At 41.8% G+C, this 72,089-nt stretch overlaps 1 protein-coding gene across 1 annotated transcript; it reads right to left on the bottom strand.

Annotated features, from left to right (window-relative positions):
- Positions 1–31,573: 31,573 nt before the first annotated feature.
- On the bottom strand, positions 31,574–31,957 carry LOC138871842 (uncharacterized). The gene has a single exon (XM_070149749.1). It carries the CDS (start codon positions 31,955–31,957, stop codon positions 31,574–31,576), a length of 384 nt encoding a protein of 127 aa, XP_070005850.1.
- Positions 31,958–72,089: the final 40,132 nt, after the last annotated feature.

Genomic DNA, 72,089 nt, shown 5'->3' on the forward strand with positions numbered 1-72,089 from the left:
TTGATGTAGTGCGGAAGGCACGACTCCTATAGCATGGATCCATGGTCGGCCCAACAGAAGATTATATGAGGCTGGTATGTCGAGCACCTGAAACTCGATGTTGAACAAAGTTGGTCCCATCTGCAAGCAAAGGTTGATCTCCTATGAGACCCATCAAAAGCCTTCACATTCATGCTTCCTACCCGTATCTCATGGAAACCTTTGTCCAACCTTTTCAGTGTGTCCAATGGACAAATATTCAGGCTCGAACCTCTATCAACCAGGACCCTGACAATGAACTTGTCTTCAAATTGCACTGTGATATGCAATGCTCGATTATGATTCAAACCCTCAGGTGGTAGCTCATCTTCGTGGAAGATAATCTTATGACTCTCCAACACTTGACCAACCATGTTGGCCATTTCTCCACCAGTGATGTTATTGGGTACATAAGCCTTGCTCAATACTTTCATCAAAACATTCTTGTGTGCCTCTGAATCTACAATAGTAATAGGATAGATATCTGAGCAGGGACTTTGTTCGGATGGTCAACAACAAAATACTCATTTGCTTGTACTTTCCTCCACATGTTATCTAGCCCGCTCTCAATGATAGGCTGCCTAGTAGTGGCCTCCTTACTTGAACCTCCCAGGTGTTCAGGTGTATAGACTCTTCCAGTTCTAGTTATTCCTTGTGCAGCGTCAGATTCCTCTACCTTGGCCTTCCCTTTCTGCCGAGCCTCGACAACATAATCCCAAGGTATTGCTTTTGAATTAAACGGAGGTATGGTTGATACTGTCATAGTGAAAGGTGTGACCACTTCTATCTCAAATGGAGCAGGGGTGGTTGCGGGCAGAGCCACTTCCACCTCGAATGGAATTGATGCAGTTACCTCAACCTCAATTGGTGCATGAGTCTGAACCACAATAGGAGTAAGTGTGACTGCAACCTTAAAGTCATCGCCTTCCCGAATAAGCCCGATCGACCCCTTAGGGTCCCATTCTTCATTTGTCTCTATCACATGTACACCATCACCTCTGTGATCAGGGAGGGGATTGTTGCGGACATTAGGTGCGACTTTCTTTGCTTGTATGACCTTGTTGTCAATTAACATCTGGATCTTATCCTTCAATGTTCGACACTCAACAGTGGTGTGCCCTTTCATACCGGAATGGTACGCACAAGTTTTGTTCGGATTGACCTATTGGGATGGATTTTTTTAATGCCTCAGCAGAAACATGAGTGACATAACCTATGGCTTTCAACCTTTCATACAGTTGGTTGATGGGCTCAACAATGGCGATGTACTGTCTGGTTAGCTTGCGATCGAAGTTGGGTCTTGGTCTTGGATAGTTTTGGCGAGCTGGTGGTGATTGGAAGTGGGATGGTTGGGAGTTATAGGTGTGATGGACAGTGGCTGGTTGGGAATATCTGGGAGATGAAGGGTAATATGTAGGCGGTGATGCTTGGTATGTGGGTGGAGGTGTTTGGTATGTGGGTGGAGGTGTTTTATATGTGGGTGGAGGGGTTTGATAGACAAGTGGAGATTTTGGACCCTGGGCTACCATTACTGCCTCAACATCTCTCTTCTTCGATATGCCACCTAATTGTAGTGCCTTGTTCCCGGCTTGCAAGGCCTCGAAGTTTGTCACCATCCCGATTTTGATTCCTTTTTCGATTCTTTCTCCAAGTTTGATGATGTCAGAGAACTTGTGATTTTTGATAACCATTAACCTCTCATAATATTGCGGATCCTGTGCCCTAACGAAGAATTTATTCATCTGTTCTTTGTCCAAAGAGGGCCTGACTTTGACCGCTTCCAACCTCTAATGAGTAGCGTATTCTCAAAAAGTCTCAGTAGGTTTCTTCTTAAGATTCTAAATATAGAAAACATCTGGTGCATTCTCTGTGTTGAACCTGAACCGGTCCATGAATTCTGATGCCATGCTTACCCAATTGGACCATTTCTTGGGATTTTGGCTGATATACCAAGACAAAGCATCCCCAGTAAGGCTCTTCATAAAGAGCTTCATCCGGATCTTTTTATCTTTTCTGACCCCGAAAAACTTGTCACAATAGGTCCTTAGATGAACCCCGGGATCACCTGTACCATCGAACATTTCGAACTTGGGAGGTTTGTACTCCTCTGGCAGTTTGACATCCGGATGTATGCACAGATCTTCATAGTTCAAACCTTCTATCCCTCTATCGCCTTCAATAGCTTAATCTCGGCTTGTTAACTTCTTGAGTTCTTCGTCCATGTTTTTAATGAGCAGGTCCTTCTCGGAGGATTTCAGTGTATAGGAGAGTGGTTTGGTAGAATGAGGTATAGTTTCCACATATATGGGGTTGCTTTGATGGGTGCCAGAAACATGGGTGTAGTGATGGCCATTGGTAGAGTTTTGTGGATCGGGAATGCGTTATGGTATGTTTTGGGGAGTGTGGTAAGTGGTGGTTGGTGGGTACTGAATTTGTTGATGATGATGTTGTGGTGGAGTTGGTATTGGCAGCGGATTGATATTTTGGGGTAGAGTTGCGTATTGATTTGGTGCAGTAGTATTTTGTGGCTATTGGTTTTGTGTGTTCTGAGGAGGTGTTGGGTTCTTTGTGTTTTGTTGGTGGATATTAGGGACATTGAGGGTGAGTGACAAATTTGCCAAATTGCGAACCTCCTCAAGTTCTACTTGCAGTTCCAGTATCTTTTGTTCCAGTCTCAAGACTAAATCATTTGGGGCCGGACTACTGCGGCCAGCTGAGGTTTCTACGTTCTTAATATTCTCCTTTCGGATACCACTTAAGTCGTCTATTTTTGTCTTTTCTTTACCTTTTGTGTTGCTTGGAGGAGGAGGAGGTGGAGGGCCTCTAGATCTGATATGATACGCTGACGAGGCCAGTATGAGTGAACCAACTTAAGGGGATGGGAATAACAATAAAAAATAAGCAAAAACAAAAAAGGTAACAAGTCAGTGAGGATCCTGAAACATTTGCAGTATTTAAACACATATTACGGAAATGTAAATTCATGTCCTACTTTGGGAACCTTGTTGTGCCCGAGGTGGGCCTAGCGACAAATAAACTTGGAGAACTTTTAATGCCAATAAATGCTTCATTTCATAATATAAAGATAGACGAATCCCAAAACGACACTTAGATAATAATAAACTAAGTCACTATTGACACTTGGCCTTATTACATTTTTAGGAAAAACAAGTAAATCTAGCCTATTTGGTCCCAGAAGGACCTTCCCCAGATTCGATCTTCTGGACTCCATCATATAGATCCCCCAGATCGCGCAACCCCAGTAGCAAGTAGGCTCTGGCCATATGTCTTGCTTCAACTCCTTCGGCGTTCTGGCAATTTTCAATCCTCTTTATGACTTTGCCTTCCGGCTCCACTATTTCTCGCTCTAGATACTCCAGTTTCCTATTTGAAGTGATTTCCATCTCTTTCCATTCCTCGATCAACCTCACATTCCTCTCATGTATTTCCCGGTGCTCATTCTCAGAGTTGTGGACCCTCTTGCACATCCTTTAATATTTGACTTGAGCTTCAGCTTCCTTATCTATGATTCTGTTCCTTCGACCGGCCCCTGGTGTCACCATTCCCTTCAGATTGTCCTCCAACCATGCTGGGTAGAGAGGCTAACACCCTACATGATACCTGTCTGGCTCAACAGTGTTTTTCTCCACAATGATTTTGGAGTGCCACATATGCTGAGCTTGACACTTGTAAGGGACATCGTCATCTTGGAAGTCTGCCCTGAAATGACTTATCTTGACAACCCTTGGTACAACCTGTTTTCTGCCTGCTTGACTCATAACTCGCATAGGGACATATGGGTATATCCCTCTCAACCCGATCAGTACCAACAGAGCATCCCTGGACCTGATAATAAACTCGTCTATTGGAACCATTCAAACATCCATTGTACCTGTTCCTCGGTCAGATTGTCGAAGAACTCTACCCATTCTTTGGTGCTTTCTAGATGAGCAAATCTGTCTGGAATGTAAGTCATCTGCTTAGGGTGATGAAAGGCAATATGATCGTTCCAAGCCCTTCGCGGAAATTCTTGGCGGTAGCGACCCTTTTGGAAATGCTCCAGCAACCATAACTGCAACAACAAATTACAACCCTCGAAATGCTTGACCCCTCTTTGACAGTGCTCCAGAGCCCTGTATATGTCGGCTATGATCATGGGGACTATGGTATATGTCTTTCCATTAATCCCTTCTATCAGAGTCTTGGCGACCATGGCCAACCTAGTATGGATTCTTCCCTTTTTTCATTAGGAACACTATCAGGCCTAAGAAGCACACAATGAATACAAACACTTTGCGGTGGATGTGACCCATTAAAGTAAGAGAGATCTCATCATGGTAAGTATGGAAAGACTTGCTATGGCCATACCTCTCTTACAGGTATTCGAAAGGTATGTAAGATTCTTTTAAGCATACTAGGTCGACATTCTTCTTCAGCCCCATCATCTTCAAAAATCCCCTGCCGTGCGATTTTCCGGTATCAATAGCCCGGGACTGTCCCAAGTCAATCCCGCAAGCCCTCTAATTTCCACTAGAAGCAGTGTCATTTCTATGTCACCGAAACAAAATACAACCCTCTCACTATCCCAGAATACAGTGGCACCTTCGATCAACTTGTTGTTTGGCTCAATATCTAGCAAGGAAGGCAGGTTACCCAGGTACTTTCTCACATGTTTCTTGTCACTTGAGGAAAGGTCCTCCCACCAATATAGCAATAATGGTGGGATGTTGCTAACCATACCGAATCTGGGGACCTCATGCCTCATTTTCTGCAAAACAAAAAGGGTTAGACCATACCCCCACCGGACTCGACTATTTATACATTTATGATCAACATATCAGCATTTAGTTCTCTAAATTAATGCACAAAACGTGGTTGTGTCCGTTGGGATTATGGAAAACCTGATGGACTTTGGATAAGGCTTATCTTAAAGGATAATTATGTGGACAACATAACTGATCCGACTAGGTTTGACCATGATGCATGCACAATGTTAACCAGAGTAAGGTATCTATGGGGTTTTGGACTGGTACCCTCAAGCAGACAACTCGAGGGGGAAGGCATGGAACCGTCGACTGCACCGCTGATCGACTGGTTTCACCCCAAATAAGCCTTTCCGAATTTAAGGGTAGTAAATGGGAAGAGCGCAACCACTCATTAAAGCGTTGCTATAGGATTTGATACGCACAAGTGGAATATGATGCAGAGCATGATTTATGCAGCAATTAATAACATGTAGTCAAGTATTTGCATACAGGAAGAAAAATAAATATAGTATTTAAATAATTGAGAGACAGTTACAGGAAAACAAAACAAAAAGACAAGTCAGTTTCAGGGATAAAGAACTATAAATGCTTAAAAATGGACAGTTCAATTCAAATAAGGGAGAAGGGTACAGGATAAAGCATGCTTAGACTAATTTGTAAAAAGATAAGTTCGTTATGCTAAGAGCCTAAAGATATCCCTAGCAGAGTCGCCATGCTGTCGCGCTCCCTTTTCCCTCCGCAGGAAGAAAAGTCCGGGTTTCGACATTTATGGAGGAAATAACTCGTTTCCTTTTGGGAATTGGGTATTTGAAGAGTCATCACCTAACGGGTTATGGTGCGTTAGGGCACCTAGAGTGATTAACTCTTGGATTGGTTTATATTACCAGAGATTAGGGTAAGAGCTCGAAATGACCTCGAGGGGAAGGTGTTAGGCACCCCTCTTGGTCCACAACTATGGGTCCCGACGAAACTTATACTTACGAATTAGTCCATGAACAGATAAATAGTTGAATCAAATAGGTTGCAAATAAATCACGTTGTATAATTCAAATAATAAGATAAAGATTTGAACAAGTTGTATAAAACAAAGTTTTAAACAAAAAGGAATTTTGGGAAAAGGAGGAGTCCTAGGTCAGTTAGCCTATAGGATCACCCCACACAATATTCGCTAAATACTCCTCAATGAGGGGCTACACGTGATATTAGTGCATAGTCATCATATCCCATATCTACCCTTCCCACCCCCTTAGTGGTCATTAAAGCGAGTGCTGGTCAGCGATCTATATTGCGTGCTATTACCCGTACCTTTTTAATGGTCCTAGAGGGATTAAGGACCTCTACCTATAGGTGGTTCTAGACAGACCCCTAAGGTTTAAAGGAGAAAATACTAAGGCGACAGGAAAGAACAATTATGACCTTAGCATATAAGGCAGGAAAGAATCAATTAAAGGCTCAAATTTACCTCCACAAACAATGCACATAATCAGCACGACTCAAATACAAATAAAGGCCTTTTGTTAAACAGTATCCTAAGACATGATGTCTAAGTGAGTATCAAGACACAGAAGATAGGTAGTTTATTTTCATAAACTTAGAAGTAATGGCCCTATCAGTTTGCCTACTGATTTATTAAGCCAATAAAGGGGGTAGTAAACATAAAGTGAAAGAGAACCCAATAGTCAGCCTTAGCTTGCAGCCGGCTGACTTTAGACAGTAGTAAGTGACACAAAAGAGAGCAGAAAGCATTTTAGTGTGAAAGAGAGTTTTTTGAACCAATGTTGTTCGTGTTTATGTTAATGAGAGAGTGTGTCTATATAGTAGTTCGAAATTAGATAAAAATAAGGCAAGAATCATAGTAGCATAGTAATTATCGAACCAAATACTAATCAAAAGCAAATCAATGCCAATACTCCTTTAATTAAGGGGTAATCGACCAACGGTAATATGCAGAAATGATTAAGGAAAAAAATCAAGTAGTGCATAAGGTACAAAATAGACAATTAAGGGTAAGTACATAGGGTTTTAATTAAGGAAATAACTAATGAAGAATCAGTAAAATACTCGGTTAAACAAATAAGGTAAGAAAACAAAATAAAGTTGCAGAATATGGAAATAATCGAAAATTAGCCTATAGTAAATCATGGAATCAAGGATTCGAAATTACTGATTTAAGGAGAGTAATATGGATTCCCATGAATAAGCAAATAAACAAGTTAAAACAGGAGGATCGATAGTCTAAAGGGGAGTTTTTCAAATCAAGCCAAGAAACAAGGAGCTCAGGGTCAATCAAAGAGAGAGTTTTATCCTATAAAAGAGTGAGATAAGAGTAACCAAATACAGCAAGCAAAGAGGCAAGTATTGACCAGTCAAGATGAACACAAACACATAAAGGTGATATAAGTTAGTCTAAAAACTCAGTAAGAACCTATTCGAGGCAAGATAGTCACATAAACTCAAACAAGAAACAAGCAGTCATGCTAATACACAGAACCAAACGAAGAAATCTAGAAAATTAGGGCTTTCAATATAGGCGAGTTGAAAAGGTAGTAAAATTATAGAATTTGTCGAAATATGCAAGAAATAGATGTTTAAACATAAAGAATCAGTTTAAACAAAGTTTTTAAAAGAAGTTCCGAAACCCTAATTTTAGAAGAAGGTGAAAACACTCTGAAATCAATGATTCTTGTAAAAGAGTTCCAAGAACAGTGTAAAATACTAAAGAAACCAACTCGAATCATCCTAGATCTATACAGATCTAAGAGATACAGGAAGAATTTAGGGTTTCAGAAGAAATCCATATAGAGACGAAAGAACCTGTCTAGAATCCCAAGGATCGTAACAAGTACAACATGATTTTGCTCGAAATCACACTGGAATAACTAAGAACAGACAAGTGACGAACCCTATGTGCAAGTCGGCGTGGCCCTGGGCCCTTGAAGACCTTAAAGAAGGCAAGCATGGTATTAGAGAAGCCATTGGAGGCTTAGGAGTTGATGGGAGATCACCAGAGAAGACCGGAGAGGAGAGGTCGGTGGTTTGAAGGGCTAGGGTTTGGCTGAGTTACTGAGAGAGGAGAGGAGATGAGAGAATACAGAGGCGGCGGATTTGGAAAATGAATTAGGGTTAGGGGTTGTTTAGAGTCAAAAAAGGTAAGAACAGAGAGGGCCGTTGATCTTTTAGATCAACGGCCAGGATTTAATAGGTTTTAGGTCAGGTAGGGGTAATTAGGGCCTGGGTCAGGTAATATGATTAGGAATTGGGCTGGGGTTGGGTTAAAATTGGGCTAAAATTGAAATGCAAATCTGGCTATGTTTTAAATAGCCAATTTATCCCTATATAATTTATAATAAATAATAGATAATTTCTGGAAAATAATTTTGTGTAGTAAAATGATTTAAAATAGATATTTAACATTTTAAAAATATATAAGTTCAATTTTATGCACATAAATGTAATTATACATTAACAGGGCTAATATTACAATTATATGCAATTTAGCTTTAAAAATATAAAATATAATTATAAAAATGCATAAAAAATATTTTAACCATATTTTTGCATAAATATAGAATTTAGATGATTAAATTATCACAACAACAATTTGAGAGATAATTATTGGGGATTTTATGAGTAAAAGGGAAGGAAATAAATCAATTTAAAATCTTTAAAATTATAGAAAAATTATAAAAGCCTTGTTCATGCTTATATATGCATATATATGCTATTTTGAAAGTATTTATGCATATTAAAAATATATAGAAAAAAATTGGGTATCAACACGTGTTTTACATGTTTTCTCACTGCTCAGCTGCCTTTACTTTTATTACATTGAGTTGGCGTACTCACATTACTTCTTGCACCTTGTGTGCAGATCTAGGAGTCTCAGGTCGTGATAGCGAGTGCTGATCAGCCTTCCAGCAGGTCTCCGAAGTTGACTTGGTAGCTGTTTGGTGTTCACAGCCCCGTGTTTTTTCCTTCGTATCTTATTTAGCTTTGTTTTAGCATTTTGGTTTCAGACTATGTTGTCCTTCTTATTCCTAGACGAGTTGTAGTTGTTCATGACTGGTATCACCCCGATGTCGGGCTGTGTTATGTTTTCGCACTATCTATTTTCACTTATATTATGGGATTTTAGCTAATTAATGGCTTTAAATGACTCATTATAAATTTCTGGTTGGTTGTGGGGTTTGTGTCGGCTGACCTAGTTTCACGATAGGCGCCATCACGATCGGGTCCATCTTTGGGTCGTGACAAGTTGCTATTAGAGCCTAGGTTACATAGGTCTTACGAGTCATAAGCAAGTTTAGTGGAGTCTCGCAGATCGGTACGGAGATATCTGTACTTATCCTCAGGAGGCTACAAAACCTTTAGGAAAAACTTCATATTCTTGAATTCTTGTCGTGCGAATCTGTTGATTCCAGTACTAAACTTCTATTGTTCTATTCTCTCACAGATTGTGAGGGCACGTTCTACCGATCAGGATGGACGACCACCAGTACCACCAGCTGGGACCACTAGAAGCCGAGGACGCGGTCGAGGCCGTGGTAGGGGCAGGGGTATAGCCCGCACAACAGCTAGGGCAGCACCTGCAGATCCACCAGCCGCCCTAATTCATGATCAAGTCCCAATTATGGATACTCCAGCAGCACCAGCTCAGGCACCGGCTGTGCCTATTGTGATTCTTGGCCTTTAGGAGGCCCTGACCCAGATTCTTTCAGTATGCACTGGCCTAGCTAAGGCAGTCTCAGGTACTACAGTCGCAGCTACTTCTCAGGCAGGGGGAGGCACTCAGACTCCCACCGCTCGCACACTTGAGCAGGTCGTGTAGGGACTTTAGACACCGAAGATACCTCCAGCCCAGTCGATTACAACTGCTCAGGGCTATGTAGGTCCTGTTATGCCAGAGGACGAGTAGCACAGATTGGAGAGGTTTGGTAGACTTCAACCTCCGACTTTCAGTGGTGCAGAGGGAGAGGATTCCCAGGGTTCATTGGACAAGTGTTAGAGGATGCTTCGGACCGCAGGTATTTTGGAGACCAGTGGGTTCTCATTCGCTACTTTCCAGTTCTCACTGGATGCACTTAGATGGTGGGAGGATTACAAGAGGCGTAGGCCGGTTGACACAGCGCCCCTTTCTTGGAAACAGTTCTCCATTCTCTTCCTAGAGAAGTTTGTACTTGAGTCTCACCGAGAGGAGCTGCACAGGCAGTTCGAGCAGCTTTATCAGGGTGACAGATCTGTTACACAGTATGAGATGTGGTTCTTTGAGTTGACTCGTCATGCGGTCTGGTTGGTTCCCATAGATCGAGAGAGGATCAGGAGGTTTATAGATGGCCTCGATTTTCAGCTTCGGTTGCTTATGGCCAGAGAGAGAGAGAGAGAGAGAGAGAGTATCTGGTGCTACCTTTGATGAGTTTGTTGACATAACTCGACAGATTGAGATGGTTCGTGGTCAGGAGAGGTTTAAGCGGGAAGCTAAGAAGCCTCATGGTCAGGGTGGATTCAGTGGTACTCCTTATGAGGGTCAGTTTCAGCACGGTAGAAGCCGTCCATTCAGGCATGCTCAGTCAACTCGCCTGGGTTATCATGGGGCATCATCGGGCCATGGTTCTTACAGTTCTCCTTAGTGCCATTCATCACTCAGTGCCCTTCCAGCCCAAAGTTCATCCGAGGCCTTGAAAACCTTATTTACAGTCGCCTCGATTTGCGTGCATAGTCCGGGCGCGAAGCCAGAAGCTCAAATATGAAATTCTGTGAAAATTTGCTAAGTTTTGATATTAAAATAAATAAATTTGACTTCGGTCAACATTTTGGGTAAACGTACCCAGACCCATGATTTGACGGTCCCGGGATTTCCGTAGGAAAATATGGGACTTGGGTGTATGCCCGGAATCGAATTCCGAGGTCCCAGGCCCGAGAAATGAATTTTTGAGTAAAATTATTTTCTGTAAATATTTAAGGAAAATGGAAATGAAATTTGAATAGAAAGTGATGGTATCGGGCCCGTATTTTGGTTCTGGCGCCCGGTACAGGTCTTATATACGGTTTAAGCACTTTCTGTAAATATTTAAGGAAAATGGAAATGAAATTTGAATAGAAAGTGATGGTATCGGGCCCGTATTTTGGTTCTGGCGCCTGGTACAAGTCTTATATATGGTTTAAGCACTTTCTGTAAAGTTTGGTTGAAAACAGACATCGTTTGACGTGTTTCGGACTCAAAATGGAAAATTTGATATTTTATGAAATTTGAAAGAATTCTTGGATTTTAAAGCTTAATTCGTGGTATATGACGCTATTTTGGCGATTTGATCGCACGATTTAGTTCGTAGGATGTTGTTGAGTTAGTGTATGTGTTTGGTTAGGAGCCCCGAGGGCTCGAGAGTGTTTCAGAGGTGTCTCGGAGTGATTTCGGACTTAGGAAAATTGCAAAAATAGTACCCGTGAACAGTACTCATGAATAGTACCTCGTGAACAGTACCCATGAATAGTCCCCCATGAACAGTACCTCCGTGAACAGTAGCCATGAATCGTACCCCGTGAACAGTACCCCAGAAAACATTCTGGAGTTTTCGGGGAGAGGCGATTTTCGGGATATTTTCAGAGAAAACAACGGGGTAAGTGTTCTTAACTTAATTTTGGTTAGATTACCTGAATCTATTACTAGTTTTGGCATTTAATTGGTGATTTTAATTGGGAAAATCTTGAAAACCCTCTTGGTTTAATTTGAAGATTTGAGGGTCGAGTTGATGTCGGATTTTGGTAAAATTGGTATGGTTGTACTCGTGGTTGGATGAGGTTTCATATTCCGTAATTTTTGTCGGGTTTCGAGACGTGGGCCCCACGGGCGAATTTTTAGTGCAATTTCGGATTTTAAATGGAAAATGTAGAATTTCATATGGAATTAATTCCTATAATTTTTATTGACTTAATCGAATTGTTTATGACTAGATTTGAGAATTTCGGGCACGAATTCACGAGGCAAAGGCTTGTTGGAATTTTGAATTGGTTGCAAAGCGAGGTAAGTGTTTGGTCTAGCCTTAGCTTGAGGGAATAAGAGCTGAGTCTTAATTGTTACTTGCTATTTGTTGAGTACGCCGTATAGGCATGGTGACGAGTATCTATACGTTGCTGTCTAGCATGACCGTAAGTCCTTATATCGCGAATGTTCGAATTTGGTTATATCTTCCATGATTAAATGATGACTTCTATATGTTGTGAAATGCGAATTTGGTTATATCTTCCATGATTAAATGATGACTTCTATATGTTGTGAAGTGCATGTGAAAGAAATGGTGATATTTAATATTTGAGGAGCGTTGGCTCAAGTTATAAAATGAATTACTAAGTAAGAAATGAAAGAAAGAGAAAGAATTATTGAATTATTCCCTTGCCGAGATAATTGTGGAATTGTTGATATATTCCTTGCATGGAATTTTATTGTTAATTGTTGTGCCCTTATTGGCATCCCGATTATTATCCAGTTTACTTCCTTGCCCCTTATCTGTGATTGTTGTTTGGGTAAGGAAGAGTGATAAAGCACGAAGGGTAATGTCGTGTATTGTTTGATATGGTGAGGAAAGAGTGTAAAGCACGAAGGGTGATGTCGTGCCGTACGATGTGCCATTCCGTACTGATATCTATTGATTATATTGTGAGGAAAGAGAGTAAAACCACGAAGGGTGATTCCATGTACAGTTTTATTTTATATATTGCTTGGGTGAGGAAGAGAGTAAAAGCACGAAGGGTGATGTCGTGCAAATTGTTGATTCCTTTTGATACTTGCTCATATTATGACTTTGTTGTCTCCTTCTTTTATTGAATATTTCTATTTGAAACTGTTACCTCCCCACAACATGTGTCCCCTCCCACATTGATTGGTTGCTTCCAGTACTTCCTTTGTTTTCTATATATATATATATACTTATATATATATATATATATATACACTTGAACTGCACAGGTTTATTTGATTGTCTAGTCCTAGCCTCGTCACTACTTCGTCGGGGTTAGGCTAGGCACTTACCAGCACATGGGGTCGGTTGTGCTGATACTACACTCTGTGCTCTTTTGCACAGATACAGGTTTCGGACAGCAGCAACATTAGCGCGAGTGTGAGCAGTCAGACTAGTGAGACACCGAGGTAGCCTTGCAGGCGTCCGCAGGCCCGGCGTCTCCTCTATCTATTATTTTAGTCTGTTATCTCATTGTATTCGAGACAAACAGTTTATTATTTTCTTTCAAACGATTGTATTCAGTATTCTTAGAAGTTCGTGAGTAATGTGACACCAGTTCTTGGGTAGAGATTTAAGTTGGATTCCGCATTTACATTCAGTCACTTTAAATTAAGTCTTCAGCATATTTATTTAATCAGTCATTTTTTATGCTATTACTAATATTTGATAAAAGAAATAAATTATAAAAGATAAAAGTAGTTAAGAGTTGGCTTGCCTAGCTCTCATTAGTAGGCGCCATCACGACTCCCGAGGGTGGGAAATTCGGGTCGTGACAAGTTGGTATCAGAGCTCTAGGTTACATAGGTCTCACAACTCACAGACAAGCTTAGTAGAGTCTGAGGGATTGGTACGGAGATGTCTGTATTTATCTCCCAGGGGATACAGAGTTAGGAAAAACTTCACATTGTTCTTTCTTGTCGTGCGATTTTATTTCTCAATGCTAATTGAATTTTTACTCTATTCTTTCGCAGATGGCGAGAACACGCGCTTCTTGATCTACCGCTCAACAGCCCGAGCCCCTAGCAGCAACTCCCACGAGGGGCAGAGGGCGAGGCTGAGGCCGTACTAGAGGCAGAGGTAGGGGTAGAGCTCAGCCCAGAGCAGCAGCACCAACGGTGGAGCCTCTGGTTGACTTTGATGATGAGGTTCCAGCCCAGGCAATTCCGGTGGGCCCAGCTCAGGTCCCAGAGGGGTTCATTGCCACCCCAGTTCTTCAGGATGCTCTGGTCCGATTGGTGGGCCTCATGGAGAGTGTCACCCGAGCGGGTTTGCTTCTAGTAGCACCAGCCACTTCTCAGGCTGGAAGAGGGGCCCAGACTCCTGCTACGCGCACTCTGGAGCCAGTAGCTCACCAGGTTTAGGTTCCATTGGTTCAACCAGCTATGGCGGTTCAGCCGGGTGTAGTGGCTCAGCCCGACGATGGAGCTGCTATGTCCGCCGATGCCTTGTGGAGATTGGACATGTTTACCAAGCTCTTCACTACCACTTTTAGCGGTGCATCTTCTGAGGATCCCCAGGATTATCTAGATAACTGTCATGAGGTTCTTAGGAACATGGGAATTGTTAAGACCAATGGGGTCGATTTTGCTGCATTTCGCCTATCTGGATCCGCCAAGACTTGGTGGAGGGATTATTGCTTAGCCAGGCCAGCCGGGTCACCATCTTTGTCATGGGAGCAGTTTTCAGCGTTGTTTCTGGAGAAGTTTCTCCCCGTTACTCAGAGAGAGGCCTATCAGAGGTAGTTTGAGAGCCTCTAGCAGGGTTCCATGACGGTCACTCCGTATGAGACCAGGTTCATTGATCTAGCTCTCCATGCTCTTGTCATACTCCCCACCGAGAGAAAGAGGGTGAGGAGGTTTATTGATGGTCTTATTCAGCCAATTCTTCTTCAGATGGCTAAGGAGGCCGGGAGTGAGATCACATTTCAGGAGGCGGCCAATGTGGCCCACCGAGTCGAGATGGTTCTGTCATAGGGAGGTGGTCATGGGTCGGATAAGAGGCCCCATTACTCAGGCAGATGTAGTGGTACCTCGTCTGGAGGTAGATATTCGTATGGTAGAGGCCATCCTCCCAAGCCCTTCCAGTCAGCTCTCCAGGTTTCCCATGGTACTTCAGGTGGTCGTGGTTCTCACACGCACTATTCTGATCTGCAGCCTTACAGTGCACCACCAGCTCCTATCGGTGCACCGCCACTTCAGAGTTTCCGAGGTGGTCATTCAGGTCGATAGGGTCAACAGCCGAGAGCTTGTTACACTTGTGGTAAACCAGGTTACATTGCCAGATTTTTCCCTCGAGCACCAAGTAGTTCTCAGCATCAGAGTTCTCGTGCCATGGTACCGGCACCAGGTGTTCCACAGCCCGCCTAGCCAGCTAGAGGTGGGGGTAGAGGTGCTAGAGGTGGAGGTAGAGGTCATAAAGGTAGAGCTTAGACCGCCAGAGATGGAGGCTAGCCAGCAGCAAGCCGTCCTAGAAATATGGTTCAGGGTGGTGGGGCCCAGCCCCGATGCTATGCTGTTCCAGCCAGGCCAGAGGCTGAGTCTTCAGATGCAGTCATTACATGTACTATTCTGGTTTGTGATAGAGAAGCTTCAGTGCTATTTGATCCAGGGTCTACGTATTCATATGTGTCCTCTTAGTTTGCACCATACTTGGCTCTGCCTAGTGATCCACTGAGTATTCCTGTTTATGTGTCTATACTGGTGGGTGATTCTATTGTGGTCGATCGAATTCATCGTTCCTGTATTGTGGTGATTGGGGGTCTTGAGACCTGTGTTGATTTGTTGCTTTTAGATATGGTCGACTTCGATGTTATATTGGGGATGGACTGGTTATCACCTTACCACACTATCTTGGACTGTCATGCCAAGACTGTGACCTTAGCCTTACCGAAACTGCCCCGTTTAGAGTAGAGAGGGACTCCTAGTCATTCTACCCGCAGTGTTATTTCATATGTGAAGGCTCGGCGTATGGTCGAGAAGGGGTGTTTGGCTTATTTGGCTTATATTCGTGATTCCAATGCTGAGGTCCCCTCCATTGATTTTGTGCCCGTGCTTCGCGAGTTTCCTGAGGTATTCCCTTCAGACCTGCCGGGTATGCCACCCGACAGGGATATTAATTTCTGCATTGATTTGGCTCCGGGCACTTAGCCCATTTCCATCCCGCCATATCGCATGGCCCTGCCAGAGTTGAAATAGTTTAAGGAGCAGTTGCAAAACCTGCTTGAGAAGGGTTTCATTAGACCCAGTGTTTCGCTGTGGGGTGCGCCGGTGTTGTTTGTAAAGAAAAAGGATGGTTCGATGAGAATGTGCATTGATTACCGGCAATTGAACAAGGTTACAATCAAGAATAAGTATCCACTGCCGAGGATTGATGATTTGTTCGATCAACTTCAGGGTGACAAGGTGTTTTCCAAGATAGACTTGAGATCTGGCTACCATCAGTTGAGGATTAGGATATCTGCTGTCCCTAAGACAGCTTTCCGCACTCGGTACGAACATTATGAGTTCTTGGTTATGTCATTTGGGCTGACAAATGCCCCAACAACTTTCATGGATCTGATGAACCTAGTGTTCAGGCCTTATTTGGACTTGTTCGTGATATTCTTTATTGATGATATTTTGATATATTCCCGCAGCCAGGAGGAGAACGAGCAGCACCTCAGAGTGGTTCTTCAGACTCTGAGGGATAGTCAGCTATATGCTAAGTTATCGAAGTGTGAGTTCTGGCTGAGTTCAGTTGCATTCCTAGGTCATGTTGTATCAGCAAAGGGTATTCAGGTTGATTCGAAGAAGATTGAGGCAGTCAAGAACTGGACTAGACCAGCATCAGCTACAGAGATTCGGAGTTTCTTGGGATTGGCAGGCTACTATCATCGGTTCGTGGAGGGTTTTTCATCCATTGCAGCCCCGATAACCAGGTTGACCCAGAAGGGTGCCCAGTTCAGATGGTCGGATGCGTGTGAAAAGAGCTTTTAGAAGCTCGAGACAGCTCTGACTACGACACCGATATTGGTTTTGCCCATAGGTTCAGGGCCTTATACAGTTTATTGTGATGCTTCTCATATTGGGCTTGGTGCAATGTTGATGCAGGGTGGTAAGGTCATTGCCTATGCCTCGCGACAGTTGAAGATTCATAAGAAGAACTATCCGGTTCATGATTTAGAGTTGGTAGCCATTGTTCACGGAATGAAGATTTGGAGGCATTACCTGTACGATGTAGCATGTGAGGTGTTCACGGATCACAAGAGTCTTTAGTATTTGTTCAAGCAAAAGGAGTTGAATTTGAGACAGAGGAGGTGGTTGGAGCTGTTGAAAGATTATGATATCACTATCTTATATCATCCGGGAAAGGCCAATGTGGTGGTCGATGCTTTGAGCAGGAAGTCGGTTAGTATGGGTAGTCTTGCTTATATTCCGGTCGGTCAGAGGCCGCTTGCTTTGGATGTTCAGTCCTTGGCCAATCGATTCGTAAGGTTGGATATTTCTGAGCCTAGTCGGGTATTAGCATGCACGGTCGCTCGTTCTTCATTATTGGGGCGTATCCGTGATCGGCAGCTTGATGATCCCCATTTGTGTGTCCTTAGAGACATGGTGCAACGTGGAGGTGCCAAGCAGGTGACCTTAGATGATGATGGAGTTTTGAGATTGCAGGGGCGAGTTTGTGTGCCTAATATGGATGGGCTTCGGGAGTTGATTTTAGAGGAGGCCCATAGCTCCCGGTACTCTATTCATCTGGGCACTGTGAAGATGTATCAGGATTTGCGGCAACATTATTGGTAGCATAGAATGAAGAAGGATATTGTTGCATACGTGGCTCGGTGTTTGAATTGTCAGCAGGTTAAGTATGAGCATCAGAGGCCTAGTGGTTTGTTTCAGAGGATTGAGCTTCCTGAGTGGAAGTGGGAGCAAATCACTATGGACTTCGTTACTGGACTTCCGTTGACTCGGAAGAAGCTTGATGCAGTTTGGGTCATTGTTGATAGGCTGACCAAGTCAGCACATTTCATTCCTGTGGCAGTCTCCTATTCATCCGAGAGGTTAGCTGAGATTTATATCCGGGAGATTGTTCGCCTTTATGGTGTGCCGGTATCTATTATTTCGGATCGAGGCACGCAGTTTACCTCGCGTTTCTGGAGAGCAGTTCAGCGAGAGTTAGGCACCCAGGTGTAGTTGAGCACAACATTTCATCCTCAGACGGACGGACAATCCGAGCGGACTATTCAGATATTGGAGGACATGCTCCGAGCTTGTGTTATTGACTTTGGAGGTTCATGGGATCAGTTCTTGCCTTTAGTAGACTTTGCCTACAATAACAGCTACCAGTCGAGTATCCAGATGGCTCCTTATGAGGCTTTATATGGTAGGTAGTGTCGATCTCTGATTGGATGGTTTGAGCCGGGAGAGGCTCGGTTGTTGGGTACAGATTTGGTTCAGGAGGTCTTACACAAGGTCAGGATCATTCGGGATAGGCTTCGTACAGCTCAGTCCAGGCAAAAGAGCTATGAAGATCGTAAGGTTCGAGATGTGGTTTTCATGGTTGGTGAGCGGGTATTGCTCCGAGTGTCGCCTATGAAGAGCGTGATGAGATTTGGGAAGAAGGGCAAGCTTAGCCCTAGGTTCATTGGTCCATTTGAGACTCTTGATCGAGTGGGAGAGGTGGGTTATACACTTGCATTGCCGCCGAGTTTATCAGCCGTGCACCCAGTGTTTCATGTGTCCATGCTTTCGAAGTATCACGATGATCCATTCCACGTGTTAGATTTCAGTACTGTCCAGTTGGACAAGGACTTGTCTTATGAGGATGAACCGGTGGCTATTCTAGACTGGCAAGTCCGTCGGTTAAGATCCAAGAGTTTCCCCTCTGTTCGTGTTCAGTGGAGAGGTCAGCCTCCTGAGGCTTCGACCTGGGAGTCTGAATCCGACATGCAGAGCCGTTATCCTCATCTATTCCCCGACTCAGGTACTTTCTTCTTCTGTCCGTTCGAGGTCATCACCTGTTTTCTTATCCATTCCAAGCTTTCGATGCCTTGAAAACCTCATTTACAGTCGCCTCGATTTACGTGCGCAGTCCGGGCGCGTAGCCGGAAGCTCAAATATGAAATTCTGTGAAAATTTGCTAAGTTTTGATATTAAAATGAATAAATTTGACTTCGGTCAATAGTTTGGGTAAATGGACTCAGACCCGTGATTTGATGGTCCCAGGAGGTCCGTAGGAAAATATGGGACTTGGGTGTATGCCCGGAATCGAATTCCGAGGTCCAGACCCGAGAAATGAATTTTTGAGTAAAATTATTTTCTGAAAATATTTAAGGAAAATGGAAATGAAATTTGATCTTAAAGTGATGGTATCGGGCCCGTATTTTGGTTCTGGCGCCCGGTACAGGTCTTATATATGGTTTAAGCACTTTCTGTAAAGTTTGGTTGAAAACAGACGTCGTTTGACGTATTTCGGACTCAAAATGAAAAATTTGATATGTTATGAAATTTGAAAGAATTCTTGAATTTTAAAGCTTAATTCGTGGTATATGACGTTATTTTGGCGATTTGATCGCACGATTAAGTTCGTAGGATATTGTTGAGTTAGTGTATGTGTTTGGTTAGGAGCCCCGAGGGCTCGGGAGTGTTTCCGAGGTGTCTCAGAGTGATTTCGGACTTAGGAAAATTGCAGAAATAGTACCCATAAACAGTAGCCATGAATAGTACCCGTGAACAGTAGCCATGAACAGTACCCCGTGAACAGTAAAAATGTGTGAACAGTAACCCCGAAAACATTCTGGGCAGAATGTAACTTCTGAATTCATTTTCAATTTTTAGCAAATTGGAGCTCGGGGAGAGGCGATTTTCGGGATATTTTCAGAGAAAACAACGGGGTATGTGTTCTTAACTTAATTTTGGTTAGATTACCCGAATCTATTACTAGTTTGGGCATTTAATTGGTGATTTTAGTTGGGAAAATCTTGAAAACCCTCTTGGTTTAATTTGAAGATTTGAGGGTCAAGTTGATGTCAGATATTGGTAAAATTGGTATGGTTAGACTCGTGGTTGGATGAGGTTTCATATTCCGTAATTTTTGTCGGGTTTCGAGACGTGGGCCCCACGGGCGAATTTTTAGTGCAATTTCGGATTTTAAATGAAAAATGTAGAATTTCATATGGAATTAATTCCTATAATTTTTATTGACTTTATTGAATTGTTTATGACTTGATTTGAGAATTTCGGGCACAAATTCGCGAGACAAAGGCTTGTTGGAATTTTGAATTGGTTGCAAAGCGAGGTAAGTGTTTGGTCTAACCTTAGCTTGAGGGAATAGGAGTTGAGTCTTAATTGCTACTTGCTATTTGTCGAGTACGACGTATAGGCATGGTGGCGAGTATCTATACGTTGGTGTCTAGCATGACCGTAAGTCCTTATATCGCGAATGTTCGAATTTGGTTATATCTTCCATGATTAAATGATCACTTCTATATGTTGTGAAGTGCATGTGAAAGAAATGGTGATATTTAATATTTGAGGAGCATTGACTCAAGTTATAAAATGAATTACTAAGTAAGAAATGAAAGAAACAGAAAGAATTATTGAATTATTCCCTTGCCGAGATAATTGTGGAATTGTTGATATATTCCTTGCCGGGAATTTTATTGTTAATTGTTGTGACCTTATTGGCATCCCGATTATTATCCAGTTTACTTCCTTGCCCCTTATCTGTGATTGTTTTTTGGGTGAGGAAGAGTGATAAAGCACGAAGGGTGATGCCATGTATTGTTTGATATGGTGAGGAAAGAGTGTAAAGCACGAAGGGTGATGCCGTGCCGTACGATATGCCATTCCGTACTGATATCTATTGATTATATTGTGAGGAAAGAGAGTAAAAGCACGAAGGGTGATGCCGTGTACAGTTTTATTTTATATATTGCTTGGGTGAGGAAGAGAGTAAAAGCACGAAGGGTGATGCCGTGCAAATTGTTGATTCCTTTTGATACTTGTTGATATTATGACTTTGTTGTCTCCTTCTTTTATTGAATATTTCTATTTGAAACTGTTACCTCCCCACAACATGTTTCCTCTCCCACATTGATTGGTTGCTTCCAGTACTTCCTTTGTTTTCTATATATATATATATACTTGAACTGCACAGGTTTACTTGATTGTCTGGTCCTAGCCTCGTCACTACTTCGCCGGGGTTAGGCTAGGCACTTACCAGCACATGGGGTCGGTTGTGCTGATACTACACTCTGTGCTCTTTTGCACAGATACAGGTTTCGGACAGCAGCAACATTAGCGCGAGTGTGAGCAGTCAGACTAGTGAGACACCGAGGTAGCCTTGCAGGCGTTCGCAGGCCCGACGTCTCCTCTATCTATTATTTTAGTCTGTTATCTCATTGTATTCGAGACAAACAGTTTATTATTTTCTTTCAAACGATTGTATTCAGTATTCTTAGAAGTTCGTGAGTAATGTGACACCAGTTCTTGGGTAGAGATTTAAGTTGGATTCCGCATTTACATTCAGTCACTTTAAATTAAGTCTTCAACATATTTATTTAATCAGTCATTTTTTATGCTATTACTAATATTTGATAAAAGAAATAATTTATAAAAGATAAAAGTAGTTAAGAGTTGACTTGCCTATCTCTCATTAGTAGGCGCCATCACGACTCCCGATGGTGGAAAATCTGGGTCATGACAGTGATCCATCAGTTCAGGGCTCTTCTATGCCAGGTTCTTCTTCTAGTCATCTTGGTGCTAGGGGTTCCCTTCAATCCACGTCTCCAGCACCAGGGAGTTGTTATGAGTGTGGAGAGTTGGGTCACATGTGGAGGCAGTGTCCTCGTCGTCTTGGGGGTTCATCTCAGTAGAGGAATCAGTTGTCGATTTCAGCACCAGTTACTTCACCACCCACCCACTCAGCTAGGGGTTGAGGATAGTCAGCTAGGGGTCATCCTAGAGGGGGAGGTCGATCAGGTGGTGGTCAGGCCCGTATCTATGCACTCCCAGTTAGACCCGATGTTATTGCTTCAGATGTTGTAATTACAGGTATTATCTCAGTCTGCCACAGAGATGCCTCTGTGTTATTTGATCTTGGTTCCACTTTTTCATATGTGTCATCATATTTTGCTCGATATTTGGATACGCCCCATGAGTCTCTTGTTTCATCTGTTCGTGTATCTACTCCGGTGGGTGATACTATTGTTGTGGGCTGTGTGTACAAGTTGTGTGTGGTGACTATTGGGGGTTTGGAGACCCGAGTGGACCTTTTGTTGCTTTTTATGGTGGAGTTTGATGTGTTATTGGGTGTCACACCTCCTTTTTCTACCCTGGAAAGGGTATAAGGGAGTTTTTTCCAATTTAAGTGACAATCAAAACGGGATTATTTTATTTTAAATTCAAAGTCACCATTTGGAATGATTTATGGTGTACCAAGTCACCGGTTTAAATCCTGAATCGAGGAAGTTTGACTCTGTTTTATAGTCCGCGAAATACAGAAATCCGGGTAAGGAATTCTGTTAACCCGGGAGAAGGTGTTAGGCATTCCCGGGTTCCGTGGTTTTAGCACAGTTGCTCAACTATTATTATTGGCCTATTTATCTGATTTTAAAACGTTCTTGAAACCTATGTGCATTTTAACCCTTTTAAAAGCGCTTTTAAAAATTCAATTGTCATACAACTAATTGTTTGGTTACATGTTACGAATCATGTCACGGGAACCGTACCCACGATCTACAACATGTTTATTTTATTAACAAAATTAATTGCAGCCGGGTCACATAAATGTACCCCAGATTTTAAAATTGTGCATCACAACTACGTCACATGAACCATACCCGAAGCTATGACACTTTATTTAATTAACGCGCCTAAAGCAAACTACGAGAATTCAAGGCGTTTTCCTACATTAGTTAAGATAATTAATATGAGGGCCATAGATTAGGTGATTCAATTGTGTGAATGGAGCGCCTCAATTTCTTTCAAAGGAAATGCATTCAATTAAAAGAACTACAGATATTCATATTTAAAACTAATTAGGTATCATAATTACACCACAAGAACCATACTCGTAATTGTGATGTTTTGATCATGTGCCTAAAGCAAACTACGAATGTTCAAAATATTTTCTACATTAGCAAAGGTATTTATGTGAGGGCCATAGACTACGTGATTGGATGACACACCTTAATTTATTTACAAAAAAATGTGATCAACTAAAGGTAATTTATGGATGTTCAATTTTAATCAAAATCAAAGCTTAATCTAAAATCACTAATTGCAAGTGAGCATTGGATAGTATACTAGGCATTTAATTATTTTAGAAGATTTCTGGGCATGTAGTAAGCCCAAAATTGTTTGAAGACCTTTCAATAGTACATCAAGACAATTGGGCTCGGCATCGAGCCCAGAGACAAGGACAGGGCAAGAGGCCTCAATTGTTTCGAATGGCCAAGTACCAGGCCCAGCCTTTCATAGTCGAACTTCCAGTTATTAGAAAAACCCATTTCTATTGTACAACATATAGAAACTTAACAAATTAAAGTTGTTGAACATAACATGGCTCGGAATCGAGCCCAAAGACACGCGAAAAGGAACAATGGAACACATTTTGAATCTAGTTCCAGGCGGACCGCCTGATAGGGGCCAAAGTTAGGCCCATTAGCCTCTAATGAAAGAGGGCCTTCAACATTAAAGGCCTTTTAGGCTTAATCCCTCTAATTCACCTATGACAAAATAATACAGCAATTTTGAACATTAGAGGTACATGGATACCCAGATTATAAATTTAACTTTTAATGACTTGCTATTAATAGTGATAGTATGGACAATTTACATATAGAAACTAATCTTAGCCAAACATAAAATGATTCAACACCTACTGAATACTAATATGAACTCATCATGTATTAACCTAGCCTTAAATAACATTAAAACTTATCATAACTTGTGAGGGTATTTATCCCTACCAGCACATATAGACAACATACAATCACAAGTTCTAACACAGTCCCCAAACACTACAGCTCTCAAGCATAGCAAAATTATTCAACCACACATGAAACGCTGAACCAATTCTAACTTTCAACCTAAACATTGTGACTGAATGAAATAAAGCATTAGTTCTAAGAAAATTTAAACAGATGGAAAGACGCTACAAACAAAAGAAAGAAACAAAAAGGACGTTAAACATAAAAAATTCTGGAGTTTTCAACTTCAAGCCAAACATATCATTCTTCACTTTTGCATTTCAAAGCTCATGAGGATACCTAAATACAACAACAAAAAAGAAGAAGTCCTGAAGTTAGCGAAGAGGAACCAGAACAGAAAAGCCAACAACAGTAACCCAGCTCCAAATTTAAACCATGCTTAAACCTTTAATAATCCGGAAATTTTCAAGAAAACTTGATCTAGCTTTTTCTTGTGAAAATCAGAAAATTCAGCTCTTCAAACAGTACATAAATTTTTGGGGTCTTTTTTAGGGTCTGAAATCTCTGTTCCTAGGAGTGAAAGAAGGGTTATATATATAGCCCTTGAGGAGTGTCATGTGCTGAAGAGAATAATGGAATTATTCCTTCAGCCACAAGGCATCTTTTTTAACCAACTTGGACAGTTGGCTGTCCCTCATTGGTTTATGCATGCTGTGCTAATCAAATAAGGTCAGCTTCCCCCTATTCTAGAACCTTCCAGTAGGTTATTTCACCCTATTAAGTTTACCCACCATTCAAATAACCCCCCCCCCCCCCCCAAGTTTCTTTATTTATAATTAGCCCCTACAAATCCTTAAGGATTGACAACTATGGCAAATAGAAATAATCAAACAAGTATCAACAAACGAATAAAAAGCAAAAACCTCAGAGCCAAAAATTGAACATCTGAAAGCTTGAAAATAATAAACCTAAACCTCCAAATTCATAATAAACTATCATTGTTCTTCAGACTGACATTCTTGATAATACCAGATAAACTAAAACTAGGATACTTAGGCAAGACATTAAGGCAACTTGTTTAAAAATTAAACTAATAAAGTAATTAAAACATATTAACAAATTAAACCAAGCAAAGATGCCTAAAACTACACCAATGAACTATACTATTTTTTTAGAGTTAAATTAATAACAGATCAATATTCCAGTCAAACGAAACAAAACAAACAAAGATAACTAAAACTAATAACGAACTCAGCATACATTTTGAGCTAGATGATCGAGTCCAACCCTACACCACTACAGAGTGGCAAGAGCGATCGATACAGCTTTTACCTGAGAAGGTTGGGATCGAATCCACAGGGAGATAGAATGTTGGGATTTGGTTTCCTATCTAAACTAGCAGTGCGTAGTACTCTTAATTACACTTCCAATCATATTTGTTTGTTTGTTACTTCTAAATTTATGCTAATGAGATGCTAAATTAAGCTAAGAGTAAATGCTTGTAAGGTTTTCTAAATAGATAATGAGGCACTAGGTAATTGACTTTCTCCTAGGTGAATACTTGACGGGTTCTCAAGCCTAAGGCAAAGTTGTTATGTTGGGGATTGCGATATCGCCAATTCACGAAACTACTCACTTTATACCTCTCGGTAGCTCGAGTGATTTTGTCCTAATTAACTTTCTCAAGACCAATTGGGTATCGAAATTGTGCAAGCAATATAGGCTCAAGTCGGGTATTACTATCTCTAGGTTAACCCTTTAATTGGGGCTATCAATCTCTTGAATACACCCCAATTCCTTGTTGAAATAATTTTCCTAGATTCAAGCTCACTTTCTCAAGAAGAGCCCAAGTCAAAAAGGCACAAATTAGTATTTGCAACCATTAATTTAACATGGAACACACAAATCAGTCCAAATATCAAATACCAATAAACATCTAAGCCTTAAAACACAAAATCAATCAAATACCCATACTAGGGTTGAGCCACAACCCTAGCTAATGGGTCTAGCTACTCATAATAATGAAAGAAAACTGATAATTAGATGAAGAATAACCCATATAATATGTTTACAAGCTAAGAATCAAATATTCAATGATGAACCAGCTATAAAATTACTCAAAATAGGTCCAAAATGACCTTTACGTGCTCAGCTAAGATAAAGATAACCTAAAAATCTGAAAAAGAAGTATTTATACAAGGCCAAATTTTCTGGACAAAAATACCTCAAACGGAGGAACCGCAGAAAATGCACCGCGGCCACGGTGAGGCTTTTTGGCTTGATTTTTCCTTCTCTAAATCTGGCCACCGCGGACCGCACAAAATGCACCGTGGCCGCAGTGGCTTCACTATGGTCCGCACAAAATGGATCGCGGACCATAATGGCTTCCATCTTTCAAAACTTTAGCTCTCTGAATCCCCTCTCCACGGACAACACAAAATGGATTGCGGCCGCAAAGAGGCTACTACAGCCGCGAGAAATCCTCCGCGGACCGCACTGTTTTAAGCCCCCAGAAATGCACCTCTCTGAACTTATCCACCGCGGACCGTACTAAATGGTCTGTGAACGTGGTGGGTCTGTTGCGGCTGCTGTTGATTTTATTCTGCAGCAGTGCCTTGACTTGTTCTTGGTACTTGTGCAGGTTTCACTCCTTTTTGAGCTGGTTTTGACTACTTGTCACTTTTTTTATCAAACCCTGCAAACAAGTGCAACATGTAAGCCTTTGGGACTATTTGTATACATTTTTAATCAAAACTCTCGTAAAAAGGAGTGTAAAATGAACTAGAATCCCTAGTTTTTTGTTCCCCCAAACTTAAGCTTTTGTTTGTCCTCAAACAAACAAAATAAGTCCCACCTCCTCAATAATACAACCAAGAAAATTCAGCTGACCTAAAGTGACCTCATCTAGCATCAATTGGAACTAACAATTGCCCTTAATTCAAATAAATCATTAACACATTCAACCTTTTAAGCACCACGGTTTTAGTGCGATACAAAAGCATCAAGAATTGACTCAACTCATCAAGAAAACTCTGTTTATCACCTTGGTCATTGTGGAACCCAAACTCATACTCCTCACTCTCCTTTAAGCAAGACCTCACTTTTAGATTGTAGCACTCAGAACGAGGATTGTGTAAACACACTTATCTCTCTCAAAGAAAGGTCACAAGTCCGGCTCTAAGTACCATAAACTTGCCCCTTATGTGAGTCACCACTAATGTAAGCTTCATTCAACTCAAGATCATATAGGACTTTTGTGAAGATGTAGTGAAGGCTTTTGGTTCAGGGTAGGAAATATTTGGTCTAAGCAGGTTCCATTTTCCCTTAAGCACTTCATTTGCTTCATTTTGACACACATTCTCTTGACTTTTTGAGCCATTTACTTCTTTCTTAGGGGTTAGAGAGACACATTGTCATTCTTTCTTGCTCATTTCAAACCTTTTTCTCCTTTCTAAACTTTCCACACCTTTCATCTCTTTACTTTTGTTGAATCCCTTCATTTTTTCTACATTGTTCTTTCTTTTTGGCTTTTTGATTTTCTTTCTTTTTCTTTGTGCCTTTCCTCTTCTTCATCTCCGTACCATTTACCACTTTGTTGCATTCCTCGTATCTCCTCTAAACTTATGACTCTGCCTTGTGCTAAGGAAATATCGGGTGCCAAGAGAAGGCCTTTTTAGAATGGGTAAAGGCTTGTAACATGGTTTTTTTTAAGGAAAAAGGGCTATGGATCAAAGGGGTTGACTAGGGATATTATCATTGGTAGGCTATGGATGTTTTCAAGATGACATTCAGATCAAGGAGAGCCTATAATCACTTCTCAAGCCAAACTACACTTAGGATTTCGCCTAGACAAACATTCAGGGCAAGTTCTAGACTCACACGTGACTTGGACTTGCAATTCAAATTCTCACCACACAAGATATAGGATTGCTAACGAGACAGAGTCAGGGGCCCACAATAACTTCAGCTAAGATTTGAGCAACACATATGGTCCCAAAAAACTACTTGATGATTATCGGCCAACACAAAAGTCTCAAAGTCACAACTGTCACCATCCTATACATACCAATTTGTTTTTGACCATAAGATCAAAGGCAAATGTGTTAGGCCCAAGTGAAGCTTTGCTTGAGGTACCATTACTCACTAGCTACTATTTACACAAAAACAAAAGAAAACAGACTCAAGCCCTTAAGAAGGTTGTCATGCTATCCATCATCGGGAAGAGCCACCCGGTTCACACAAATTCCACCTTTGGAAAGAACCGTGGCGTTAAGAAAACCAAAGGTTTATTTGAACGCAAAACTCAAAATAAGAAGCTACAAAAATGAAGTAAGAAGCTGTGAAAAAAAATGTGAAAAGTAAAATGAATATGTACAATAGGGGATTTAGACGAATATACATAAGAGGGAATGAATATATACATCAAAAAGTAACTTTATATACATACCAAAGTTGCAAAGTACGAAAAGTGAAATAAACTAGTAAAATTATGTACATACCAAAAGTGAAAATCAAAGCATAATAAAATGAAAATAGTGTCATATTTACAACCCAATAACATCAAAATAGAGCTACCCCCTCATATGAAAGCTAGAATTGTCCTCAATGCTAACTAACCAAAAATAGCTTAATAAAAGATAGAGAGTAAAGAAAACTCCCTATTGGCCCTCCGTCTGCATAGGATCATGAGCCTGGGTCCTCGGACTACTCAGGAACATGTGACTGGATCCCTGTAACCTGTGTCTGCACGGGACCTTGGCCTGCACTGGGACCTAGGGCTAGCTAGAGGAACCTTCCTGAGGCTCCTCCAACTCAATCATTGCATCATCAGTACGGGGAATCACCCTTCTCCTCTTTGGTGCCCTCTCTAACTCCTGCTCCTACTCAGGCCGGGCTACGTGAATCGGATCATGCAATAGTAGCTCCAAGGGCAAATGATCATCAGCCTTCATCTTCTCCACTTCGACCCTCAACTCCTTCACTGACTCCTTTGATGCCCGAGTTTTTCTCAACTTCTTTGTTTCCTTTGTCAGCTCTTTCAATGCTTTTCCATGTGTACCTACAGCCTCCAATATCAACTGTTGGTTCTCTAGGAGCTTCTTTTGGTTTTCCAGAAGCTCCTTGAGAGTCTCCTCAACTGACTCTAGAGCCTGTGGCTATGGGGTTACAGACTGGGCTGTCACTGAGCTAGAAAGCACATACAACTTAAAAGTAGCTGCCTGCATCCAGTTGTTGATATTGTCAAGGGTTTGGCTCAAATGGTGGGCAGTCAATAGGTAGGTTGAAGATGAGGGGATATTTGGAGCAGTGGCAATAGAGGGTTCTGGGGCAGTGGTTGGGGTTGGGGTAGCTGAGGGAGGCTGAGAAGGAGCGATTACTACTACTAGCTCTACATACTGGCCAGTAGAAGCAGTGGCTTTGCCTTTAGGATCTTTGCCTTTGGGGTTGTCATCACCCTTTAGGCTGTACCAAGAGAAGGGCATCTTTGACTTCACCTTCACATCAAATCTCCTTTTTCTCCACATCTTGGTCTTCAAAGTACATAGTCAGGAAATATGGGAAGGGGTAGGATCTGTCACCTTTATGCACCACCCTTGTGATCACTCTGGACATAATATTCCCGATGTTGATCAGGTACCCCGCCATGATAGAAGCCACCAATATAGCCCTGGATAGAGGTAGAGAGTTCTCATGAGTAGTGGGGTCCAGCCTGCTGCATACGAAAGTCTCCCACCGCTTTGCTTCGAAGTTTAAAGTCCTCCTCAAAATCTGGACTCCTGCTGTCAGCCATGCTGGGGTGGTACACGAGAGTGCCAAGTATTCTGCCAACCACGGACGGGTTGCCTCATCCAATGCTACATTTTCTAAGTATAATGTTTCATCCTTCTCCAGAAAGCCCAGTTAGTCATTGATTGCCTTCCCGTCGAACCTTTTCGTCAAATTCCGCACCTTAGTCACTTCAGTGCCCTTTTTAATGTGGGCAATATTAGCGTAGAACTCTTTGACTAGGTGCTTATTGGCCTCTCAACATTGCCTGTAAAATACTCCCAGCCCGGTCTCTCTCTGAATTGCCTCTGCATATTAGGGTTGTAAGGCAGAAGATCCCTGCCAATAAATCTGTTCAAGTATCAATTTCCTCTCAGGCCACCACTTTCTGAACTTGTGGTATGCTATCTCACTAACAAATCTGTCCTGCCAAGCATCCGGGTTTCTAGTTCTCTCTACCCCCTCCCCCCCCCCAGTTTGGGGTTCTCCCCTCCTTCTTCAGCAATTGGGTCCTCCCCTGGTGTTGAAGTTGTAGGTCAGGTAGAAGAAGCATTATCACTGCTCTCAGCTGAGCCCTCAGACGACTCAAAAGAAATTGGAACTGAAGCTTGAGCAGTAGGGGAGCCCGGAGGAGTATCTCTCAATCTATGCCTCTCCGTCTAGTCAGGAACATACTCCGGCATTGAATCGGAGTCAGATGCCTCCCAGGAGGGCAAGTACTCACTTCCCTCTAAATGGTAAACAACTCTATCTGTAGCCCTTATTGTCCTTCTAGAAGCCTTAATTGCCTGCCGAACTTAGGGGGTTCAATCTGATCATACCTTGTCCCCTACCCCGGGAGGACTCTCCTTTTCCCTTTTGTTTTTTCCACCGCCTCTTGATTTAACCATTGTCTACAATTGGAATTCAGTTAAAGCTTGTTAGTACCATAGTATCAGAAGAATCAGTGAGGATTATGCATGAATACAACTAATTGCAGACCACATAAAAAGCAGTGTGGCCGCAAAGGAACCACCACGCACCGCACAAAATGGTATCGCGGTCCGCAGTGAGGTGGGGTTCAGAATACCCACATTCTAAACCATGGCACCGCGGTCCGCAAGAAATGGTTTGTGGCCATGATAAGGCACCACATACCGCAAAATATCGACCACGGCCGCGATCCTCAAAATCAGTTTCTCTGAAGTTTCTCACCGCGGACAGTGGAAAAACCATCGCGGCCGCGGTGAGGCATCGCGGCCGCGGTGAGGCACCGCGGTCCGCAAGAAATACACTACGGTCGCAGTAAGCATAACACAGCAATACCAACCTAGGGTTTCAATATTTTTCTCATTTTTAGCCTAAATTTACACATTATCAATTCCCTAGGTAGTTAGGCATCATTTTCAACTAGTTAACCCTAATCTAAACAGCACTATGTGACCCTACCCTAAAATTTAAAAGAAAAGGGAAGAAAAAGAAGAACAAACTAACAAATTAAAATAAAATAAAACAAAATTAAAGAATGGGGAAAGATTTGAAGTACCAGAGATGAGATGCACACAGATGATTGAGAGAAAATGTTTGGATTTTGTGCTTAGGACTAGGATGCACAGTGAATTTTACTATTTAGAGAGCAAAAGAGTGAAAAGGGTAAATGAGGGCCTAAGGTCCTATTTATATAAAAAGGACCTGGGACCCATGACAATTACCCATTGCGGACTGCGGTTCTTATCCAAAAGAAACACTGATAAGGGTATCACCGCGGATCGTAGAAAAAACTCCGTAGCCGCGGTAGGTCACCGCGGACCGCACAAAATGCATTGAGGCCGTGGTGACAACTTCAGAGAACCCCCATTTTTAACTTTTCAACTCTGCGGGCAGCCGCAGTCCAAACTTCAGAGAGTTCAACATTTTTCCAATTTGGTCCTTCACTGCATCAAAACAACTCTACACACGTCTCACAACCTGTTAGTCCAAAAGCACATCCTACCCTAAAAAGAAAATCAAAGAAAAACAAAAAGAAAGACACATGGGTTGCCTCCCAAGAAGCACCTGATTTAAAATCATGGCACGATGCAGGTTACCATCAAATCACTTTAGATGGATCAGTGCCACCACGTTGCTGCCATCAATCTTGCCAAGGTAGTGCTTGACTCTTTGCCCATTAACTCTGAATACCTCCCCATTTTTGTTTTTCAAGTCAAGTGCACCAAACGGAGTCACAAGCACCACTTCAAAAGGTCACTCCATTTCGACTTAAGCTTTCCCGGAAACAGATGTAATCGATAATTGAACAAGAGAACCAAATCATCCACTTTGAACTCCTTGCTATGAGCATACTTGTCATGAAGGTACTTCATCTTGTCCTTGTACAAGGATGAACTGGAGTAGGCATGGAATCAGAATTCATTAAGTTCACTAAGCTGCTCCACACAAAGATTAGCTGCCACATCCCATTCAAGATTCAGCTTCCTCAAAGCCCACATGGACTTGTGCTCTAACTCAATCGGTAGATGGCAAGCTTTCTCAAACACCAACCGGTACGGAGACATACTAATCAGAGTCTTATAAGCATTCCTATAAGCCCATAGAGCATCATCCAATTTCTTTGACCAATCTATCCTATTTGTATATACCGTCTTTGACAATATACTCTTGATTTCCCTGTTTGAGACTTCAACTTGGCCACTCGCCTGAGGATAATAAAGGGTAGATATTTTGTGATTGACACCATACTGTGCAAGCAAAGTGTCAAAAGCTCTATTACAAATGAGACCCCTCATCACTTATGATTGCTCAAGGAGTGCCAAACCTAGTAAAAATGCTCTTCTTGAGAAACGCAAAAACACTCCGGGCCTCATTGTTGGGTAAAGCCATGGCCTCAACCCACTTTTGAAACATAGTTAATCGCCACTAGAATGTATGTGTTCCCACACGAACTGACAAACGAGCCCATGAAATCAATGCCCCACACATAAAAAATATCCACTTCAAGAATAGTATTGAGAGGTGATCGCTGGCAAGTCCGGCTCTAAGTACCATATGCTTGACCCTCATGTAAGTATCCACTAATGCGAGCGTCATCCAACTCAAGATCATATAGGGCTTTTGTAGAGTCAATGTGAAGGCTTTTGGCTCAGGGTAGGAAAAGTTGTTAGTCTATATGGGTTCCATCTTCCCTTAAGCACTTCTTTTGATTCATTCTGGCACAATTCTCTTTGACTCTTTGAGTATTTCACTTCTTTTCAAGGGGCTAGAGAGACACATTATCACTCTTTCTTATGCAATTCAAATTTTTTCTTTTTCTACTTTTTCCACACCTTTTTCATTTTTGTTTTTCTTGAATCCCGTTTTATTCTTTGCACATTGGGCTTTCTTTTTGTCTTTTCCTTTTCTTTCTTTTTCATCGTCTTCCTTTCCTTTTGCTTTTGTACCTTTTATCACTTTGTTTCCTTTCTTGTCTCCCCCCCCATCAAACTTAGACTTTTGCCATTACTTAAGGGACGATTTGGGTGCCAAGAGAGGGTATAATTTAGAACGGGCATAGGCTTGTAGCATTGGTTCTTAAAAGAAAAAAAAGGTTTAAGGCTCAAAAGGGTTAGCTAGGGATTATATCATTGGTACGCTATGGAATTATTCAACTATTGTTTGGATCAAGGAGAGCCTATAATCACTTCTCAAGTCGAATTTCACTCAAAATTTCGCCTCAACAAACATTCAAGGAAAGTACTAGACCATTGGCTCGGGACTTGGACTCACAATTCGATTTCTCACCACACACACTCAAGGATTGCTAAAGACATAGAGTCGGGGGCCCACAACAACCTTAGACACGATTGAGCACACAATAGTCCTGAAAGACCACATGATGTTTGTTTGGTCAAAACAAGAGTCTCAAGGTCACTACTTTTACCATCCTAAATACAACCACTTGTCTTTGACCATGGGATCAAAGGCAAATGTATTAGGCCCAAGTGAAGCTTTGCTTGAGGTACCTTTAACTATAAACTACTAAAAATAAAAGAAAAATAAAAAACGGACTCAAACCCTTAAGAAGGTTGTCACGCCATCCATCATCGGGAAGAGCCACCCAGTTCGCACAATACTCCATCCTTGGAAAGAACCGTGACATTAAGAAAACCAAGGGCTTATTGAATGCACCAAAACCGAAACAAAAAGGCTGCGAGCCTATCTACTAAGCTAAAAATGAAAACTTTGTACGAAAATAGAATGAATATTTACAATAGGGGATTAGAATATACAACGGGGGATGAATATATTTACAAAAATGTAACTTTATATATAGACCAAAGAGAAGATAAAAAGTGCGATAAAAGTGACTAATGTAAAGTTATATACAGACCAAATAAAAAAATCAACAGAAATATAAACTAAGTTAACTAATATATACAATCATCCGGATAAAAAAAAGTAGGGCGCACCCCCACAAATAGAAGCTGGCATTGTCCCCAATGCCAACTAAACAAATAAGCATCAAAAAATCAAGATGAAAGGATATAGGAGCTCCCTAAGCCTCGTCTGTATGCATGGGAACATAAGTGGTCCCCGGGTCCTCTGTATGTACGGGAACCTCAGACTGGTTCCCGGTCTCCTACTGCTCGGCTGCTGGGACTGGGGCTGGACCTGTACGGGCTGAATATCAGGAACATACTGTGGCTGACTAGAGGAAGCCTCCGGTGGGTCCGCCAACTGGATGATCACCTCATCTTCACTAGGGAGCTTCCTCTTCTTCTTTGGAAGCTATTATGTCTGCTCCTGCTGTGGCTCTGCTACTGGTGCTGCTGCTGGGGCTGGATCCTCGAATAGCAAGTCTAAAGGCAGTTGGTCGGCCTTCAGTTTGTCAACATCCTCCCTCAGAGCCTTTACACTCTCCTTGGAAGCTCGTGTTTTGCGCAGCTTCTTGTGCTCCCTGGCAAACTCCTTCAGGGCTTTGACATGTGAATCCACCGCCTTAGCCAAGACAGCCTAAGAATCGAGGATCTTTTGTTGGTTGACAAGAATCTCCTTAAGTGAATCCTCGATAGACTGGGGCACCTGCACTGGATGTGGTGCCGACTGAGCCGCAATGGTAGAAGTCAAGGTGGACAACTTGGATGAAGCAGTCGCCATCCAGTTGTTCAAGTTATGAAGTGTCTGACTCAGCTGGTGGGCGGTGATAGGATGGGCCTGGGAAGATGGAATAGTCTGATCATGGGTAGTGGGGTCGAGCTGACTGCACACAAAAGTCAACCACCCTCTAGCCTCAAAGTTAAAGGTTCTCCGAAGTATTTTGGTCCCTGCTTGTAACCACTCTGGAACCGTACCCGGGATTTCCAGGTATGAAGCTAACCACGGACAAACCTCCTCCCTCATTGCCAACTTTTCATTGTAAAAGGACTCACCTTCATCATTGAACCCCAGGTATTCATTTATTCCCTTCCTGGTAAATACCACATTTTTGTTTCTCACTTTGGTCACCTTAGTGCCTTTCAAGATGTGGGCCACATTGCTATAGAACTCCTTGGCCATATGCTCATTCGCCTTCACACAATTATCTTTAAAGAACTCCCAACCCACTCGAGCTTGAAACTGTCTATGTATATTGGGGTGTAGGGGTAAGAGGTCTTTGTCAATGAAGCTCCTCTCAAGAATCAATTTTCGTGATGGCCACCATTCCCTAAACTTGTGGAACGCCACCTGGCTGACGAATCTATCCTCCCAAACAGTGGGATTCCTAGTCCGGTCAACACCCCCAACCTGCGGCACACCACCCATCGGTAACTCCCCATCTCCATCATCACCTATATCACCCTTTCCAGATATTGATGTTATGGGAGAGGTAGAGTATTCGTCCCCACTACCTGCTGTTGAGCCCTCAGACAACCCAGAAGAAATGTTGATTGAGGCTCGAGCATCGGGGGAAGATGAAGGAGTGTCTCTATATATGGCATTCTCCGGATATGGGATGTATAGAGGGACTGAATCTAAAGAGATCTCTCGGGAGGGCTCATACTCACTCCCCGAGGTGTCAAGGGCTCTATCAGCTGCTTTGATTGCTTTCCTCATGTCCTTTATGTTTTGTCTAGCCTAAGGAGTGAGTTTTATCATCCGTTGCTTCCCTCCCCGAGAGGAATTACCTCGGCCGGGTTGTTTGGCACCTTTACCTCGTTGTTTGATCATTATCTGCAATCATACACATCTAACATGGTTAATATCAACATAAGCAGTGAAACAAGTCTTGAGATTGAATTGCAGACAACAGATTAAATATTGCAGAAACAGTTGCAGAACATGGCACCGCGGCCCGCACAAAAAGAAGTGCGGCCGCACTGGGGGCACTGCGGACCGCATAAAAGCAACTGTGGTCTGCATTGGGACAAAGCCCTGGACAACATCTCTCTGATTCTCCCTACTGCGGCCCGCACAAAAAGTAGTGCGGCCGCATTGGGGCACCGCGGACCGCATAAAAGCGACCACGACCCGCACAAAGTAGCACCGCGGCTGCGGTGGGCTAGCGCGAACCGCATAAAGTGCAATGCGGCTGCGCTGGGCATAGGTTCAATTTCAATCACTTGGGCACCGCGGTCCGCGCAAAATGGTAATGCGGACTGCATCAGGGCACCGCGGGCCGCACAAAGGCGACCGCGGGCCGCGGAGAGTATTTTGCACAGGCACTAAGTTAGGGTTTCATGTTTTTGCACAATTGTTCAAATTTGTTCACCTACTTTGTTCCTACTCATTTTCCCAACCATTATGCATATCCAGCACACAAACTCAGCTTTTAAAACTACCCTAAGCTAACAACTAAATAAAGAAGACGAAATTAACGAGAAGAAAAAGATGTTATGAGCTAAAAAATAAAACAAAATTAATCAAGTGAATGCACAAGGACTGAGTAAAAATTACAGATGAGAGGATGAAATGTAATTAGTTAATCTCAAGCAAGAATCACGGTCAAAAGAGGTTTTGAAAAGTACTATTATGTCCCTGAGTGTAAAAAGTTCGAAAAGGGTAAATAGTGACCTGTGAGATCTATTTATAGAAAAACCATGGGACCCAGCCTTACCTACCAGCGCGGCCGCACAAAATCGACTGCAGACCGTGCTGGGTTTGTTCAAATGAAGCTTGAGTAGGCAACCTCCGCGGACCGCGAGAAACAGACCGCAGCCGCGGAGGTCCACCGCGGACCGCACTAAATGGAATGCGGCCGCGGTGGAAAACTTCAGAGAGCACCACTTTTGACCATCACCAGTGCGGACCGCACAAAAGCAACCGCGGTCGCACTGGCAATCTTCAAAGACTGTTCAACTCTTTTTTCAAACTATTTTTCACTGCATCAACTCAATCTCTGCAACATCTCACAATCAGTTAGATCAAAAATCAAACCTACACTACCAAGAAAACACAGAAAACAACAAAAAGGAAAAAAGACATGGGTTGCCTCCCAAGCAGCGCCTAATTTAACGTCGCAACACGACGCATGTTACCAGCAAATCACTTTAGATGGAGAAGTGTCATCACGTGGCTATCATCAAATTTTCCAAGATAATGCTTGACCCGATGTCCATTGACTCTGAATACTTCACCATTCTTGTTCCTTAGATCAAGAGCACCAAATGGGGTCACGAACACAACTTCAAACGGCCTACTCCACTTTGACTTGAGCTTACCCAGAAACAGACGTAACCAGGAATTGAACAAGAGAACCATATCTCCAACCTTGAACTCCTTGCCCGAGCATATTTTCCGTGAAGGTACTTCATTTTGTCCTTGTATAAGGATGAGATGGAGTAGGCATGGAATCTAAACTCGTCAAGCTCATTAAGTTGTTCAACCCGCAGATTTGCCACAACATCTCATTCTAAGTTCAACTTCCTCAAAGCCCACATGGCCTTGTGGTATAATTCCACCAAAAGATGACAAGATTTCCTAAACACCAACCGATACGGTAACATACCAATCAGAGTTTTGTAAGCCATCCGATAAGCCCAAAGAGCGTCATCCAACTTTTTCGACCAATCGGTCCTATTAGCATTGACAGTTTTAGACAAGATACTCTTAATTTCTCTGTTGGAGACTTCCACTTGGCCACTAGCTTGAGGATGATAGGGGGACGGGACCTTATGATTGAGACCGTACTTAGAAAGCAATGTGTCGAAAGCCTTGTTGCAAAAATGAGACCCCTCATCACTAATGATAGCACGAGGAGTGCCAAACCTTGTGAAGATACTCTTTTTCAAAAATGCCACAACACTCCGGGCTTCATTGTTGGGCAAAGCCACGGCTTCAACCCATTTTGAGACATAGTCCACCACCACGAGAATGTAAGTGTTCCCACAAGAGCTCACAAAAGGACCCATGAAATCGATGCCCCAAACATCAAAAATATCCACTTCGAGAATTGTATTGAGGGGCATCTCATCCCTTTTAGAAATTCCGCCGGCTCTTTGGCACTCATCACATCTCTTCACCAAATGGCCCGTATCTTCGAACAAGGTGGGCCAATAATATCCGCAACTAAGCACTTTAGAAGTCGTTCTCGCCCCGCCATGATGGCCACCATAGGGTGAAGAATGGCAAGCCTCTAGGATACTCAATTGTTCTTCCTCCGGGACATATCTACGAATCACACCATCCGTGCAAATCTTGAACAAGTATGGCTCATCCCAATAGAGATCCAAACTATCCCACTTGAGCTTCTTCCTTTGATTAGAAGAGAGCTCACACGGGATTATTCCGGTCACAAGGTAATTAGCGACATCGGAAAACCATGGCATATCCTTTATTGACACCTCAAGGAGTTGTTCGTTGGGAAATGAATCATTGATCTCAAGGCCGTCACAAGGCCTCCCCTCCTCTTCCAAACGGGACAAGTAGTCTGCCACTTGATTCTCACTACCCTTCCGGCCAACAATTCCTAGATCAAACTCTTGAAGAAGTAGCACCCATCTCATCAATCTTGCCTTGGAGTCCTTCTTGGTCATCAAACACCTAAGGGCGGCGTGATCGGTGTGCACTATAACTTTGGCCCCCATAAGGTAAGGTCGAAACTTTTCCATAGCAAACACAATAGCCAACAATTCTTTCTCGGTGACTGTATAGTTTCTTTGAGCCTCATTCATGGTCTTGATTGCGTAGTACACCGGATGAAACATATTATTGATTCTTTGGCCCAAAACAGCCCTAACCGCAACTTCACTAACATCACACATGAGCTCAAAAGGCAAGCTCCAATTTGGTGTTGTAATGATGGGGTAGAAGTCAACTTGAGCTTAAGAAGCTCGAATACTTGCATACAACTCTCATCGAACAAGAACTTTGCATATTTATCTAGCAACTTGCACAATGGATGTATCACTTTAGAAAAATCCTTTATGAACCTCCGGTAGAAACCCGCGTGCCCAAGGAAACTCCTCACCCCTTTGACAGAAGTAGGGGGAGGGAGCCTCGAAATAACCTCAATCTTGGCCATATCAACCTCAATTCCTCACTTCGAGATCTTGTGACCAAACACTATACCTTCTTCTACCATAAAATGGCACTTTTCCCAATTGAGAACAAGGTTGGTGTCTTCACTTCGGGCCAACATCTATCCAAGTTTACCAAGCACTCCTCAAAAGAATCCCCAACCACGCTGAAATCATCCATGAAGACCTCCAAGATATCCTCCACCATGTTAGTGAAAATAGCCATCATGCAACGTTTGAAGGTCGCCGAAGCATTACACAATCCAAATGGCATTCTAGAGAAAGCGAATGTCCTATAAGGACATGTAAAGGTGGTATTCTTTTGGTCCTCCAGGGCAATTAGAATTTGATTGTACCCCGAGTAACCATCAAGAAAACAATAGAAAGCCCGGCCTGCAAGACGATCAAGCATTTGGTCAAGGAATGGCAATGGAAAATAATCTTTTCTAGTCACCTTGTTCAGCTTCCGGTAATCCATACAAACTCTCCACCCGGTGACCGTTCTAGTGGGAATGAGCTCATTGTTGTCATTGGTCACCACGGTCATACCACCCTTCTTCGGTACACATTGTACCGGAGAGGTCCACGAACTATCAGAAAGAGGATAAACCACCCCTGCATCTAGCCACTTGATAACCTCTTTCTTCACGACCTCTTGCATCGCCTCATTTAACCTTATTTGATGCTCCAAGGAAGGCTTTGCATCCTCCTCCAAGATGATTTTGTGCATGCAAAATGCGGGGCTTATTCCCCGAATATCATCTAGAGTCCATCTGATTGCCCTTTTCCACTTTTGAAGAACTACCAAGGTGGCCTCAACCTGCATGTTAGTAAGGCAAGAAGAAAGAATAACAGGTAAAGTAGAATTTTAACCCAAGAATTCATACCTGAGGTGTGGAGGAAGTGGCTTCAACTCCAACACCGATGGCTCCTCAATTGATGGCTTTGTTGGTGGAGTTTTGCGGTTTTCAAGATCCAAGGATAGCCTTATAGGCTCATATAAATATGAACCCATACCATGCAATGCATTCATGCATTCCACTCTACTAGCATCATCATTGGCATCCATATTAAGAAGCACGACCTCAAGGTTATCTTCAATATGGATCATGGAACTTGTGTCATCCACTATCACAGTTGTGACAATGTCCACAAATGAACACACATCCATGCTATTGGGTTGTCTCATTGATTTGCAAACATGGAATACCACCTTCTCATCCCCCACTCGGAAAGTCAACTCACCAGCTTCAACATCAACCAATGCCTTCCCCGTAGCTAGGAAAGGCCTACCAAAAATAATTGGCACTTCAAAGTCCACCTCACAATCCAATATGACAAAGTCGGCCGGCAGTATAAACTTATCCATCCAGACAAGTACATCATCGATTATGCCCAAAGGTCGCTTCATCGATCGATCCGCCATTTGAAGTCTCATTGAGGTGGGTCGAGGTTGTCCAATTCCCAAAGTCTTGAAGACCGAGTACGACATCAAATTTATGCTAGCCCCCAAGTCACAAAGGGCCTTGGCAAAATCCGCACTTCCAATAGTACAAGGGATAGTAAAAGCTTCGAGGTCCTCAAGCTTGGGTGACATTGAATGCACTATGGCACTCACTTGATAAGTCATTTTAATTGTTTCACACTCCATCGACCTCTTCTTTGTTACCAAATCTTTCATGAACTTAGCGTACCCCGACATTTGCTCAAGAGCCTCCACCAAAGGCACATTGATTGTGAGACTCTTCATCATGTCAATGAACTTTTTGAATTGATTTTCACTCTTTTTCTTTGCTAATCGTTGAGGATAAGGTGGAGGTGGCCTAGGCAAAGGTGCCTTGGCCTTTTGTACAACTGGCTCGGGCATGTCAATCACGTGTTCCCTAGACGGGTTCATAGCATCTTGAGTCTCTACCTCGACTTCATCATCAATATTAATCCGCACATCATTGTTCACATTTTGATTAACCACATCATCAACAATCAAAGGTATATCATCATCCCACAATTCAACATCTTCTTCCATAATTTGCTTTTGCTTTGAGGCATTCACATCACCGCCTCTCCCACTTCTTGTTGTAACTGCCATCACATAATTATTATTCCCACCCTTCGGGTTCACTACCGTATCACTCGGTAGCGCACCCTTGGGACGAGTATTCAACACTTGAGAGATTTGGCCTAATTTCACCTCCAAGTTCCGGATAGATGTATTATGAGAAGCTAATTAGGCATCAGAATCTTAGTTCTTTTTCATCATTTGCTCAAACATGCTTTCGATTCTCCCCATATCACTCCTGGAAGAACTCGGACCTTGAGAAGGAAAGGGGGTGGATTGTTCGGTTGTTGGTACATGGGAGCCTTAAAAAGCCTTGCCCCCGGTTGCCTTGGTTCCCACTATTGTTCCACCCTCCTTCATTGTTGTTGTTGCCCCAATTATTTTTATTACCATTCCAATTCCCTTGGTTTCTTTGATTACCCCAATTGTTGTTTTGGTTGTTATTATTCTAATTGCCACCACCTTGTTGTTGATTGCCCCAATTTCCTTGAGGACGCCATTGTTGATTCAAAGAGTTGCCTATATTCCCTTGGTAGTTATTGACATATTGGACTTCTTCGCTTTGGTCATCATAGCACTCATTTGAATAACCACCACCATCATTGTTATTGTCATATTGTTCACAATTACCTTGAGGTCGTTGCCCTCTTTGCTTCTTTTTCAACATAGAAACACCTTCCATTGCATTGACTTGGCGCGGGTTTTGGACTTGTTGCAATTGCACCTTTGCCAATTGATTCATAGTTGTTGTAAGCTCGACAATAGCTTGGCCATGATCATGTAATTCCTTGTGCAAATGGATGACCGTAGGGTCACCTTGGGGCACATTTGCTCGGCTTTGCCATGCCGAAGAGGTGTCGGCCATTTCATCAAGTACATCACATGCCTCTTGGTAAGAAAGTTTCATAAAGTTCCCTCTGGCCAATTGGTTCACAATGCATTGATTCGTAGTGTTGATGCCCCAATAAAAGGTTTGTTGAATCATAGCCTCGGTCATGTCGTTATTAGGGCACTCTTTCACCATTGTTCTATATCTTTCCCATATCTCGTGCAAAGGTTCTGTTGGCTCTTGCTTGAAGGCTAGAATTTCATCCCGAAGAGCCGCCATATGACTTGGAGAAAAGAACTTGGCAATAAATTTATCCGCCAATTCATCCCATGTTGTAATAGAATGATTGGGGATCCTTTCTAACCAATCCAATGCTTTACCCCGAAGAGAGAACGGGAAAAGCCTCAATCTCAACGCATCCTCGGATATGTTTTTCTGCTTGCTACCCCAGCATGTATCCATGAACCCCTTCAAGTGCTTGTAGGCATTTTGATCGGAAGCGCCCATGAAATACCCTCTTTGCTCGAGCAAGGTCAACATAACATTTGTGATCTGAAAGTTCCCCGCCCGGATTCGGGGAGGCACAATAGCACTAGCGTATCCTTGATTTGGTAAAACTCTGGGAGCCCTCTCGGCGGTTGCGGAGGAGGGTCTGGAATATTGTTGTTCTCATTTGCATTTATATTGAGATTTCGGCCCCTCCATGGAACCTGAGGTAAGACCTCATCTTGTTCTAGATTCTCTACCTCCTTCCCCGCTATCACATTGCCGAGAGGGTCATTTGCATTAAGAGTCATTTGTACCTGATTGATCGACACAAACAAAATTAGTAAACAAGAAGGAAAGAAAAGCAAAACACAAAACTAACTAAACAGATAGTCAACACCATAAGCTCCCCGGCAACGGCGCCAAAAAGTGATCGCTGCCAACTCGATGCTACACTAAGGTAGGAAGAGTGGGTCACAATAGCTTTTACCTGATATGAGGGTCGGGATTGATTTCCTCAGGGAACTAGTAGTGGAGTTGGATTGTCCGTCTAGCCTAGAGATGTGTTTGTACTCCTAATGTCACTTCAAACATTTTTGGGTTTTCGAATTATAACTATTTTTATAAAACTGTTGATTAACACTAAATTATGCTACGAGAATATTGCTAAGTTGTGTCTAATGGGAAGAAGGGCACTAGGGTCGTGACACTACCTAGGTGGCTAATTGATGGGTAGATGTTACTAAGGTTTGATTGACATAATTGGGGCTTATGCTATAACCGTTGCACAATTTTACCCACTCTCACACCTCTCGGTAGAGAAAGTGACTTTGCCCAACTGACTCTCTCGAGACCAAATGGGTAGGCAAATTAGACCAAGCAACTAGGGTTCAAGTAGGGTAATTACTCTCTCGAGGTTTAACCCGTTAATTGGAACTATCATTTCTCATGAGTCCATCCCGATTCCTTGTTGGGTCAATTTGGGGTCATAGACTCTCTTTCTCAAGAAGAGTTAAACCCACAAAGCTTGAATCGGTATTTGCAACCAGCAATTCTAGATTAAAACATAAAATCAACCCAATTAGCAAACACCCATAGTCAATCTAACATTAGATGGCAACACCCATCAATTACCCATACTAGGGTTGAGCCACAACCCTAGCTAATGGGTTTAGCTACTCATGCTTGAAGAATAAAATACAGAAATAGATGAAGAACTAAGCATATTAATTAATTGCTAAAATTAAAATACAAGAATCTATTGTAAATATAAAGCAAAAGTGCCAAAAATGGCTACAAAATTCGTTCTCACGAGCGCAGCCCTTGTCTGATCTCTCTCCTCCCCTAAAAAATGGTGAAATGTTCTATTTATACTAGGCTGGAAAAACTGGACAAAAATACCCCTGCGAGGTTAGTGCGGGCCGCATTAAGTGGACTGCGGCCGCACTGGGCTCACTTTTGCTTCTCTGAACTTAGACTCCGCAGACCGCGTAGAATGGACTGCGGCTGCAGAGGGAGCTGGCGCGGTCCGTGCAATCACGACCACAGACCGCATGGCACTGGCTTTGCAGACTTTCATCTCTCTGAATCTCATGATCGCGGACCGCACAAAAGAGTAGTGCGGCCGCGGAGCATTAACCGTGGACCGCGAGATGTGTACCACGGCCACGCTTCTTCTAGCCTGATTCACCGACTCTCTGAACCACCTAGTGCGGCCGCATTCCACTTTGCGCGGTCCGCACTAGGCCCTTTTTTCTTAAATTTCTTGGTCTTTGATACTTGAGCAGGTTTCACTTCTTTTTTGAGCCGATCTTTGACATTTCGTCACATTGTCGATCAAACCTGCAATCAAACACAACTTGTGAGCCTTTTAGGACTATATTGTAACAATATATGATCAAAGCATAGGCAAGTAAGGGCATAAAACATGTTAAAATCCTAACTTATCAAGAGGCATTTCATCTTTCTTCAAAATTCCACCCGCTCTTTGACATTCGTCGCACCTCTTCACAAGTTCACTTGCATCTTTGTACAAAGTTGGCCAAAAAAACCCACAACTAAGTACCTTCGATACTGTCCTCACACTACCGTGATGACTACCATAGGGAGAGGAATGACAAGCCTCTAAGATACTCAATTGCTCCTACTCTGGGATATACCTTCGGATCACACCATCCGTGCAGATCTTGAACAAGTATGGCTCATCCTAATAGAAGTCCAAACTATCCCGTTTAAGCTTCTTCCTTTGGTTAGAAGAGAGCTCATACGTGATTATACCAGTCACAAGGAAATTAGCAACGTCAGCAAACCATGGCATATCATTCACCGTCACAGAAAGGAGTTGCTCATCGGGAAATGAATTATTGATCTATAGGCCATCACGAGGCCTCCCCTCCTCCTCCAAGCAGGACAAGTGGTCCGCCACTTGGTTTTCACAACCCTTCCAGTCCACAATCTCCAAATCGAACTCTTGAACTAACAAGACCCATCGCATCAGCCTAGCTTTGGAATCCTTATTCGCTATCAAGTACCAGAGTGTGCCATGATCGGTATAAACTATGACTTTGACACCCATGAGATACGGCCAGAATTTTTCATTGCGAACACAATAGCCAAAAGCTCTTTTTCAGTCATTGTGTAGTTTACTTGAGCATCATTCATTGTCTTGCTCGCGTAGTACACCGGGTGTAACATTTTATTCACTCTTTGACCGAAAATTGCCCCAACCGCAACATCACTCGCGTCACACATGATCTCAAAAAGTAAGCTCCAATCGGGTGTGGTAATAATAGTAGTGGTTGTCAACTTGTGCTTGAGAAGTTCGAAAGCTTGCATACAACCCTCATTGAACACGAATTTGGCATCCTTTTCCAAAAGCTTGCACAAAGGATTAACTACCTTAGAATAATCCTTGATAAATCTCCGCTAGAACCCCACATGCCCAAGAAAACTTCTAACCTCCTTGACAGAAGTAGGGGGAGGGAGCCTTGAAATCACCTCAATTTTAGCTTTGTCCACCTCGATACCATGCTTTGAAATTTTATGGTCAAGGACTATGCCCTCCTCAACCATGAAGTGACATTTTTCCCAATTGAGCATAAGATTGGTTTCTTCACACCGGGCCAACATCCTATCAAGATTCTTCAAGCATTCATCAAACGAGTCACCCACAACATTGAAGTCGTCCATGAACACCTCCAAAATATCTTCCACCATGTCGGTGAATATGGCCATCATACACCGCTGGAATGTAGCCGGTGCATTACACAACCCAAGCGCCATCCTAGAAAAGGCAAAGGTACCATATGAGCAAGTGAAGGTGGTCTTCTCCTGATCTTCCATAACAATCAAAATTTGGTTGTACCCAAAATACCTATACAAGAAACAGTAGAAGGCACGCCCAGCAAGTCGATCTAGCATCTGGTCAAAAAAAGGTAATGGAAAGTGATCCTTTCGGGTCACTTTATTCAACTTGCGGTAATCCATGCACACCCTCTATCCGGTAACTGTCCTGGTAGGAATTAGCTCATTTTGCGCATTGGTAACCACATTTATACCACTCTTCTTCAGCACACATTGCACCAGCGAAGTCCAAGAACTATCAGAGATGGGGTACACAACCCCAGTATCCAACCACTTGATCACCTCCTTTTTCACAACTTCTTGCATTGCCTCGTTCAACCTCCTTTGATGTTCCAAGGAGGGATTTTCATCATCTTTAAGAATAATCTTGTGCATACAAAAGGTGGGGATTATCCCCCGAATATCAGCTAAAGTCCATCCAATTGCCTTCTTCCATTTTTGGAGCACCGCCAATGTGGCTTCTACCTGCATATTAGTAAGACAAAAGAAAAGAATAACTGGCAAAGTAGAACTAGGGCATAAGAACTCATACCTGAGGTGTGGAGGCAACGACTTCAACTCCAACATGGGAGGTTCCTCAATTGAGGGCTTTGTTGGTGGAGTTTTCCTATTCTTAAGATCCAAAGAGAGCTTTCGGGGCTCATAAGAGTAAGAGCCCATTCCAAGTAAAGCATTAACAAACTCCACCCAGCCTTCATCCTCATTTACATCAAGATTCAACAAACCGCCTCTAGAGGGTCCTCCACATTGATCATTACGCTAGTACCATCAATTATCACAGCCGTGACAAGATCCACAAATGAGCACACTTCAGTACAGTTGGGTTGCTTCATTGACTTACACACATGAAAGACCACTTTTTCATCACCCACTTGAAAAGTGAGTTCCCTTGCTTCCACATCAACTAAGGCCTTCCCAGTTGCAAGGAAAGGTCTTCCCAAGATTATAGGCACCTCAAAATCCACCTCGCAGTCAAAATTCACCTCGCAGTCAAGAATCACAAGATCAATCAGCAAGATAAATTTGTCTACCCGGACAAGAACATCATCAATTATACCCAATGGCCTCTTCATTGTTCTATCCACCATTTGCAATCTCATGGAAGTCGGCCTCGGTTGCCCAATACCTAAAGTTTTGAAAACTGAGTAAGGCATCAAATTGATACTTGCCCCCAAATCACATAGAGCTTTTGCAAAGTCTGCACTCCCAATGGTGCAAGGAATGGTGAAAGCACCGGGATCTTCTAGCTTTGGAGGCATAGAGTGCACTATTACACTAACTTGGTGGGTTATCTTGATGGTTTCACAATCCATGAATCTTTTCTTTGTCACCAAGACTTTCATGAATTTAGCATAACCCGACATTTGCTCTAGAGCCTCCACCAAAGGCACATTAATGGATAGCCTCTTCATTATGTCAATAAATTTCTTAAACTGATTCTTATTTTTTTGCTTCGTGAGCCTTTGAGGATAAGGTGGAGGTGACCTTGGCAAAGGAGCCTTGGCCTTAGGCACAACCGTTTCTGGCATGTCTATTATGTGTTCCCTAGACGGGTTCACGTCATTCTGAGTTTACACCTATTGAATATCAATCTTCATTTCCTCATTCACATTCTCATCAATCACATTATTAACCACCAAAAAGATCTCATTCTCTTGCAACTCAACTTCATCACTCAAAATTTCTTGTTGTTTGGAGGCATTCACATCACTGCCTCATCCACTCTTTGTAGTTACTGCCATTACATGCCCGGAATTATTCCCACCCTTCGGGTTGACAACCGTATCACTAAGTAGAGCCCCCTTAGTGTGAGTATTCAAGGATTGTGAGATTTGGCCTAATTAAACCTCCAAGTTTCTGATTGAAGTATTGTGGGAAGCCAACTGGGCATTCGAGTCAGCATTCTTCTTCATCATCTGTTCAAACATCATTTCAATTCTCCCCATTTCTTGGTTCGATGAACTAGGACCTTGGGATGGAAATGGGAGTAGATTGTTGGGTTGTTGATACATTGGGGGCCTTTGAAAGCCATGCCCCCGATTTCCTTGGTTATTATTGTTCCAACCGCCCTAATTGTTATTTCCACCCCAATTATTGTTGTTGCTATTTCAATTACCCTAATTGTTCTGATTATTCCTCTAGTTGCCCCAATTTGAATTTTGGTTGTTGTTCCCCCAATTACTATTCCCTTGTTGTTGTTGATTTCCCCAATTACCTTGGGATCTCCATTGTTATTGTTGGTTAGAAGAATTGCCCCGTTGGCCTTGATAGTTGTTCACGTATTGCACTTTTTCATTCTGCTCATCATAACATTCATCTTGGAACCCACCACTATCTTGGTCAAATTGATCCAAACTCCCTTGGTTTTGTTGACTTCTTTGTCTTCTTTTGTTCACTAGCATATTGACACCCTCCATAACATTTACTTGTCATGGAGTTTGAACCTGCTGTAATTGTGCCTTTGCTAGCTGGTTCATTGTGGTTGTCAGTTCTGCTATTGCCTGCCCATGATCATGAAGCTCTTTGTGCAAGTGAATGACTGTGGGGTCACCCTGTGGCACATTGGCTCTACTTTGCCAAGCGGAAGACGTGTCAGCCATCTCATCCAATATTGCATTAGCATTAACATACGATGTGTTCATGAAATTGTCCCCGGCGAGTTGGTTCACTATGCACTGGTTTGTTGTGTTAATGCCCCGGTAGAATGTCTGTTGTATCATTTTCTCAGTCATATCATTATTGGGACATTCCTTTACCATGGTCCGGTATCTCTCCCATATCTCATGTAGTGGTTCGTTGGGCTCCTGTTTAAAAGCTAAGATTTCATCCCTCAAAGTTGTCATGTAACTCGGTGAGAAAAATTTTGCAATAAATTTATCCACCAACTCATCCCAAGTAGTGATGGAATGGTTGGGAAGCCGTTTAAGCCAATCCAAAGCCTTCCCTCTAAGTGAGAAAGGGAATAATCTCAACCAAAGTGCATCCTCTAACACATTTGTTTGCTTGCTACCCCAACTGGTATCCACGAAACCCTTAAGGTACTTGTAAGCATTCTTATGGGGAGCACCTGTGAAATACCCTCGCTGCTCCAACAAGGTCAGCATCACATTTGTAATTTGAAAATTTTCTGCCTGGATCCATGGTGGGACAATTGCACTAGCATATCCTTGGTTGGGAAGCACTAGGGGAGCCACTCTTGGAGGTGGCGGGGGAGGGTCTAGAACATTATCATTGGCCCGGCGGCCTCTCCTTTGAGCTTAAGGCACAATAGGAACCTCATCATCAATATTATCATCTACCTCCTCCCCCAGCGGAAGATATCCAAGAGCTGCGTTGTTTGCTGCCATTTTGTACCAAGAACAAGTCACGGCGCCAAAAAGTGATCCAGTCCAACCCTACACCACTACAGAGTGGCAAGAGCGGTCGATGCAGCTTTTACCCGAGAAGGTCGGGATCGAATCCACAGGGAGCTAGAATGTTGGGATTTGGTTTCCTATGTAAACTAGCAGTGCGTAGTGCTCTTAATTACACTTCCAATCATATTTGTTCGTTTGTTACTTCTAAATTTATGCAAACGAGATGCTAAATTAAGCTAAGAGTAAATGCTTGTAAGGTTTTCTAAATGGATAATGAGGCACTATGGATGACTCTCTCCTAGGTGAATACTTGACGGGTTCTCAAGCCTAAGGCAAAGTTGTTATGTTGGGGGTTGCAATATAGCCAATGCACAAAACTACTCACTGTATACTCTCGGTAGCTTGAGTGATTTTGCCCTAATTGACTTTCTCAAGACCAATTGGGTATCGAAATTGTGCAAGATATTACTATCTCTAAGTTTAACCCTTTAATTGGGGCTATCAATTTCTTGAATACACCCCAATTCCTTGTTGGACTAATTTTCCTAGACTCAAACTCTCTTTCTCAAGAAGAGCCCAAGTCAAAAAGGCACAAATTAGTGTTTGCAACCACTAATTCAATATAGAAAACACAAACCAGTCCAAATATCAAACACCCATAAACATCTAAGCCTTAAAACACAAAACCCATCAAATACCCACACTAGGGTTGAGCCACAACCCTAGATAATGGGTCTAGCTACTCATAATAATGGAAGAAAACTGATAATTAGATGAAGAATAACTCATATAATATGTTTAGAAGCTAAGAATCAAAGATTCAATGATGAACTAGCTATAAAATTACTCAAAATAGGTCCAAAACGGCCTTCACGTGCTCAACTAAGATAAAGATAATCTAAATCTGAAAAAAAAAAGTATTTATACAAGGCTAAATTTTTCTGCACAAAAATACCCCTAACAAAGGGATCGCGGACCGCGAAAAATGCACCGTGGTCGCGGTGAGGCTTTTTGGCTTGATTTTTCCTTCCCCGAATCTGGCCACCGCGGACTGCATAAAATGCACCGCGGCCGGGGTGGCTTCACTGCGGTCCACACAAAATGGACCGCGGACCGCAATGGCTTCCATCTTTCAAAACTTCCAGCTCTCTGAATCCCTTCTCCGCGGACCGCATAAAATGGATTGCGTCCGCGAAGAGGCTAATGTGGCCGCGAGAAATCCTCCACGGACCACACTGCTTTAAGCCCCCAGAAGTGCACCTCTCTGAACTTATCCACCGCGGACCGCACTAAATGGCCTACGATCATGGTGGGTCTGTTGTGGCTGTAGTTGATTTTATGCTGCAGTAGTGCCTTGACTTATTCTTGGTACTTGTGCAGGTTTCACTCCTTTTTGAGCTGGTTTTGACTACTTGTCACTTTTTTGACCAAACCTTACAAACAAGTGCAACATGTAAGCCTTTGGGACTATTTGTATACATTTTTAATCAAAACTCAAGTAAAAAGGAGTGTAAAATGAACTAGAATCCCTAGTTATCACTAGACTAATTAAACATGAACTAAACCAAACAAACCCTAGCGACCCATAGATTATGGTCTCCTAAATCTCTTTTATTTTGGTCAAAGAAAAGAAAACTAGAAGAAACCAGAGTGAGGAAAAAGAGAAGAAGATAAAGAAAAAGAGAAGGATGATGAAATAGAAAAAAGGAAGACAAAAGGAATATATATACCTATACTGAAATGGAAAGCAGGTGACTCAGGCGGAACTCTGGCCATCTCCGATTTAAGTCACAATAGGTGTTAATCGATTGTCGTTTGTTCTCAACGTAACACCCATTTCCGGCTTAAGTCTTCTTGGAAGCTCCAATTTAGGGTTTGCATGCCACCAGATCTGAAATTGGTGGGATTCGGGTGGGATTTGGGTGAAAGTGTTTAGGGATTTAAAAAGAGGAGAGGACGTGGGTTGCCTGGTAAAGATTTGGGGAAGTTTGGAGCAACTAGGGTTTTCTGCTCCGATCTTAGATCTAACATTCGAACAATTGGGTGTGGGTTTGAGGGAAGCAGTTTGGGGATTTGGAAAGGGGAGGGAAAGGAGATCACAGGGTGTAATTTAGGGGTGGCTTGGTGACCGGCCGTCGCCATGAGGCGATTTCCGGCTGGCGGTGACTGGTGGTGAAGAGGAAAGGAAATGAGGGCGGCTAGGTTTTCTCTAGGGTTTGGTTGAGACTGAATGAAGGGGTTTCGAATGGGGGAAGAAAGGGTTTTGGACAAATGTATATGAAACCAAGACCAGTTCCCAGCCGTTGGATCACACGAGATCAACGATTGGGATTCAATGGAGCAGAAACGGAGTTGTTTGGTTAAGTGGGGGCTGGACCGGGTGTCTTGGTTTTGGGCCTGGGTTTGGGGCAAAGAATTTGGGCTTCAGCGATTTAAAAGGCCCAATTCGAGTTTTAAAACAAGCTTTCCCACCCTTTTTTCCAATTTCCTTTTCTTTTGTTTTCTTTTTCTTTCTTAAATTAATAAAAATTCTAAATTAATCTAAATTATAAAAATTAAGTTAATTATCCAATTATAAATTTTATAACAATTAATTGACCCTAAATTAAAAGAGAAAAACTACTAATCCAAAAATTAAAAGCTAAAAATGAAAAAGTGACCAATTTTGTGAATTTTATCTTAATAAAACAACTAATTCACTAATTAATCCTAAAATATGAAACAAAATCTCAATGCAATACAGGGTATTTTTGGTATTTTCTTATAATTTTAATAAAAGTAAACATGCACAGAAATGCAAACAATTAACAAAAAATCCTACAAAAATCCTATAAAATTGCAAACAATTGGAAAAAAAATCTATTTCTTTAATTTGTATGAGTATTTCACATAGGGCAAAAATCACGTGTTCACAGCTGCCCCTCTTTGCTCGGAAACACGAAGAGTTTTCGGGCAAAGATAAAGTGAGCGGATACGAGCGATTTTTGCCCGTTTGGATACTCCGTGGGAAGCATTTTTGAAAGATCTGACCGAACCTTGCCTCCAAGATTGCCTACATATCCTTGGCTATAAAGGAATCAGGTCAGTGTAGTTTTGGAATTTTTGGTAGCTGGGACTACCGAAAAGCTATGATATCACTGTTGCTGCTGCTACTACTGCTTGTTGAACTCCTTATTACACCAAGACAAAAATGAAAAGAAGCTAGGCAAAACTATGATCTATGAGTTATAAGAATCTTATCTACACATCTTTAAACTTGATCTTGAAACTTCCGCAGTTCTATCGTGCATCTTGAACTATTGGCTCGTACTCTCGAGGCGAGCTTCTTTTGTTGCTAACTCGAATTGAATTCTGAAATGAATTCCCTTGTTTTCCAGGTGGATGCCTGATACTGAATACTTTGAAATTGATTTCCATGTTTTCCAAGTGGGCGCATGATTCTTAAACTCGAACTGAATTCCCTTGTTTTCCAGGTGGGCGCCTGATGCTTCAACTTGAAATGTATTCCCTCGTTCTCCAGGTGGGCACCTGATTGCTAAAACTTGAAATATATTCCTTTGTTCTCCAGGTGGGCGCCTGATTGCCAATACTCGAACTGTATTCCCTTGTTATCTAGGTGGATGCCTGATTGTCGAAACTCGAATTGTATTCCCTTGTTATCCAGGTGGGCGCCTGATTGCCAAAACTTGCACTATATTCCCTTGTTTTCCAGGTGGGCGCTTGATTGCCAAAACTTAAATCGTATTCCCTTGTTTTCTAGGTGGGTGCCTGATGCCGACACTTGAAATGAATTCCGTTGTTCTCCAGGTGGGCGCCTGATGCCAAAATTTGAAATGTATTCCCTTGTTATCCAAGTAACGCCTGATGCCGATACTTGAAATGAATTCCCTTGTTCTCTAGGTGGGCGCCTGATTCCAAAACTTGAACTGTATTCCCTTGTTTTCTAGGTGGGCGCCTGATTGCCAAAACTCAAACGGTATTCCCTTGTTCTTCAGGTGGACGCCTGATTGCCAAAACTTAAACCGTATTCCCTTATTTTCCAGGTGGGCGCCTGATGCCGATACTTGAAATGAATTCCCTTGTTCTCCTGGTAGGCGCCTGATTCCAAAACTTGAACTGTATTCCCTTGTTTTCCAGGTGGACGCCTGATTGCCAAAACTTGAAACGTATTCCCTTGTTTTCCAGGTGGGCACTTGCCATTACAACAAAACAGACAAAACAAAAGAAACTTTTCTGCCCCAGTTTGGTATCTTGGAACATATGTGAGTGTTAATCGAATCATGTTACCCAAAAGAGCTCTAAGAATTCAAAAGCTAAACCTTATTATCTAGGAGGGCCCTGAAACTTTCAAATTAAATCTCATCTTAAGAGTGAAAACTTTAAAGCTAGATTATATTTCTTAAAGGTAGAACTTACGCTAAATCTTGTTATCTATGAAGGTCTTGAAATTAAACTAGATCCCATTATCCAGGAGGGTCCTGAGAACTTTTAAAATTAAATCCCATTATCCAAGAGGGCCCTGAAAAATTTAAATTAAATCCCATTATCCAGGAGGGTCCTGAAGATTTACGGTCGAACCTGTCTGGCTCATGCTTTCCTCACGGAGGGTTCCTCCGGAACAAACAAAATTTCCTGCCCTATTTTAATCAAAGAAAATATTATCAGTTTGAAAATGTGGTGGTTAGTTTGCGGCATTCTTGCTGAAGGTGGCCTTTCCACTGCCATGCTTTGTTCCGATTAGCTGCCTCTGACTGGCAAAGAATTGTTTGACCTTCTGATTGAACTTCAACCACAGGGCCCTGAATAACCTGAGTGCCCCCACACTCATCCTGCTGTTTTACGTTTCTGTCCTTCCAATTTGAACCTCTGCATTTCCCCAAAGTTCACAATACCAGTCGACCACATGAACTTCCACTAACACCTTATTTTCCATTTTGCATCATGCTATTTCTGGTATGTTTTGGCCGCACTTTGCTTTGTGTAATTTAAAAGTTGGCAATAAGCTTTGAAATCCTTTATTTCTTGCTTAACAAGGATAACATTGGAAAAGCCTAAGAGAAGTAGACCGAAAAGAAAAATGAAATGCGATGACTCCGAGAGTTAGGAATAAAGAAGAAAATTTGAAACAGGATGACTGTTTGAGGAAGAAAAGGAAAAGAGACTTATCTGAGCGAAGCAGCTGGTATCAATGATCACGACACGCATTTCAGATTAATCAACCCAGACCGTTCACCTAATCATATTTCATTTTGTGCCCCGTCTTCATACTTCAAAAATTGGGATTTTCTATAATCCAACCTCTCTGCAAAATCACGAGCCCCATTCAACTTGCAGTGCCCTGACAGGTTTTCACCAACAAGCATCTCTCATTTGTTTATATCTCAACTCACTGTCGCCCTACGGTGCCCGTGAGGGTTTTCACCAATAAGACTCTCTCATTTTAATTTCTATCAGCTTTCCATCGCTCTACGGTGCCCGTGAGGGTTTTCACCAATAAGACTCTCTAATTTATTCATTTTTCCTTGTGCAGAACGGAGTGTTTCCCCTGATGTGAATCATACCTCTATCTCGCTTGACTTGGCATTCTCAAAGATTGATCGGAAGGTCTTTCTTTGGATTGCAATGTAGGCTTTTGGATAGGGTTAGAAATAAAGGATATCATAAAGGCTCAAAACAACTTAACTGGTTCAGAATTACAACTTTTGGAATCAGATCTTTTACAAAACCGCAACTTCTGCCCCAGTTTCTTTGTTTGGGGAACTTTGAATTTTTATTTTGATGGAAGCGAACCGTGAGGTTGTCTACGTATCCTTAAAAGGAATCAGGTCGAACGTAGTTCATGTCATAGGAGTTGCTTTGTTTTTGTTACTTTTCTCTTTTTCTTTTTATTTCTCTCTTTTTATTTCTTTTTTCTTTTCTTTTCTCTTTTTCCATTCTTCTCTTTCTCGTTTTCTCTTCTCTTTTCCTCTTTTCTCCTTTTTTATTTATATTTTCTGTATCTGTACTTCTAAACTTTGCTTCTGATTCCAAAGGAGGGGTATGAAAGAAAATAAATAAGGCTTAAAAGGGGTAACAAAGGATAAAGTGTTTATATGGCAGAATAGAATGCCTTCGTCATTCCAATCTCCAAAACATGCCAAGTACAAATGACACAATTAGACAAATCAAAGAAATTAGACATAATATCTTTTGACTGCGTCAGAATTGATAGCCATATCTACACATTGGCCTTCTATATCTGTTAAATACAAAGCACCATTGGACAACACTCTTGTTACAATGAACGGCCCCTACCAATTTGGGGCAAACTTGCCTTTAGCTTCAGCCTGATATGGAATGATGCGTTTCAATACTTGCTGACCCACTTCAAATTTCCGAGGGCGCACCTCTTTGTTTTATGCTCTTGCCATTCTTTTCTAATACAATTGACCATGACACATTGCCGCCAATATTTTCTTGTCAATCAGACTTAATTGCTCCAAACGGGTTTTGACCCACTCATCATCATTAATTTCGGCTTTAGCAACAATCTGAAAGGATGGCATTTCAACTTCCGTGGGTATCACTGCTTCAGTACCATATACCAACAAATAAGGAGTTGCACCTACTGAAGTGCGAACAGTAGTGTGGTAACCTAGCAAAGCAAAATGCAACTTCTCATGCCATTTCCTAGAACCTTGCACCATCTTTCGAAGTACTTTCTTTATGTTCTTGTTAGCTACCTCCATAGCTCCATTTGCCTTGGGGCGATACGGAGTGGAATTTCGATGTGTAATCTTGAACTGTTGACATACTTCTTTCATCAAATGGCTGTTAAGATTAGCACCATTATCCGTGATGATTACCTTGGGAATTTCGAACCGACAAATGATGTTTGAATGAACAAAATTCACCATTGCATTCTTGGTCACAGATTTGAAAGTCATAGCTTCAACCCACTTAGTGAAATAATCGATGGCCACTAGAATGAACCTGTGCCCATTTGATGTCGCCGACTCAATTGGTCCAATAACATCCATGCCCCAAGCAACAAAGGGCCAAGGTATGGACATTGTATGAAACTCAGATGGTGGAGAATGAATCAAATCACCGTGTACCTGGCATTGATGACACTTGCGCACAAAGCTAATGCAATCTCGTTCCATGGTAAGCCAATAATACTCTGCTCGAAGAATTTTCTTTGCCAGAACATACCCGCTCATATGCAACCCGCAAACTTCGGAATGCACTTCGGTCATGATAGTTGTGGCTTTAGCATCTATGCACCTCAACAACCCAAGATCTGGAGTTCTCTAGTACAAAAATTCCCCTGCTCAAGAAAAATCCACTAGCCGAATGTCGAACCGTCCTCTTTTGATCACCCGAGGCCTGTACCGGATGCACCCCCATCTTGATGTATTCCTTGATATCATGGAACCACGGTTCACCATCAAGATCTTCCTCAACTACATTACATTAGGCATGCTGATCACGAACTTGAATATGCAGAGGGTCAACATAAGTTTTGTCCGGATGGTGTAACATTGACGCCAAGGTAGCCAAGGCATCGACAACCTCATTATGGATCCTTGTAATATGCCTGAATTCTATTGATCGGAACCATTGACAAAGATCATGCAAACATTATCGATATGGTATGAGCTTTAAATCCCGAGTTTCCCATTCTCCCTGAATCTGGTGCACCAACAAGTCCGAATCTCCCAAGACCAAGACTTCCTGGACTCCCATATCTATAGCTAACCTTAAACCCAAAATGCATGCCTCGTACTAAGCCATGTTGTTAGTACAATAGAAACGAAGCTGGGCCATAATAGGGTAGTGATGCCCTATTTCAGAAATGAGCACAGCCCCTATTCCGACACCTTTCATGTTAGCGGCTCCATCAAAGAAAATTTTCCAACCTAGCTTTTCATCCTGCTCCACCTTGTCAATATGCACCACTTCTTCATCAGGAAAATAGGTTCTCAATGGTTCATACTCTTTATCCATCGGATTCTCGGCCAAATGATTGGCCAATGCTTGGGCTTTCATCGCGGTTTGAGTCATATAGATGATGTCAAATTTTGTGAGCAAAATCTACCACTTTGCAAGTCTTCCTGTGGGCATAGGCTTCTGAAAGATATACTTTAGGGGATCTAGACGCGAAATGAGGTAAGTAGTGTAGGACGACAGATAATGCTTCAACTTTTGCGCCACCCAAGTCAGGGTGTAATATGTCCTTTCAAGGGGAGTATACTTAACCTCATAGGATGTAAACTTCTTACTGAGATAATAGATAGCTTGCTCATTCCTGCCAATGATGTCATGTTGACCCAACACACAACTGAATGAATTATCTAGGATCATCAAATAGAGAATCAAAGGTCTTCCGGGTTCCGGCAGGACCAACACAGGTGTGTTTGACAAGTGCCCTTTGATCTTATAAAATGTCTCCTGGCACTCATCAGTCCATTTGACCGCAACATCCTTTTTTAGCAACTTAAATATGGGCTCACTGGTTGTCATGAGTTGAGCAATAAACTTGCTGATGTGGTTTAAATGCCCGAGCAAACTCATCACCTCAGTCTAATTACTTGGAGGTGGAAATTCTTGGATAGCTTTGATCTTTGACGGATCCAACTCAATGCCTCGCCGACTGACTATGAATCCCAGCAGTTTCCCAGACAACACACCAAATGCACACTTTGCAGGGTTGAGCTTAAGATTGTACTTGTGGAGCCTCTAAAAAAACTTCCTCAAATTTCTGACATGGTTGGACTGTTTCTTTGACTTTATGATCACTTCATCTACATAAACCTCAATCTCTTTATGTATCATGTCGTGAAACACAGTAGTCATTGCCCTCATGTAAGTTGCCCCAGCATTTATAAAACCAAATGGCATTACCCTGTAGCAATATCTCCCTCATGGTGTGATGAACACTATCTTTTCTGCGTCTTCCTCATCCATCAAGATCTGGTGGTACCCCGCATAGCAATCCACAAAAGATCTGATCTCATGCTTAGCACAGTTGTCAATCAAAATGTGGATATGTGGCATGGAAAATTATCCTTTGGACTTGCTTTGTTGAGATCACGGTAGTCAATGCACACCTTGGTTTTTCCATCCTTTTTGGTATAAGCACAACATTAGCTAACCAAGTGGGGTATTGCGTAACTCGAATGACCTTTGCATCCAATTGTTTTGTGATTTTTTCCTTGATCTTTACACTCATGTCAGTTTTGAACTTTCTTAACTTCTGCTTGGCGGGAGGGAATGCCGGATCAGTGGGCAATTTGTGAACCACCAAGTCAATACTTAGACCCGGCATGTTGTCATGTGACCACGCAAAAATGTCTTTATATTCATACAGTGCATTGATTATTTCCTCCTTGATTTGTGGTTCCAGGTGTACACTTATCTTGGTTTCCCTAATATTATATGGATCCCCTAAAGTGATTGCTTCAGTTTCATTCAAATTAGACTTGGGTTTCTCTTCAAAATGATTTAGTTCTTTACTAATTTCCTCAAATGCCTCCTCGTCGTCATATTTTGTTTCATCATCACACTCTATTTCTTGGGTTATTATTTCAGAGTTAGAATGACTTTTAGGACTTGGCCGAAGATTCCATGCATTTCATGTCACTGAAACCAACATAAAAAGAACTGTACAAAGAAAGAGAGAGAAAAAAAACACTATCAGGAATAAAAAAGGAAATTGAATTTCATTCAAAATAAAGGATAGAAGGGTTTGTACATCAAAACAGACCGAAAATAAAATTTTGGATTACAACCCTGGAATAATCCAGCTAACAGAAAGGAAAACAAAGTAAACTACCAAAACTCCTTCCGAGTAGGAAGAGGAGTAGTATCCCAATTGTTAAGCTTTACTTTTGGCCCAATAAACTACACGCCTGCCTTGCTGGAACCTTCCACGGTTTCTACCATGTTCACCTCATCAAATAGATTCTGGAACATTTTAACCAAATCTCTATCAAAATCAACCACAGGCTTTGGAAATGCTGACACAGGACGCTTCACGACCCCTGACTTAACGAAAGACGTGGAGAGACGTGGGATAGGCTTAGGAAGCGACCATACCTTCTTTTTCAACTTTCTAGCCTTCTTCACATCATCCCCTATAAGCTTGAAACCCAGAACAAATGTACCCAGATTTTCACGTTGAGACACTGGCTACACGATACCTTGCAAAGATGCACCCAGACCCTTGCCCGACACAAACCCATTCTTTAATATTTCATTTGCTACCATGATGGTCATAAAAGCTAGCTTTGGACCTGGAATGTATTCACCTTCTGGAACCTTCTCGACTGACATGGTTTCAAAAACTTGGTAAACCCAAGGCCCTTTATCATATTCAACCTCAATGAACGAGACAGATGTATCATTGTAAGCACATAAGTTCTCATCACCATGCACAACGACTTCCTATCTGTCCCACTCAAACTTCACCATCTGGTGCAAAAAATAAGGGACTGCTTTGGCAACATGTATCTAAGGCCTACCCAACAGCAAATTGTAAGAGACGGCCACATCCAGTACCTGGAACTCTATGGTAAACTCAACTGGTCCTATTGCCAGTTCGAGCATGATATTGCCAACATAGTCTTTTCCCCCTCCGTCAAAACCTCGGACATATATATTGTTCTTGTGGATCCTCTCAGCATCAATTTTTAACTTGTGCAAAGTAGAGAGAGGGCAAATGTTTGCACTGGAACCATTGTCAACCAACACCCTTGTGACCACAGAGTCTTCGCATTTCACTGTGAGATAGAGAGCCTGATTATATTTCGTACCCTCTAGGGGCAACTCATCATCCAAGAACGTGATCCTGTTAGACTCAAATATCTTATTGTCAATATTCTCCAAATGGTTCACTGTGATCTTGTCAGGGGCATGAGCTTCATTCAGAATCTTACTGAGGGCCCGGCGATGCTTGTCTGAATGTATCAACAATGATAGAAGAGAAATCTGAGCGGGGTTCTTTCTCAATTGTTCCACAATGGAGTAATCCTGCACCTTCATTTTTCTCGAAACTTCTTCTGCTTCCTCTTTGGTGACTGGTTTCTTCACTAGAATTGGACCATCTTTGAGCGGCTTAGCTTTCCTTAATTCCTCTGAGGAAAAGCACATCCCCGAACAAGGTCAAGCCCTGAGTTTTATTAACTTCCTCTTCCACTTCTTTCCCTTTATAAGTTATTATCACTCGCTTGTAATTCCATGGAACAGCCTTGGTGTTATCTATCGGCAATTAGGTCATAGGTTTAATAATAACAGGGGCAATGCGAGCCCCTTCCACAACAATGACAGGCTTACTTGCTAACCCTGGTATGACCACTTTTGGCTTTCCTTGCTTTGTTTCAACATCATTTGGGAACCCCTTCGAGACTACCATAGACGGCTTATCATCGGGCGTGCTTGGCTTGTCTATTGACCCTTCAGCTATCGAAGATATTGCCTTTGCAACAACTGAGCTTTGACTGGCTTACTTTCAACAGTACGGATCATCATAACAGACTTTGAAGGCTTCTTGGGCTCCCCATCCTTATGCACTATCTCAATAATGTGCATTTTGGCATGGGCTGGCAATGGGTTTTGATTGATATTAGGCGCTTCTAGGATCTGGACCATAATCTGGTTTGTATCAATAAGCTCTTGGATGGCGTTCTTCAAATGCCAATACTTCTCCGTGTCATGCCCCGGAGCATCAGAGCAATATGCACATCTAAGGTAATAATCTAGGTTTTTTGGAGGGGGTTTGGTAATATTGACTCAATTGGACTCAGAACATCCAACTGTCTCAACCTTTGAAATAAGCTGGTATAAGATTCCCCAAGCAAGGTGAAAGTTTTCTTCCACTACAAACTTTCATTTTTGTATTCTGGTCTGGCTCGAAAGTTTGGACTAGTAGGGTTTCGGTACGTTTGTAGAGGTGGGTAAGGGTTTCTTGGAGCTGGTGCATGCCATTGCGGGTAAGGATGGGGGTTAAGCATATGACTGTGCATGATGAACATGGTATTGGGGTGGCCTGACTGAATACTGAGGCTCTGCTGGTGGGAAGTAGTGTTGAGGTGGATTATATGGAGTTTGGGTATAGGTTTGAGGTTGTGGTTGAGGCTGGGTGTAGTGGTGAGGAGAGCCCCTTGAGCCTTGCCACGATCCTGAGATGACCATAGCAACATCTTATTTCTTCTTTTCCCTAACACGCCTCTGGTGTCATTCTGGATTGCTTGCGTAGTTGCTTTGATGGCAGAGTAACTCATGATATTGCTTGATTTGAGTTCTTCCTCTACCATTCCTCCCATTTTTACTACTTCATTGAAAAACTTACCTATGGTCGAGATTAGGTGACCAAAGTAAGTAGGCTCCAAAGCCTGAAGAAAATATCCCACCATTTCATCTTCCTCAATTGGAGGGTTGACTCGTGCTGCCTGTTCTTTCCAACGGAAACCATACTCCCTGACACTCTCACTAGGCTTTTTCTCTACCTTTATCAAAGATAAACGGTCTGGGACAATCTCTACATTATACTGGAAATGTCGAGCAAAAGCCTGGGCCAGATCATCCCAAGTGTACCACCGGCTATTGTCCTGGCGAGTGTACCACTCCAACGCCGCACCACTCAGGCTTTGGCTAAAATATGCCATTAACAGTTCATCTTTCCCACCTGCTCCCCTCATCTTGCTGCAAAATCTTCTCAAGTGGGCCACAGGGTCTCCGTGCCCGTCATACAAGTCAAACTAAGGCATTTTGAATCCAATAGGTAACTAGACATCGGGAAACAAACACAGATCCTTATATGCCACACTCACTTGGCCCCCTAACCCTTGCATATTTCTCAGTGACTGCTCCAAGCTTTTTACCTTCCTAAATATCTCCTCTTGCTCCGTGTTTTTGGATGGCTTCTCAGTCTCGACAGGGAGTTCAAAATGAGGAGTGTAGGAGTAGTGATCTGGGATTTTGAAGGTAGGCTCTAGGGGATAGTACTAATTATACTGGGTTTGGAATACCGGCTCACTGGAAGATTCGATGGAATGTAGCTGGTGGAGGTGCTACGAAAATAGGGATAGCTAGTGGAGGGGGGTATGTGGTTGCTTTGGTGGTGGAGCTTAGATGGTTTGAAAAGTGGTGCCATGATAGTGGTGGTAAGGGGTGAAGCTTGGTGCGTGTTATGGGGATAAATCAACAATGGAGGGCTCTTGAGATTGAGCCGGTGGTGGGATGAAAGCAGGGTTGGTGGGGTATGATGGTGGAGGGTGACCTTTCATCCATGCCTACATTTCGGCCATTTGGTGCTTCATCTTATGTAACTCCTCTTTCAGATTAGGCTCAGATTCCTCCTCCTCTTTCGGTAGGTCAATAATACTCGCGTCCAGTTCTTTGCTGGCCATGATCAACTTGTGTTTAGACCTAGTGTTGTACGGGTGGGTTGCCAGAATGCCGAACAAACTAACCACCTTCCTGTTCTCAATGACAACAACAAACTTGTTAGTGTTTAAGATTTAACAGATAGGAAAACACACATTTGGGATGCAATGCTCCTGAACAATTAAAAGTTTCTATAATGTATTTAAACAGATGTATGTTTCATCCCGACTTTTAACTAACTCTTTTCACTTTGCACTTTCTCTTCTCTTTTTCTTTTGTTCTTTTTTTTTTCTTTTTTCCTATTGCCCTTTTCAATCACTATTGATTTTTCCCTCTCGGTACTTGTTGCTTCCCCTTTATTTTGCACTTGTTTTTGCTCTCTTGTTTTGCCATTATTTCTTTTCACTCAAACTTCCTTCTCTTTTATTTTCTCTCGCTCTTTTCTTTTTCTTTCTTCTCTCTTTTTTATCCATTCTTCTTATTTTAGGGTTATGATCGAATCCTATGGGGATTGCCTACATATCATGACGCCGCATGAATCAGAGCATTACGTAGTTCAGGATATAAGTGTGAAATAAAAGAAGGACACATTTTTGGGTTTTTCAAATTTTTCATAAAATAAAATAAAATCATTCTGATTTTCCTTCTATTACAACGACTTCCCCTACAAACTTAAACATAAAAACTAATAGACTCCAAAAGAAACTGCAATACAGACTCAAAAGTGAACTAACAAACTCCAAAAGAAACTAAAAATACTGACTCGAAAGTGCACTAACAAACTCCAAAAGCTAAAATACTGACTCGAAAGTGGACTAACAAACTCCAATAGAAACTGAAAATACAGACTCGAACAATAAAATCATAAATACATAAGTGCCTCAACTACTGCTCCAGGGGCCCGCGGGACATCAGTCGGTCTCGCCGCGGGCCTATGCGTCATATCTTCTTGGAGGCGAAATAGGTCATCCATGATCTGACGGACAAAAATCATAATTGCAGCAAAGAACATGGACCTGGTCATGTCCTCACATTTGTTGCACTTCATCACAATATAGTCAGCAATCCTTCTAATCCTCTCCCTGATAACACCTTTCTCTTGTAGCAAACGTCTAATCTGTTGAAATCTGGTCTCCTGTAAGGCTCCGAAAAATTTTGCTAAGTAATTTAGGATTTCGTGGTACCACGTAGACTAATTATAATATTTTATGTGCTATTAACATGGTGGACATCAATTGGATTTGGTAAATAAGTGTACAAGTCTTATGGTAAGTAATTTGGGGCCCAAGGAAAGGCCTAATGGAAATGAAATGGAAATTGTTAATGACATGTTTATAGAATTTGATTAATGGTGTACATTTCCTCTTTATTCAAAGACGAATTTGGGTAGTATGAAACCTAACAGGCTTGCTCAATCGGGTTTACTCGGTTGAGCGTCGGTCGCGCTCCTCGGAGTTTGGGGCGTGACACCTCCAAAACTTTTGTGGCTATTTGATTTTGCTCTTGTAATTGTTATAGGTCCTCTTCTAGTTATGACATCAAAGCATAGCAGTGTTCTCTTTCTGCTTTAAAGTTCTTTGCTTGCTTGGTCAATTCGCTCTCAAGGACACTGATCTTTTTCTCCAGCCCCATGATTCCTTTGTCCTACTTTTCCTTCAACTGTTGAACGAAATGTGCCCGTTCCTCCGCATTCATGTCCAACTTTGCTCGGGCTTTTTCTAGTTCGCCCTCGGGTTTTTTCAAATCAAAACCATAGTCACACACTTTCCGCCTAAGTTTGTCTATAAGTTTCTCATCCTTTTCACTTCTGGCGGGGTTCTCAATTGCTATTTTCATCTCCTGGATTTAGTCTTGGAGGGCGTCATTTTATTTGGCTAACCTTTTCTTTTCACCCTCATCCGCAGCGGCTTGCAAACCACTCTCAAATTGAAGATCCCCGACTTGCTTTTCCAACTTGCTTATGGTGGCCCTATACTCATTTTCTTTGGCCAGTCAATCCCATTGTTCATGTGATACTTCAACAAATTCTTGGAGGTGGGGTCTTTTGGATGGTCTTCCAAACTCAACACTTCTTTTATACCAAGCAAGGTAACTGGACGAGACTTCACCTTTGGATAGATCACGTACTCGGGTGTTTGCTATCAGGTATTAACACTCACTCTAGATCTAGTGAACCACTACTTCATGGAATTGGCCATCAGAACGGATCTCGACTGCATGAATGCTAAGGTCTTCATCCTTGGGAACTATTTGGCATCTTCCCAGCTGTCTCAAAACCTAGCACGAGGCATAAGGCTGGATGCTTCTAAGACCCATCAGGAGGAAGTGAAGATCGGTGGCAGGCATGTATATAATCTCATTAACAAGAAGCCAACCCAACGTCCACTCTATCTTATCAAGAATTATGGAGCGGAGGTAGGATATCCAATCTACAACTCCTTCCGGCATCTTGAACCCATCGATCCTTGTATCAAACTCCTTTATGCAGCTTTTCCCTATCGACCCATAATTCATGTACCGAGGACGGTGACATAGATGCTCAATCATCCACATTTGTAGCAACAAATTGTAACCTTCGAAAATCTACTCCGGCTTTGCAAGCTGTGAGAACTCGAAATATTTCAGACATTATCATAGGTGCAAGGGTGCTTTTGGCATTGGTAATCAAAGTATTGATAACTCCGGCTACCCATAGATCAATATTCCCGCCCTTTTTGGGAAACACTAGAAGACCCAAGAATACCACCATGAAAGTGAAACATCTATGCTCTTCCCATTTTGGTTGGTTCCCTTTACTACAAATTCTGCTTTCCGGGTTTTCAAATCCCCCTATATACACGTACCGTCGGTATATGAAGTATAGAGTGGAAAACCCGTTCTCCAAATCTGCATACTGGACTTGCCTGCTTATTTTTAGAAAATCTAGAAACTTGTGTGGGGTGACGGCCCTTGGAGCAACCAGGTATTTATGTCTCAGACCCTCGGTACTCCCGGCATATCCCGCTATCTCCTCCAAAGTAGGTGTGAGTTCGAAGTCCGAGAAATGTAGAATGTTGTGAGTTAGATCCCAAAATGTCACCAGTGATTTTATTATATCCCCCCAGGCCTGATCTTTAGTAATCCGGTGAGTGCCCCCAAATAATGGTTGACCGTGTCTCGTCCTTGCCCAATCTTCTCACCACATGTGCAGTTCCAATGGGATCTTGGTCATGACCTTCATTGGTAAATTTTGACTCGTGCTCATTCTGCACATTTAGATTAAGGTGATTGATTTAAAGACAAAACAAACTTTATTTTGAAAACTGATAAAAAGGTTTTATTCTGCAAAAATCAAATAAATCAGGGCTACTTTTGCGAATACTTCCCTTCAACACTTCGAAATGGAAGTTTTTAGGGTCGTGTTCGCTAAATGGCCAAAATCGAAAAAGAAACCATCGGTGGCTATTCTTGCAAAAATAGCCTTCCAACGCCCAGTTGAGACATTCGGCTATTTAGGCAAAAATGGCATCACTCACTTATTTACAATAAAATGACGACATTTCATATATTTTTTCAAATTTTTTCCAAAAATGGGACTGGACCTGATGAGGGTTGCCTACGAATCCCACATCCGGTGAGAATCAAACCCGCGTAGTTCGGGCAGTTTTGACGCAACTAAGAAATACACACACTTTGAAATGATTTTTTCCCTCTTTTTCCTTCTCTTTTTTTTAAAATTTTTGGCAGAGTTTCGGGATATTTTGGATACCGGATTTTGGGAAACGGATGAAATTCTCTCATACCCCGCACTTGTTTTTTCTTTTTATTTTCCTCACTTAATCTAGAACCCGGTCAACATGCAATCCGAAAAAAATTAAATGCACATGTAGCACATAAAAATGCATCAGGTTGGTCTCTTTATTTTCGGGTACGCCTGTCCTAGACGGACCCAACCCCTATGTTGAGTCCCCAAAGTTAAATGTACATGATGCAAACAAGTGTTCCTACTAGGGATCCGGCATGAGGCTAAGTTATTCTAGGTTCAAAACTTGAGTATGTTGTTCTAGACTTGTGTACCCGAGCGGACAACTCGAGCCGATGGGGGGCTACGTACCAGGAACCAAAAGGCCATCCAGTTTTGTAACTTGTCTGAACCTCTTTCTAAATTAAGGTAGGACACTAACAGAAAAGAAGTCACGCCAGCATGCACTTCCCCGGAGATGAGAAGATAAGGGTATCATAGCAGTTTATATACAGTTCAAATAATATCAAAGCTGTAAAAAGCGAAATTTAGCACATTAGGCCCAAACAGGTAATAAAACCAGATAATAAATAAAAGCCAAATATAACAATTATTCTAAGCTCGAATTCTTGAACCTTGAACCAGAAGTTCTGGGTTCTTGATCCCCAGCAGAGTCGCCAAAGATGTCACACCTCCTTTCTCTACCCCGGAAAGGGTATAAGGGAGTTATTTCCAATTTAAGTGACAATCAAAACAGGATTATTTTATTTTAAATTCAGAGTCACCACTTGGGATGATTTAAGGTGTCCCAAGTCACAGGTTTAAATTCCGAATCGAGGAAGTTTGACTCTGTTTTACAGTTCGCAAAACACAGAAATCCGGGTAAGGAATTCTGTTAATCCAAGGAGAAGGTGTTAGGCATTCCCGGGTTTCGTGGTTTTAGCACGGTCGCTCAACTATTATTATTGGCCTATTTATCTGATTTTAAAACATTCTTGAAACCTATGTGCATTTTAACCTTTTTTAAACCGCTTTTAATAATCCAATTGTCATACAGTTAATTGTTTGATTACATGTTGTGAATCATATCACAAGAACCGTACCCACGATCTACAACATGTTTATTTTATTAATAAAATTAAATTGTGGCTGTGTCACATAAATGTACCCCCGGATTTTAAAATTGTGTATCACAACTACGTTACGGGAACCGTACCCGTAACTGTAACACTTTATTTAATTAACGCGCCTAAAACAAACTACGAGAATTCAAGGCATTTTTCTACATTAGTTAAGATAATTAGGGACATAGATTAGATGATTCAATTGTGTGAATGGCGCGCCTCAATTTCTTTCAAAGGAAATGCATTCAATTAAAAGAACTACGGATGTTCATGTTTAAAACTAATTAGGTATCACAACTACGCCACGGGAACCGTACTCGTAATTGTGATGTTTTGATCACGTGCCTAAAGTAAACTACGAATGTTCAAAATATTTTCTGCATTAGTAAAGGTATTTATGTGAGGGCCATAGACTACGTTATTGGATGGCACACCTCAATTTATTTACAAAAAAATGTGATAAACTAAAGGGAATTTATGGATGTTCAATTTTAATCAAAATTAAAGCATAATCTAAAATCACTAATTGCAAGTGAGCATTGGATAGTATACTAGGTATTTAATTATTTAAGAAGAATTTTGGGCCTGTAGTAAGCCCAAAATTGTTTGAAAACCTTTCAACAGTACATCAAGACAATTGGGCTCTGCATTAAATTATTTAAGAATGTTCAAAATATTTTCTGCATTAGTAAAGGTATTTATATGCGGGCCATAGACTACATGATTGGATGGCACACCTTAATTTATTTACAAAAAAATGTGATTAACTAAAGGGAATTTATGGATGTTCAATTTTAATCAAAATTAAAGCTTAATTTTAAATCACTAATTACAAGTGAGCATTGGATAGTATACTAGGCATTTAATTATTTAAGAAGATTTCTGGGCCTACAGTAAGCCCAAAATTGTTTGAAGACCTTTCAACAATACATCAAGACAATTGGGCTTGACATCGAGCCTAGAGACAATGATAGGGCAAGAGGCCTCAATGGTTTTGAATGGCCAAGTACCAGGCCCAGCCTTTCATAGTCGAACTTCCAGTTATTAGAAAAACACATTTCTATTGTACAACATATAGAAACTTAACACGTTAAAGTTGTTGAACATAACAGGGCTCGGAATCGAGCCCAAAGAAAAACGAAAAGGAACAATGAAACACGTTTTGAATCTAGTTCCAAGCGGACCGCCTGATAGGGGCCAAAGTTAGGCCTAATAGCCTCTAACGAAAGAGGGACTTCAACATTAAGGCCCTTTTAGGCTTAATCCCTCTAATTCACCTATGACAAACCTTTTAGGCTTAATCTCTCTAATTCACCTATGACAAAATAGTACAGCAATTTTGAACATTAGAGGCACATGGATACCCAGATTATAAGCTTAACTTTTAATGACTTGCTATTAATAGTGATAGTATGGACAATTTACATATACAAACTAATCTTAGCCAAACATAAAATGATTCAACACCTATTGAATACTAATATGAACTCATCATGTATTAACCTAGCCCTAAATAACATTAAAACTTATCATGACTCAGCTGAGGGTATTTATCCCTACCAGCACATATAAACAACATACAATCACAAGTTCTAACACAGTCCCTAAACATTATAGCTCTCAAGCATAGCAAAATTATTCAACCACACATGAAACACTAAACCAATTCTAACTTTCAACCTAAACATTGTGACTGAATGAAATAAAGCATTAGTTCTAAGCAAATTTAAACAGATGGAAAGAAGCTACAAACAAAAGAAAGAAACAAAAAGGACACTAAACATAAAAAATTCTGGAGTTTTCAACTTCAAGCCAACATATCATTCTTCACTTTTGCATTTCAAAACTCATGAGGATACCTGAATACAACAACAACAAAAAAAGAAGTCCTGAAGTCAACGAAGAGGAACTAGAATAGAAAAGCCAATAGCAGTAATCCAGCTCCAAATTTAAACCATGCTTAAACCCTTAAGAATCCGAAAATTTTCAAGAAAACTTGATCTAGCTTTTTCTTGTGAATATCAGAATATTCAGCTCTTCAAACAGTACAGAACTTTTTGGGGACTTTTTTAGGGTCTGAAATCTCTGATCTTAAAAGTGAAAGAATGGTTATATATATAGCCCTTGAGGAGTGTCATGTGCTGAAGAGAATAATGGAATTATTCCTTTAGCCACAAGGCATCTTTTTTAACCAACTTGGACAACTGGTTATCCCTCATTGGTTTATGCATGTCGTGCTAACCAAATGAGGCTAGCTGCCCCCTATTCTAGAACTTTTCAGTAGGTTCTTTCACCCTATTAAGTTTACCCACCCTTCAAATAAACCTCTCAAGTTTCTTTATTTATAATTAGCCCCCTACAAATCCTTAAGGATTGACAACTATGGCAAACAGAAATAATCAAACAAGTATCAACAAATGGATCAAAAGCAAAAACCTCAGAGCCAAAAATTGAAAGCTTGAAAATAATAAACCAAAACCTCCAAATTCATAATAAACTATCATTGCTCTTCAGACTAACATTCTTGATAATACCAGATAAACTAAAACTAGGCTACTTAGGCAGACATCAAGGCAGCTTGTTTAAAAATTAAACTAATTAAGCAATTAAAACATATTAGCAAATTAAACCAGGCAAAGATGCCTAAAACTACACTATTTTTTAGAGTTAAATTAATTAACGGATCAGTATTCCAGTCGAACGAAACAAAACAAACAAAGATAACTAAAACTAATAATGAACTCAGCATACATTATGAGCTAGACTAATTAAACACGAATTAAACCAAACAAACCTTAGCGACCCATAGATTATGGTCTCCTGAATCTCTTTTATTTTGGTCAAAGACAAGAAAACTAGAAAAAACCAGAGTGATGAAAAAGAGAAAAAGATAAAGAAAAAGAGAAGGATGATGAAATAGACAAAAGGATTATATATACCTATACTGAAATGGAAATCAGGTGACTCAGGTGGAACTCTGGCCATTCGATTTAAGTCACAATAGGTGTTAATCGACTGTTCTCATTGAGAACAAACGAGTAACACCCATTACAGACTTAAATCTTCTTGGAAGCTCCAACTTAGGGTTTACATGCCACCAGATCTGAAATTGGTGAAATTTGGGTGAAAGTGTTTAGGGATTTAGAAAGAAGAGAGGACGGGGGTTGCCTGGTAAAGATTTGGGGAAGTTTGGAGCAACTAGGGTTTTCTGCTCCGATCTTAGATCTAATATTTGAACAATTGGGTGTGGGTTTTAGGGAAACGGTTTAGGGATTTGGAAAGGGGAGGGAAAGGAGATCACAGGGTGTAAGTTTGGGGTGGTTTGGTGACCGTCCACCGCCGTGAGGCGATTTCCGGCCGGCGGTGATTGGTGGTGAAGAGGAAAGGAAATAAGGGCGGCTAAGTTTTCTCTAGGGTTTGGGTGAGGCTGAATGAAGGGGGTTCGAATGGGGGGGAAAGGGTTTCGGACATATGTATATGAAACCAAGACCAGTTCTCAACCATTGGATCACACGAGATCAACGGTTGGGATTCAATGGAGCAGTAATGGGGTCGTTTGGTTAAGTGGGGGATGGACCAGGTGGCTTGGTTTTGGGCCTGGATTTGGGGCAAAAAATTTGGGCTTCAGCGATTTAAAAGGCCCAATTCGAGTTTTAAAACAAGCTTCCCCCTCCCCCTTCCCAATTTCCTTTTCTTTTGTTTTTTTTTCTTTCTTAAATTAATAAAAATCCTAAAATTAAATTCCTAAATTAATCTAAATTGTAAAAATTAAGCTAATTATCCAACTATAAAATTTATAACAATTAATTGACCCTAAATTAAAAGAGAAAAACTATTAATCTAACAATTAAAAGCTAAAAATGAAAAAGTGACCAATTTTGTGATTTTTATCTTAATAAAACAACTAATTCACTAATTAATCCTAAAATATGAAAACAAAATCTCAATACAATGCATGGTATTTTTGGTATTTTTTCATGATTTTAATAAAAGTAAACATGCACAGAAATACAAACAATTAACAAAAAATCCTATAAAATTGCAAACAATTGGAAAAAAATCTATTTCTTTAATTTGTAGGAGTATTTTACATAGGGCAAAAATCACGTGCTCACATGGGCATGGATTGGCTATCTCCGTGTCGTGCTATATTGGACTGTCATGTTAAGACAGTGACGCTGGCTATGCCGTGTGTCCCATGGATTGAGTGGCGAGGTTCGACTGATTTTGTCCCCAATAGGGTGATTTCGTTCTTGAAGGCCCAGCGGATGGTTGGGAAAGGTTGTCTTTCATACTTAGCCTTTGTGAGGGATGTCAGTGCAGAGACTCCTAGTATTGATTCTTTTCCGGTAGTGAGGGATTTTCCCGATATGTTTCTTGCAGACCTGCCGGGCATGCCACTGGACAGGGTTATTGATTTTGGTATTGATCTGGTGCCGGGCACTCAGCCCATTTCCATTCCACCGTATCATATGGCACTAGCAGAGTTGAAAAAGTTGAAGGAGCGGCTTCAAGAACTCCTTGATAAGGGGTTTATTTGGCCTAGTGTGTCGCCTTGGGGTGCGCCTATTCTATTCGTGAAGAAGAAGGATGGCATGATGAGGATGTGCATTGATTATAGGCAGTTGAACAAAGTTACAATCAAGAACAAGTATCCTTTGCCTCGTATCGATGATTTATTTGACTAGCTTCAGGGAGCGAGAGTATTTTCCAAGATTGATCTCCGTTTAGGGTATCACTAGTTGAAGATCAGGGACTCGGATATTCTTAAGACAGCTTTCAGGACTCGACATGGTCATTATGAGTTCCTTGTGATGTCTTTTGGGATGACCAATGCCCTAGCAACGTTCATGCATTTGATGAACAACATGTTTCAGCGTTATCTCGACTCATTCGTGATTGTTTTCATTGATGATATTCTGGTGTACTCGTGTAGTCAAGAGGAGCATACAGAGCATTTTAGAGTTGTGTTGCAGAGGTTGAGGGAGGAGAAGCTTTATGAAAAGTTCTCCAAGTGTGAGTTTTGGCTTAGTTCAGTGCCTTTCTTGGGGCACATGGTGTCCAGTGAGGGTATTCAGGTTGATCCAAAGAAGATAGAGGTGGTTCAGAGTTGGCTCAAACCGTCCTCATCCATAGAGATTC

This window comes from Nicotiana sylvestris, chromosome 6 (genome assembly GCF_000393655.2).
Source record: "Nicotiana sylvestris chromosome 6, ASM39365v2, whole genome shotgun sequence".
Lineage (NCBI taxonomy): Eukaryota > Viridiplantae > Streptophyta > Magnoliopsida > Solanales > Solanaceae > Nicotiana > Nicotiana sylvestris.

What these genes read in the sequence shown, in the direction of transcription:
- LOC138871842 (XM_070149749.1), bottom strand. Translation starts at nt 31,957, where the DNA reads ATGAGGGGTCTCATTTGTAATAGAGCTTTTGACACTTTGCTTGCACAG.